The sequence below is a fragment of the Vigna umbellata genome, chromosome 9 (genome assembly GCF_029865625.1).
Source record: "Vigna umbellata cultivar VRB3 chromosome 9, Vumbellata_1.0, whole genome shotgun sequence".
Lineage (NCBI taxonomy): Eukaryota > Viridiplantae > Streptophyta > Magnoliopsida > Fabales > Fabaceae > Vigna > Vigna umbellata.
In genome coordinates, this window is record NC_142173.1 from 16,783,333 (window position 1) to 16,855,213 (window position 71,881).

General features: G+C 32.5%; 6 protein-coding genes and 1 pseudogene across 10 annotated transcripts in view; 4 read left to right on the forward strand and 3 right to left on the reverse strand.

Moving 5' to 3' along the window:
• Window positions 1–13,515: 13,515 nt before the first annotated feature.
• Window positions 13,516–14,339, reverse strand: LOC148192734 (uncharacterized). Its single transcript, XM_088099157.1, has 2 exons — window positions 14,322–14,339; window positions 13,516–14,199 (listed from the first exon to the last, which is right to left on the reverse strand). The coding sequence occupies exon 2, from the start codon at window positions 14,026–14,028 to the stop codon at window positions 13,702–13,704; it is 327 nt and encodes a 108-aa protein (XP_087955283.1). The 5' UTR covers window positions 14,029–14,199; window positions 14,322–14,339; the 3' UTR covers window positions 13,516–13,701.
• A 19,704-nt stretch (window positions 14,340–34,043) lies between these two features.
• Window positions 34,044–39,033, forward strand: LOC148192735 (lysM domain-containing GPI-anchored protein 3-like). 3 transcript variants are annotated; one of them, XM_088098710.1, is made up of 6 exons: window positions 34,044–34,758; window positions 36,013–36,127; window positions 36,214–36,375; window positions 36,542–36,573; window positions 36,664–36,723; window positions 37,052–39,033. In XM_088098710.1, the coding sequence occupies exons 1-6, from the start codon at window positions 34,098–34,100 to the stop codon at window positions 37,096–37,098; spliced, it is 1,077 nt and encodes a 358-aa protein (XP_087954836.1). In that variant the 5' UTR covers window positions 34,044–34,097; the 3' UTR covers window positions 37,099–39,033. The 3 variants fall into 3 exon arrangements, with proteins under 3 accessions (XP_087954836.1, XP_087954837.1, XP_087954835.1); XM_088098711.1 differs by lacking the exon at window positions 37,052–39,033 and having other exon boundaries at window positions 34,044–34,792; window positions 35,990–36,127; window positions 36,664–37,032; XM_088098709.1 differs by lacking the exon at window positions 37,052–39,033 and having other exon boundaries at window positions 36,664–37,032.
• Window positions 39,034–39,167: 134 nt separating this feature from the next.
• LOC124831249 (zinc finger protein CONSTANS-LIKE 16-like) lies at window positions 39,168–40,945 on the forward strand. Its single transcript, XM_047305176.2, has 2 exons — window positions 39,168–40,139; window positions 40,409–40,945. Exons 1-2 carry the CDS (start codon window positions 39,261–39,263, stop codon window positions 40,634–40,636), a joined length of 1,107 nt encoding a protein of 368 aa, XP_047161132.1. The 5' UTR covers window positions 39,168–39,260; the 3' UTR covers window positions 40,637–40,945.
• Window positions 40,946–44,130: 3,185 nt separating this feature from the next.
• Window positions 44,131–50,966, forward strand: LOC124839642 (kinesin-like protein KIN-14P; annotated as a pseudogene). Its single transcript, XR_015782204.1, has 22 exons — window positions 44,131–44,288; window positions 44,396–44,553; window positions 44,641–44,751; window positions 45,028–45,244; window positions 45,647–45,774; window positions 45,883–45,966; window positions 46,138–46,215; window positions 46,321–46,413; window positions 46,632–46,868; window positions 47,209–47,418; window positions 47,663–47,992; window positions 48,076–48,157; window positions 48,249–48,344; window positions 48,423–48,599; window positions 48,714–48,820; window positions 48,909–49,087; window positions 49,179–49,343; window positions 49,439–49,692; window positions 49,778–49,941; window positions 50,031–50,362; window positions 50,469–50,587; window positions 50,674–50,966. The product of XR_015782204.1 is annotated as a kinesin-like protein KIN-14P (transcript).
• Window positions 50,967–51,880: 914 nt separating this feature from the next.
• On the reverse strand, window positions 51,881–54,209 carry LOC148192736 (uncharacterized). 2 transcript variants are annotated; one of them, XM_088099757.1, is made up of 4 exons: window positions 54,052–54,209; window positions 53,409–53,596; window positions 53,243–53,306; window positions 51,881–52,655 (listed from the first exon to the last, which is right to left on the reverse strand). In XM_088099757.1, exons 2-4 carry the CDS (start codon window positions 53,567–53,569, stop codon window positions 52,350–52,352), a joined length of 531 nt encoding a protein of 176 aa, XP_087955883.1. In that variant the 5' UTR covers window positions 53,570–53,596; window positions 54,052–54,209; the 3' UTR covers window positions 51,881–52,349. The 2 variants fall into 2 exon arrangements, with proteins under 2 accessions (XP_087955883.1, XP_087955884.1); XM_088099758.1 differs by lacking the exon at window positions 54,052–54,209 and adding an exon at window positions 53,832–53,959.
• A 6,911-nt stretch (window positions 54,210–61,120) lies between these two features.
• On the reverse strand, window positions 61,121–64,165 carry LOC148192737 (uncharacterized). Its single transcript, XM_088097964.1, has 6 exons — window positions 63,811–64,165; window positions 63,312–63,724; window positions 62,690–63,001; window positions 62,249–62,623; window positions 61,943–62,151; window positions 61,121–61,852 (listed from the first exon to the last, which is right to left on the reverse strand). The coding sequence occupies exons 1-6, from the start codon at window positions 63,957–63,959 to the stop codon at window positions 61,604–61,606; spliced, it is 1,707 nt and encodes a 568-aa protein (XP_087954090.1). The 5' UTR covers window positions 63,960–64,165; the 3' UTR covers window positions 61,121–61,603.
• Window positions 64,166–71,108: 6,943 nt separating this feature from the next.
• LOC148192738 (NAC domain-containing protein 20-like) overlaps window positions 71,109–71,881 on the forward strand; it is a 2,875-nt gene continuing 2,102 nt past the window's right edge. The window contains exon 1 of the mRNA XM_088097965.1: window positions 71,109–71,478. Within this exon, the coding sequence (XP_087954091.1) occupies window positions 71,325–71,478 (154 nt within the window). The 5' untranslated portion in view covers window positions 71,109–71,324. The remainder of the gene's footprint in view (window positions 71,479–71,881) is intronic.

Consider the following 71,881-nt stretch of genomic DNA (forward strand, 5'->3'; position numbering starts at 1 on the left):
TACTTTTTGATAATATTTTAATACTATTTATGTATAATGATGGGTTATATTAGTGTTTATGATTATTATTATTGACTGTGAACAAATTTTGGACCAATTATAAAACGATACATAAAAGATGTTAAAATATTATTAAAAAATATTGTCAAATTATGGTTATCCTAAAAAAATATCTAGATCAAATAAAAAATAATAATTTATTCATTTAAATATCTTGGTCAACTTTTCTTACTTTCTTTCTCAAAATTGAGGGAACGTACAATTGCTCTCTATTAAGCTAAGTAGCCAATTATGGAAACAACCTTTTTTTTATGTTTTCATATTTTCCCTCCCTCTTTCCATTAAGTTGGTATGTTTTTTATTTTCTTGTGTTTTTATTTCCCAGATAACATGATAGTTTCAGGGGGTGAACAGAACTATAATATTAAATTTTATTTTTTAATATTTTTATTATATATATATATATATAAATAAATATAAGAATATTTAATTCTTAATTTAAGTTTTTAATAACATAAATTTTTTATTTATTAGATAATATAAAAAAATTACTTTTTTTATTATTCGATTATTAATTTTTGTTTCATTTGAAAACTCAATTATTTTGCTAAAATGACTTTTGTTATCTCTTAACCATTCAATTATGTTAATATTTGAAATTTTTTTAAATACCTAAGGTATATTTTGTCGTATATAAGCTGACAATAGAAAACAAAGATCACAAACATTGTCCTTAGCACCCTAGGATACAAAAAGAATTTCTGATAATCTTAAAACTAACAAGAATCTCTTAAAAAGAGAATAAAAATAAACTTATAATCTTTTTAGGAAAAGAAGAAAAGAGAAAGAATGAAAACAGAGAAAAAAGGATGAGAGATAAATAACTTCTGATGATGTTCTTTTTGAGTGAAGTAAGTACTCTATTTATAGAGTTAGTGAAGCAGGTCCATGATCCAAAAGATCCAAAATATCTAGCAAAATATCTTCTGAGAAAAGAATTTTTTTAATAATATGAAGGTTGCAAAAAAAAAGAACGTTGACAACAATGAAACACAAAACTTTGGGTAATATCACAATGTTAAAATAATAACGTTCATCCACAAAAATAGAAAATATATTTCGCAATACTTTATCCTACATGTACAACATATTTTATGTTATCATACATTTATTTTATTTTTGGGATTTATTAATGATTTATTTAATTGTTTTAAAACACACTTCTAATATTCTTTTTTCTTATTTATTTTCATCATGCAACATATTGTTTTTTCTATTTTTTATATAATTATTTTTAGTTTCTAACTCATTATCATTATCATAGCGTAATTTTATTATTATATTTGTATAAATAAATTTTATTTACTATAATAAAATAATATAAAATAATTATCATATTGAAATTTAAGAAATAAAAAATATATGTTAAATTTAAATTATTATTAATTTAATATTTATTTTTGGTGTAATTTTAATTAAGTGATATGTTATCATTTTTATTAGTATATAAAAAAGAGTATTCATTATAATTTAAAAATTTTAAGTTGAAGTAAAGAGACATTTTTTAATTTTAATATTTATTTTCTGTTATACTTTTAAAAATATTTTTTATTTTATTAACTAGGTTTTATTAACGTTTACAAATTTAATAAATATTTTAATTCTTATGAAAAATTTTGTATTCTTTAATTTAAAAATATACAATTATAATTTCTTTATAAATATTTATATTAACGAAACAAAAATACTCTTATATATATATATATATATATATATATATATATATATATATATATATATATATATATATAAAATAAATTATGTAACTTTTGCTTTGTTTTGTCTCTCTAGTTCCAAATTAATGATTCACTTCTCATATCTGAAACCAAACAAGTTGTAAAGTAACTAAGAAAAGGATGTAAACTTATAATAACATATCGTTCTATTTTAAGAAATAAAACTTGATTTATACGATGAATTTTTCTTTTCTTTATCTAAAACTTAATGATAATTATGAAATTAAGTTGCGTAATTGATTGGCACAGATATTTTTGTTGTTGTTTATGTAATTAACGAATTGGTTGGACGTTTGGAATCGTCCAAGTTGGTGGGACCACTTGTGCCCATAGCAGTAACTAGTTGCATGAAAAGTACGAGTACTACTACCAAAGCCAGAAAAAGAGAGGGAAAGATAACGTTACCACACCACACCACCAATTTTAAATAACCGGTTGTTGGTTCGTGTGAATATGACACGTGCGATGACGTATCCGATCATGACCCCTCACATGCGGCTGCTATAATTGACATTGTTGGGTAAAGCAAAACCATCCATCATCACATCATCCTCTTTCTTTCCTATCATGTGAAATTACGTATCTGTCCTCTCTTACCCTTTTATATTTCTTCCAACCCCTTCACTCACAATCTTTCCATTTTAGACTTGGAAATTACTGTTCCTTATATTTTACTTTTTATATGGGTTTATTTATAGCTTTGTGGGATCTCCACAAATTCAGAAAAATATTAAAAAATTCAGCAAACTTATTTTACAATTTTCTTGAAGCTATTTACTGCATTTTATTTTGTCAATACCAAGCTTTATATTAAAATAAATCTTATATAAATTATACACAAAACTGAATTAATTATAATTGTAAAATATAAAGTGAAAATTTAGAAGAATTACAAATTTCGTGTTTTTTCTAGGCTGAAATACTAATGGAAGGGATTGAGTGGAACATCTCCTTCTATGTATAATCTAAAAACATACGTATAATGAATATATATATATTAACTCTCATAGTATATTATACACATGTATAAAAAAAACTGATAATGATTCGAAAACGTTTTAAAAATGATATAAAAACATAGATTTATTTTAAATCACATGAAACAACCTGTGCATGCATTCAAAACTTTTAAAAATTGACTAAAAAGAAATTATAATAATTAACTTATTTGAGATAAAATTTAATTAATTATGATTGTTTTGCTATATGTCAAGGTAATCACAAATTTAGAAAGAAATAGAAAAAAATAATGATCTTCACGAAACTTAAATACTTAATTTTTCTATTTATAAACTTGACACTTTAATAAGAAAATATTAAAACTCCACTTACTAATATATTTTTTATCGTATAAAATTAATTAAATTAATGACAGAAATTTTATTCATTTTTTTTTATTTTCATTATTCATCTTAACCGGTGGAAATATACATATTAAGTAAATCTATTACCTTTCTTTTATAATAAAATTAAAAAAAATAATAGTTATTAAACTTTAAAATATAATTAAGTATAACAAGATCATCAAAATTAATTATAAAAATAAATATAAATCAATTTTATAATTTATTATAGATAGTTTTTTTATGATAACTATTTTTAGTATATATAGTTATTTTAGTTTTCCTAAAGAAAATATTGGTATAATCTCTTTATTAATGTTATAAATTAATTTTGTTCTTTTTATCTTTTTTTTTCTTTCTTAGGTTTTCGTTTATTCTTTTACTGAGTATATTATTGGAATAATAATTATATTAAATTTAAATTTTTTTGGTCCGTGAATTTATAGGTTTGTTTTGTTGGGTACGTCAGTTGGTCTCCAAATATTATTTTGCACAATATATATGCTAAAAAAAGAAAAAATATTTGATGAAAAAGTAAAGTAAATTTTCGTTTTACATCCGGCACTGACGAGGGCAGGGAGTGATCGCCGGTGCAAGAGGCATGGTGCAAGGGGCATTGACAAGGAACGGCTCTTGGTAAGCTTCCAATGAAAGGGACACATGGACGAATCGAACATACACCGGAATGAAATGGATCTAAGGACGGTAAAGGTATGTGACTATACAGTTGAAGGATAGCTTAAAAATTGTTATTCATAATCAACATAAAAATAGTTAATTAAAAGTAGTTTTTTTTGGATAAATAAGAAACACGGGGACGACTAATAAAATATGAAAAATTTATTATCATTTTAATTTATTTTTGAATTAGAAGGCTTCAAATGGACTCAGATGCATCATGTTTTCTACCGACAGAATCCATGTTTTATGTTGAGTTTGTTTACAAATGAATAAATATTATGTTATTTTTAATCATTATTAAAGTGAGTTTTGTTACAACTATAACTATAAAAGATTTTTACATCTATAAAGAATTAAATTGAACATTTATTGTTTAATTAATAGAATATTTCAAAAATTAAGATATTTTTAAGTTGATTAAACAGTGAGAAAATATATATAATAGTTAAAAGTATGTAAAATAAGTAATTTTTTTAAAGTACAGAAAGAAGAACTGTAAGTTGTTTGAATTTTTATTTCCATTAACATCTTTTATTGCTAATGAAATAAAATTATATATAAAGTGTGTATGAGGGTTAGTGAGAGATATTTCCATATATATACGATATCATGCATGTGAACCATATAATACGTTAAAGTACCAACATTATTCTGAAAGTCGGTAATGTCTGTACAAAAATAAAATATTTCTCTTTATAACTTTAAAAGTTGGGAAAATAGTTCTTTTTGTAATTTTTGTATATCGAAACATATAAAGAAACCTTAGAGTGAAATAAATCATGCAATAAAACTAAATTTATTTAAAATATATTAGGGTGTAAACTTTTTTTTATTATAGGTTTTGAAGTTTGATGAATTTATTAGCATTTTTTATAATTATTTTAAGTGCAAGAAAATTTTATTCTTAGGTTTAATTAATTCATCGTAAATATTTAAGTGTATTATTGATTTGTGTTCTTATATATTTTTTTATTGATCAATTGTATTTTTAATCAGAGTTAGTGACTTTTGTCAGTGTTAAAAGTTTGTAAGTTTTGCATGTTAGGATCTCAGTTATTATTTTTTCTTCTTTTAATCCTCCATATTTTTTTTTTCTATTCTTCATTTTTCATCACCTTCCATAGTTTTTTTCTCCTTTTCTTTCTCTCTTTTCCAATAGTTTTTTTTTTCTTCTCCTTCTTCTTTTTCTTAGTTTGTGTTTGATAAATTTAAAGAAGAACAAAAATGAATAAATTTGAGAAAAAAAAAATAACTGATGATAAACTGTTTAGATTAGAAAAGATATATTAAAAATATAAAAATAATTTGTAAAAATTTAGGAATGGATTAATATAATAAATCTTAACTAATTATTAAAAAAAATCATAAATTAATTTAACTAAATAATACATCATAATATTATTATTATCATTTAAAAAATATATTTTTTTGTTACGTTAATTTTACTTATTATTTATAGTACTTCTAACACATTTTTTACGTTATATATATATTATCATTTTTTTGTAAAATTATTTAACCGCCAGTGTTTTTATTTTTTTTTTCAGTTGGGACTACTGTAGCATGACAGATAAAATGTTGGAGTGAGAAAAAATGTTAAGAAGAATGAAGCAGGTGAACAAGGGTTTGGGTTTTTTTAGTTTTGATAATGAAAATTATTAAAATACTCTTAACCTTAAAACTTATAATCCATAATATATAAGAATATTTTTGTTTACTAAAACCTGAAACACGTCGTATACCAACTGAAAAACAAATGTACGCGTGTTAACAAACCTCATATATATATATATATATATATATATATATATATATATATATATATATATATATTTTGTAGTTTATTTTGTTTTTATTATAATATATTCATTGTATGTTTCCATCATACTTGAATTTAAGAGTTAAAAATAGTTATACTTTTATGATATTATTGGCCTATTCAACATTATATAATTTCAGAATAAATTAGTGGGACCTTAAATATTATTTATTAACTTTTCACATATACTAGAATATGATCACATCAATCATTATCTACAAAGATTTTTTGGTAAATAAATTTGATGTGGCTACCCTAACATGTTATAAATATCTTAAATAACTTTCTTTTTTGGAAATGTGCTAGTCGAATAAGTTATCTCGAACATGTGAAAACTCTAAACCCAAGACATGAAAAACTTGAAAGTAATACATCTCGCAATTGACACATTAATATTCCAAAGATTAAAGATGAATAAGACCTAGCAACATGCTTCCACGTTTCCAAATTGTATAAAACCAGATATCCAATCACATTTAACTTTTTATCACATGTTTACCCTGTAATGTCTTAATTATGATTCATCAGTATTCAATTGAGATAAAATACAGTAAGAGTCCAAATATTATTTTCAAGTTAATGTGTAATATTTTCAAGTTAATGTGTAATAATTATATTTTGAGATAGTTTATCGAATACGATTTCTAGCATAAAATATATTCTGATATTATGGTGTGAAAGTCATCTTATTCTAATATTTTCAAACTGAATGATGATTATAAACATTCAGTGTTGATTGTTTGTCTAATAAAATATCACTTAATTGGGAGTATATATTTATATTGGGAAAATTGAATTAGCTAGGGATAACTTGCCAATTCATAAAATATTTTAATATAATATATTTTTAAGACTATTCTAGGGCATATTTTAATTTAAGAGCTATAAATAAGTGTATTTTTTAGAATTCCATGAATTGATTATTAAACATGATTTATAGACAGTTTTTTGGGACGAGTTCAAGTATATGAACAAGAATTTAGCTCCACAATATTCTTTCATTCTTATATTTTGTTTATCACTCTTTTTGAAGATTCCTTTTTCTCTACTTTTATTTTTACTTTTCTTTATGATATACATGATAATCTAAAAAGAACTATTGCAAATCGCTTTAGAAATTTGAAAGAAGTGAAATTCTGATTAGACTATGTGTGTTTAATATCTTCTTATAAATTGAAATATTGATTAAATAAATTAACAACCAAAACTATAAAAGATGTATTACGCTTTCTAAAGTCTAATTTATAACTAGATATTCTATATTTTTTTCAAGAAAGACCTAAACTATATGGTCACATCCTTGTAGATAGCCGAAAGGTACAATTATTAATGAAGGTGGTTTTCAAGATTGAATGTGAAAGTGGAATATTTGAATATATTAAAGTTTTGACATTTGGACATATTATAATTGGACTAAGGTGGGTGAATAGTTTTTTGATAGTACATAGAAAAGGAAATACCAAAGCATCCATACTTAAAATATATATATGTATATATATGTATGTATATATATATATATATATATATATATATATATATATATATATATATATATATATATATATATATATATATATATATATATATATATATATATATATATATAGGATTAATTATACCCTGAAATTAAACTTATTCCATTTAAGTGGTTAACAATTAATCCTTCATCTTTTCCCCTTTTATCTTGTCCTTAGAATATTTAAAAGTAAGTTTCATGCTTTGGTTCCACATTCGTGGTTTAGAGAGCCATGCCAACTTTTTCCTAGTCATTACTTTTGTTGTTTTTTGTTCGAGATTTAAGTTTACACGAATAGTGCTAATGGTAAGATTTTTATTTTTTTTATATAACCGTGAAAAAAAATTTAAACTCATAATTACATTTTGATTTTAATTTATTAATTACGTATTTAAGGTATTCATGAGATATACATCGATTACTTTTACACTTCGTAGAACAATGGATAGTTTTCTTTTGCTCGTTCGCATTTGATGTTTGAAAATTGTTAAATAATATGAGATATGATATAAATGGACGTCCAATAATAGGAAAAAGTTAAAGTTAAACATTTAAATGTAGAATTAAGCTTCATAAGAAATTTGGAAATTATGTCCTCTGATATTTTTTTATAGAAAAAAAATACATACTTGGTTGGAACTTATTATCACTACACCAAAAATATAACAGGTAAAACGTCATTCCAAGTGTCAGAATTTAGCTCAGTTCACTTAATATACACTGTGGGACCATTATTATACCTTCTAATTATCTTTTATTCAATATTTGTTAAGTTAGAAATCAAATTCTTCAATTATAATAACTTAATATACTTTATTTATACGTAACATATCATATAAATAAAAAATTATAATTTATAGTCAGAATGATGCTCTTTTAAATTAAAATGTAGCAACTGAACCTTGCGTCACGTATCACAAAAACAACTCATGGATAGACAAATGTTCAACCAAAATTATTTATATTTACATTAATTTTAGCTTAAATAAAAAGAAAGTTTTTGTTTTTAGTTTTTTCTGCTAAAAACAATCTTAAAAAGAACTATAGAAACGATATTGTGTGTGCATCTAGAAGTATATGGACCTGGTTTTGGCACTATTGACGTGAAAACAAAGACAAGCGAAAACAGTGAGAAAAATAATGTTTGGTGACTTTACAAAGGACTATTAGTTGGGTTGGGGCATGTGACACTGCCAATGCAATAAATGACTTTTTAATGTTTTTTATAACTAAGATATTTATGCAATCAGAAGGTACCAAAATTAATATCTTCAAATTGTGAAGCAAATGCATTCAAAGGGATTTATAGCCCTAGTCAATATCGTATATTATTTCCTTTAAATTTCTACAACTTTTCTTCTTCTTTTCCCTCCAACCATTTTTTTTTTTCACTTTTCATAATTTTTTCTCCACCATTTTCTACTTCTATATAGAACTATCTCTGTTTCCATTATTTTAATTATTAGTAAAAACCTTCTAATCTTTCACATATTCAAATTTCAAGTAAATAATAATTAAGACATACTCAATAAACATATCCAATTTTAATCAAAGTTCGAATGATGGTTTATAAATAATAAATATGTTAGAAGTTTCACGTTATACTCAATGATAGGTTATTTTAATATATATATATATATATATATATATATATATATATATATATATATATATAAATAGATATAAATTTTATTTTATAAATTTATTTTTATAAGATTGAGTCAATCTCACAATTTATTGTTAAGAATAATGAGTTAGAATTTATATTATTGAGATTTATTGTTTTTTTTTAACTTATTATTGTGTTATCTATTATCAAAAGATTTATTATTTGTAAGATTTATTATTTGTAAGATTTATTTTCTTATCGATTATTATTTTACTGCTATTTGATTACTTGTTTAAAATATTTGAAATATATATATATATATATATATATATATATATATATATATATATATATATATATATATATATATATATATATATATATATATATATATATGGGTTTGTTAACGTTTTTCAGTACATTTTAGTAATGTGTATCGGGTTTTAGTAAACAAAAATACTGTATATATCATAGATTATAAGTTTTAAGGTTAAGGATATTTTAATAATTTTCATTCTTAAAACTAAAAAAAAGGAAACTCCTCAAATCTTTACTCACCTCCCTCGTTCCTCTCATCTCTTTTTTTTTCTTTAGTTTTGAGAATAAAAATTATTAAAACTTAAAACATTATAAGATAATGAATGCATCCAACCTCGACCTAACTTCGGTTTGTCTCATGTATATACTATGAATAATATAAAGAATGGTAGAACAATGCACTCTCATTTATTAACAGAGATCAATACAATCACGTAACCACCAGAAGTAATCTATGTGTGAGCTAGTTCGTATAGGAAACATGTAATATAATATGAAATAATGTAAAAAAGTTGAACAAATTATCTTCTTATAACATTCATTGTTTACTAAACCATACAAATCTTATAAGATTTGATGACTTTTTCGAAATAAATGTCATAAGTTTAAACATTTATTTAATACTAAAACCTACTATACAAATGTTCTGGGTGGTTCATTATGTTAGAACGACTAAGACCTATTCATTATGTTATCAACTTTAAGCCTATTTGAGGAGAAATATTAGACAGTATCAACATCAATAACTCGTCATCAAATAAATTTATATAGGAGACGATAATGTCTCTCATGCAATACTTTAACTTGTAAGTTTTTCTTTTTATATCGTCATTATATTTTATTGCATCTTTTCGTATTTTAGCTATCAACTTACTCTTTAAGTTTACCTATTTTTTAATTACGTTGATATGTTACCTAAACTAACTAATCGCACCTCAAATACAACTTTTAATCAAATTTATTAGTAAGCCACACATATTAAGTTTTGAACCATGATTATAACTTTGTTAATAGTGTTTAATTTGAAATTTATAAATATAAATCAAAGGTAAAAAACAGGTAATTGTATTGATTGTGAATTTAAGATTTTAGTATGATCTTCGATTGATTAGATTATAGATTTGAACATCAAAGTATCTTTTAATCCACTCGTATGTTTTGGAATTCAGACATTGAAAAAGTGAAAAAAAATTAACTAAGAATGTTCTAGATAACCTAAAATAATCCGAAAAAAGTATGAAAAAGATGTTTTACGTTCGATCTTACACAACAATAAAAAAAATTAACATGAATTTTTGAAATTGCCAAACTAATGATATAAGATCAATGAATTACGAAGGTTCCAAAACTAATGATATAAGATCAATGAATTACGAAGGTTCCAACAGCAACAATTTAGTGTTTTATATGACATTTTTAATCTATTTATAAAATAACATACTGCTTAAATTTTTATATATGTTTTTAGTGCCTCTAAGGCCTCTGTCATTATCCCTCTTACCTAACCGCAGAAGAGAGTGTATTTTTTTGACATATTTCCACCATTGTTTTGAAGAAGATGAGTTTTTAATGCATTAATAATTTTGAAGTAATGTAGTAAATTGAAACAGAAGAAGACGACGCCGTCAACGATAATATAATTATATAACCTTCAGATTCAGGAATTAATCAATTATTGACTGTATTGGCGTGCAGAAGTGGCTCAGCGTTTCTGGCCGTTAGTAAAAGTATGTGAAACTGAAAACGATGCCTCCCACTGTCACAAACTTTAATAGTTTACCCTATGACATTAGACCCAGCAAACCCCAGTTTTTTAAGCTTATGTTTCAGTTTAGAAGAAAATGAAGTGTTCAAGATTTTTTTGATATGTATTTTGTATTGAATATTATAATTGGATTTAGGTATGATAACAAGCCTTACGTGTCTGATTCAAACACTAGTGAAAAGAAGATTTTTTTATGACGATTTATTATAATAGATTAAATTATGTTTCGATAAAAAAAAGTTATTTCTTAAAGAAAAGTATTCAGATAGATTTAGTAGTAAAAAGTATTTTATTTTATATTATTTAAATTTATTTATTTTTATTTTCAGTTTGAAAATATAAAGACAAAAAAAGTAAATATTAATAAATAAATTGTTTTAAAATATATCACCAACATATTTGTAATATATTTATATTATCATTATTTCAGTCTATAAATATATATTAATTAGACGAGTAAGACAAATATAATAAAAAATATATATAAGTTTCATAACAGACCTATTAAACAAATTTCTACCTATACTAATTAAATAAATATAATAAAAATAGTTTGATCAGTCTAATAATATAAAATAAAAGAGTCTCTTTATACAATTTGTTAAATAAATATAGCAACAAAATATTAGATAGATTATTCCATATATTCATTAAATAAGTTTAAAATTTTTTACTAAATAAGTATGTTGATAATTTCATTTTTTTTCTATCCTTAGATGAAAATTTCATAATATCCCGTAGAATTTATAAAGATATTAATTTTCCATTAAATATACAAAGATAAGTTTAATTGTATCTTCACCACAAACAAAAACAAAGAATTTATCCACAATAGAAATGAAAAAAAATTATAAATAAAATCTTTCAACAAAGAATTCAATTTTGAGATTTCAGAAATTTTAATTCATCATATCTGAATTTCTAATCTGTCATATCTCATCAATGACTGAGTCAGGGCTAGCTCTACCTCATATATTTGTCAAAATTTACAATTTTCTTCTTCTTTTTCTTATTATGTTGAGTAATATACAAGTATTTTTAGAAACCTTTGCTTATTATATTTTAAAAACTACTCTTATATATTTTATTGTTTAAAACCATGGGTCAAGGAAAAAAACATATACCTCATGATTTATGCAACATCTCATTTCAGCCTGTCTAATCTGTCATACATGTGATCAGCGTGTCACTCAGCTTGAAATAAATGTAATAACAAAAACGTTTATTATATTGGTAAATAAAGCTCATTTTAAAATATATTTTTTGAATTATAGACATAATTAAAAGTATATTTAAACAGTTATCTTGATTATCAATTTCAATTTTTGTTAATTCATGCAAAAATGATCTAACTGTTTTCTTATAGATATAAAAAATTTGATTATGACAGTAAAACAAAGGAACCCCAAGATTATAGAGAATTTTACAAGTGGAAAAAAATATGACAGAGGTGGTCCTTCAAAAATAAAAGATAACCAAAATTGATAAATTAGTGAGTTGATTTAATAATTTAAAAAACCAAACGTATATTGAGATAGATATAGATGTTATTTATTATTTAAAATCTCTAATAAAGTTAATAGATAAATAAAAAATAGCCTGTGGTGGCAAATCTTCATCACAAATAACACACAATTATACTACTATTTCATTGTTTATAAGCCACACACAACGTTAATTTTGCTGATAACATTTTGTCTGGAGTGAAATTACATAAAAGAAAGATGTGTTTGCCCGTTTCTTATGGAAAATTATCATGAAAATAGTATATAGAATAATGGTGGTGGAGATTTATTGCATTTTTTAGTAACAATATCTTCCTTAAAAATTACCAAACATCAATAAAACGTATTAAAAAACACTTTTTAGTCTCTCTAATTTGAAAAAAAAAACTTTTTTATCCTAAAAGAATTTGTAATTTTTTATATAATTTCTAAGTTTTTTCCCCAACTTGTGTGTAAGTTAAATTTATTTTTAAAATTTTATCTCTTAGAATTTTGTATGAAGATGCTTGTCCAATTTTGTTCTTACTATAAAATACATGTTTAATTATGTTTTTAATCACTAAATTTTGAAAAAAAAAATCGCACCAATTGACTGTTTTTAGCCTTCCAAATTAAGAAAAAATTGATTTAAACCATAAATAATAAATTTGAGAGACTAAAAACGATTTTAAAAAAAATATTTTACTTTTTCAAATTTAATATTTACAAACTAATGTAAATTCAATTACGAAAAGCTATAATAAACCTTTTAAAATATGGGTTTGAAGTCAGTGTCATCCTTAATTTAAATAAATAAAAGCGCATTTGAGCATTGAATTGAAAAAAAAAATGTTTCTATCTGATTAGCTTCACTATGCATTTTTCTCTACTAGAGATAAAAGGCAGTAGGCACTGGGCCGGTAGAACAGTCTTAATAATTCTTGGGTAGCCCATAGAAAGTTCAGTTGTATGTTCAGCCCATATAAATTTCAGCCTATTACTTCCTGCATCTCACCAGATTTCTTTCTGCACCCCAACACTTTCGGAACTTATTCTCCTGAATACAATTACGATAATGGATTTTTTTTTTTTGGAAAGTTCTCTTCCTGTTTTGATAAAAAGTCACGAATAATACGGTGAGAAAGAAAGTTATGCAGAAAATAATACAAAGAGAACGATAAACCTGTTTCTAATACTCCAAACTTCAATTATTGTAGCGTCAGAGAGCCAATAAGCAATTAAGTACGTCAAAGAAATAGATGAAATTGAGTTTAAGAGGAAAACCTATTTCCCGGCTACAGGTAGTTAATTCAGAGAAGGAAAAAAATAATAATAATGCAGAAATTGTTTTCTTCGTCCCACACACAAAACTAGGTGTCGGCGGCCTCAGGAGCGACGGCGTTGAGATCAAAACGATCGGCGGCGTTGTTTTCGACGGGAGGGTGACGGAAGGTGAGGTGAGTTTCCTCGAGTGTCTCCCTCCAGTGGTTGGCGGCGTTTGGTTTGCGGTGGAAGTGAACGAGAGCGAGCTTCATCCGGCGGAGTATGGCGAAGAAGTGGTCGACCTCCTCCTGGGTGGGGCCCTCCTGATCAAGCTTCTGCTTCTGCGCCGTCTCTCTCTCTTCCTCCCCCCTAACCCTAACGCCCACCACCCTCTTCTTCTTACCCTTCTCCACACCGTCCATCACTGCCCTCATTCAAAGGCAACACAAATTATTACGCTCTGTATATATTATGTTCATATGTGGGTGTTCTCAAACTCTTCTCTACGTGTTCAGATATTGCGTCATCCAATATTCTCCACTATCTCTGTAAATGTCGTCAGAGGTTCATTTCCTTCCTTTTCTGTTTCATTTTTAGACCTTTTTCTGGTTGGACGAAAAATGAGGAACCAAACAAAATATAAACAAAATTTCCATCACATTTATTCGTAGAAATGTTATCATGTTGGCCAAAAGAATAGATATTAGTGTATGATGGAACATCGCACCTTGGGTTAGTGGCTTATGATATATAACGTGTTGTGTTGGCCGAGGTAAAGCTTCATCCCACTCAAACACCACTTTCTACATTTGCCATTGTTCACACCTAGATAATATTGTTCCAAAAGAGGAAAGATAAATGGCGGAAGATATTCTTATATTTGATTCGTGAAGACAACGGGTAGAGACTTTTTGATATTCAAAGTTTAGATTTGCTACTTTGTTCATGATTTTGTTTGCTACTTTATGTCAAATCCAAGGTTTTCACGTCTCTCTTTGCACCTATTAGCGTTATATTATATCTCTTGTTTATGAAAATTTGATACTTTGTTGTTTTACCTTATTTGTGCATAAAAAGGTAAATTAAGCATAGATGTTTCGAAGTATTTCTTATTGTAGAGTTTTTACCCATAAGGTAATGGCAAGGTATGAATTTATAATATAGCCAAGATATATGGGATATAATAAAGAAATTTCTATGTAAAAAATACAATTGCATTGACTTATCAAAGTACACTAGTAACATCTATTGAATTGATAAAAAATAAATAAATTAAAAAAGACATAAAGATAGAAATAATTATGACCATATGGCCGGACGATTTCCATTGACCACAAGAAAGACATGACCGGACGGCTAGTAACAAGACAATTTGACCGGTCCGGATGGCCGATCTCATAAGCGTAAATGATTAATGATTAGGGAGATTAAGGTAAATCACGATTAAGCTTACTGGAGCAGGATTGGGCCGAGATTAAAACATCACTAATCCCGGGCTCATGCCAGAAAACTATAAATGTAAGTCAAAGGTAACCGGTAGAAGAAGACATTTTACTGTGCATTTATTACTGTCATTGTCGTATTAGATAATCAGACGGTTCAACTACTGACTTTGACATCAGAGTATCTTTAACAGGTACACACCGACCGACCAGGGACCCAAGGAGCAAGACCGGACGACGAGGAAGGACAAACTTTGAAGGTACTTAGTGACACAGCCCCATAACCAAAACAAATTAATTAATCATATTACATATTTAGTAAAGTAATTATTAAGTTATTTCCCCTACCATACACGTTTTTAAGCATTACTCAACATTCTCTTTATCATCTACGACATTATATTTAAATTAAGGTTTAATTGATTCGGAGGTCTCTATTTGTGCAGTTTTGCGTCAAGTAGGTCCCTGTATTTTGAAGTAGCTCAATTTGGTCCCAATTTTGAAAAATTGAAACAATAAAGTCCGTGCCGTTAAATTCTGTGAACCACGTCTAAATTGTTGCCTGGTGGCTAGGTGAGGTGGCATTTGAAAACACGTGGCACATAAATAGTTTACTAGGTGGAGTTAAATTATTTTTTAGTTTCAGAAGCACGTGGTTTAAATTAAGGTAAACATTATAAAATTGGGGAAATCAAATTAAAAGGTATTAGGTTGAGATATTGGGTGTGTGCGAAATTGGGGAAATAGGGTTCGTGGGTTGGTTGTTCTGGTCCGCAATTGGGGAACATTGGGTTTTAGTGTGAAATCAGGCTTAGAAAAAGTTTCGTTTTATGAAATTATCTTCATCTATAGGTGGTTTTCGCGTGGAAAACTTTGGCGAAGTTCGTTGCAGGTGAAACATGTGTTGAGGTTAATATATCGTGGTTTTTCGAGAATGTTGCATGGTTAGTATATCGTTGTTACTTTTAATGTGGTCCCCCATGTTTGAAGTTCTGTCGGAGTGTGTTGTTGAAGCATGTTCTGATAAAGTTGTGTTGTAATGTGGTCCCCCATCTTTGTTTCTTGTGCTTTTAATTATGTTTGAGTTTTGTTGTCGTTGGTGTTGGTGTGTATAATTGAAGCATGTTCTGTTAAAGGTTTTCTGTATATAAGTCATACACTTTCTCTGTTGTGGTTTTATAGGATAGATATTGATATAATTTGAAAGAATTTTAGTTGTCGTTGGCCCTGTTATTATTTTATAGGATAAATATTGTTATTGTGTTGAACATGGAGGATCATTTTGAAGTTGTTTTCCACCATGGAGGGAAGTTCTTGAATGATGGGCCACTTAAGTATGAGGGGGAAAGTACAACTTTGTCTTTTGACCCAGACATGTGGAGCTACTTCCTTGTTGTCAGTGTAGTAAAAGGACTTGGATATGATGAGTTTAAGGAGTTATGGTATTCTGTAGGGGGTGGTTCTGTGTTAGATAATATGATAGAGCTTTTGTGTGATGATAGAGGAGCCATGCACATGATAAACTTAGCTAGGCTAAATGGTGAGGTTCATCTATTTGTTGTTCATGTAGTCTCCGAACCTGATATCATACACTTGTTAGAAAATGTTGAAGTAGAAGTTGAAAATGTGATGCCTGATATTGGTGAAGCAGTAGGTATTGATGAGGGTGAGTCTAAAAATGAAGGTTATGGTCAGTTTGAACAACAAGGTAATTGTGAGTGTGAAAAGGAAGGTGGTGGTCAGTGTGAACAACAAGGTGATAATGAGTGTGAAAAGGAAGGTGGTGGTTAGTGGGAAGAGCAAGGTAATGGTGAGTGTGAAAAGGAAGGTGGTGGTCAGTGTGAACAACAAGATGGTGAGTGTGAAAAGGAAGATCCGGATTTACTTGATGAAGAGATGGGCAAGTAACAGAACAAAAGGTCAATCATTGTCTGGGGTCATTTGTCCTAAAATCAAGACTAGACTCAATAAGGAGTCCCAGTTAACTAAGTTTTGGATTCCTAAGTATGCTAAATTTTGTAATTTGTAATTTTTGGTTTTGTAGCTGGTCAGCAGAGAAGCTGTTTGAAGTTCGTCATGCGTCCCAAGTTGGGGACAAGTTTGTAGTTGATATCGACAAATATGAATGTACATGCAGGACATGGGCTATCACAGGCATTCCATGTTGCCATGCGTTGGCTGCTATGAAGTTTCTCAATTTAGATGCAGAGGACTTCATACCTTATTGGTTTAGGATGGCAACATATCAAGAGATATACTCTTCAATTGTGTATCCAATCAATGGTAAAGAGATGTGGCAGATTACACCAAGTAATGATGTCTTCCCTCCAACAAAGAGAGCATTGCCAAGGAGACCAAAGAAGAAAAGGAGGTTGGCAGAATGGGAGTTGATCAGGGGCTGTCAACACTCAATTTTGTCCGGGTTGTAAAAAATTCTATTTTTATTGGTTATTTATTATTTTCCTTTTTATTATTTTACCTTTTTGTTTTATTCTATTTTTATGTATTTAGATTTTTTGTTTTTAATTCAATTTCTATTTTTCTTATCTTCAATTTGTTTTAATAGAGTTAATTAATCAAAATAATTAAAAAATTGAAAAATAAAATTAAAACTGAAAACAATTAAAAAATAAAATAAAAATTAAAAAAAAGGGGAAATAGAAAAAGAGAAAAAACGTGGGAAAGGGGTATGCGAGAGGGGCGTGTTGGAGGGGGGGGACCAGGTAGTTAGAAGGGGATTTTGTCAAGATTTTGGGGAGCAGAATTTTGGTTGGACCAGAGAGAGAAAAAGGGGAGAGGTGAGCACACGAGGAGGGATCATCTCCAATACCTGCCATCATCTCCACCCCCCTGCTACAACTCCCATTGACCATCATTCACACACCCGTAAATCCAACCTTTGACTCCTCACCCGTAACGATCCCAACCACACTTCCTTTTTACTCCAAGTTCCTCACTTCCAACACCCATCATGCATCATTGGCCACACGCCACAACTCTCAACTCCTCTATTTTATCGGATAGAGAAACACCTTCCTCTTCTTCAACAATTGGAAAAACAAGGAAGAATTCACTCACTTCATAACCCTTACCGTGCTTCCTATCACCATTACAACACACCTCATTCCCAAACAAAACAAGTACAAAACAAATCACAGAGAGAGACGAAGAGGGAGCTACCGCTCGTGGCCTCCAAGCTCCGAAACATCCAATCCACCGATCCCCTCGCCAGCCACCGTGAGCCGCTCCTTGTCGCGCCCTTCTACGAGTTCTTACTTTCGGCCAGGCCTTCCCACCTATCATTTTTCTCGGCGACCACTGCTTCTTCCCCAAATACGCTCACGCGACTGGACCAGCTCTGAATCCTCAGTTTACAGAACAACTTGCTCACAGAAACCATCCCTGCATCAACGGCAGTAGACCTCGTCGGTGTCGGAGAGAACGTGTCCCGGGAGCAGCGGCGTTAGCTCGACGGACGGCTGTCGCCACGCGGAAAGAGAAGGAATTGATGGACTGGAGTTTGGGCTGACGCTGACTCCGGCGGTGCGCGTGGTTACCAGCAACGCCACGAAGGCGGTTCACGGTGGTCTGGTTCGAAGAAGCTTGGCGCGGCAACCAGTGGGGTCTGTGGCGGCGATCAGCGCACTGGTGGCGTCCTGGTTTGCGGTTGGCGGCGGCCGATTTGGCGGAGGCGGCAGTGTGTGTGCGGAGGCGACGCCCCTTCATCGGAGTTCCTGGCTGGGAAAAGAGAGATTTGGTTTCGTAGTTGGCAAATGGAAAATGGAAGAATGAAGAAGGTGTGAGCAGACCCCTAATGGGATTCTGAATAAAGAGTCTTTGGACCTAGCTATTGGGCCGCGTCCTTTTCCTCCTGCCACACGCACAATTCCATTCACACTCCATTTTCGTTCAGGTTTAAGCCCATTCCGTGCAAACAAAAATAAAAAAAAAAGGAAGAAAGAAGAATTGGGCCTGTGCACACTATTTCGGGATGCACCTCCAGTTTCATCCTTGCACCCCTGACAGATACAAAGTTGGAGAAAAAGGTTTTGGCCCAAACTAAAGAGCCTCAACTTTACGTCGCACCTCTGGTTTTTAATCTCTACACCCCTATTTTTGTTGGGTTGTTTCCCTTGGTTCATTTTTATGCTTTTGTTTCTTTATTTTTATTAGTATTTGTTTGGTTATTAGTTTTTACTGTATGTAACCCCTTGTATGATAACCCCACTCCTAGATCTTGTCTTTTATTTTCATTTTAGTTTATTTGCTGCACTTTAAACACGAAAATGACGATAATAAAAATAATAATAAACAAATTACAAAAATATTTTAAAGGTTTAAGCACACGTGTGACCGCTCGCGTCGTCCTTGTGCTAAAAACCTTTTCTTCTTTTCTTAAATAAAATTTCAAAATTACGTTTTAAAGGTTTAAGCACACGTGTGACCGCTCGCGTCGTCCTTGTGCTAAAAACCTCTTCTTCTTCCTTAAATAAATTTACAAAAATATGTTTTAAAGGTTTAAGCACACGTGCGACCGCTCGCGTAGGCCTTGTGCTGAAAATCTTTTCTTTTTCTTATAAAATTATTATAAAAATATTTTAAAGGTTTAAGCGCACGTGTGACCGCTCGCGTCGTCCTTGTGCTAAAAACCTTTTTCTTCTTAAATAAAATTTCAAAAATATGTTTTGAAGGTTGAACACTCGTGTGATCGCTCGCATCATCCTAGTGTTCAATACCTTTCTCTCTTATTTATGTAATATTAAACGAGGGTAGGAGTGCTCGTGCGATCGTCCGCATCAGCCTAGCACTCAATACTCTCAAATCTTCCTAAATAAGTAAATAACGGTATGAGTGCTCGTGCGATCGTCCGCATCAGCCTAGCACTCAATACTCTCAAGTCTTCCTAAATAAGTAAATAACGGTATGAGTGCTCGTGTGATCGTTCGCATCGGCCTAGTGCTTAATATCGTTATCTCTCTTTTCAAAAATAATTAATTAAAAGTATTTAAATATCATTTTAAAGGTATGAGTACTCGTGCGACCGTTCGCGTCGGCCTAGTACTCATTACCTTCTTTTTCTCGAAAATATTAAAAACATAAAAATCTCCAAAAATTAAAAACATCTGCTTTTTCAAACAAACAAACAGTCTTTCAGCTAGAACTACGTAACCCTGATTTCTCATTTTGAATGAGAATACGTAGGAGCAAGGTCAATCCTTGTCGGGCCCAAAAAACTAAAAAAATATGTTTTGTTTATTTAGAATTTTATTTTAGGGGATAATTAAACATTTTGAAAAACCACATCATATTCGTGCATTTAGTTAAAGGTACTGCCTTAGGGCAGGCGTTGTGGGGTGCTAACACCTTCCCCACGCGTAACCGACTCCCGAATCCAATCTTTGGTTTTCGTGGACCGTGCTTTATCGTTTTGAGGTTTTTCCATAGTTTTCCATAATAAACTATGGTGGCGACTCCAAATCTCTTTTTTAAAACCCGTTTCTTATTTGGATCGTCGTCCCGTCGCGATTCCGGTTGCGACAGATGGCGACTCCACTGGGGACTTTTTAGAGAGTCAAGCCATTTAATTAGATGCACGATTCTGATGTGGTTTTTCTTTATGTTTTCCTCCCCATTTTTTATTTTTGATATTTTAAATAATTGCATAAGTTGCTTGGATTGTTCTATATTGAAACCTAGGGTAGAAAACATGTTTATATCTGCCTGGGAAATCTTCTGGTTGTTTTGCAGGTGAGGGTTTGGGTATGCATTGCATTCTCCCTTCACACACGCACCTTATGCATATCATGAGTGAGGCCCTATACCCGGGTCTGAGCGCAACTTAGAATTAGAGGGGTTCTGTAGCGGTGTCACTCTGGGATGTACTTCCTGTTTGGCTATCGTGAGAACCCCAGCTAGAGTCTGTTCTCTTCATTTGTGTCTTCACACCTAGTTGATTACTCGACTGTTGTGGAGATACTATGAAGGGGGCCATAGCTCTAGTGACCATCGACCTTTAGGTTCAGGGAGCCATCTTTGTAAGGTTGCATGTACTTGACCTTCAATCTGAAGCGCTGAACCTTTATTAGGGCACAAAGGGAGATGTGTGCAGTCTTATAACCCTCATTTTTGCTTAATAAAATCCAACACCTTGTACATATCACTATGTCTTTTGATACTTTTCTTTCTTTCTTTATTTTCTTTCTTTTTCTCATGCATTTTTATGGTCTTGTCACTAGTTCTAGTCAGGAAAGTATAAATTTGTGACTAAACCTTTGAGATAAAATGGAAATTAACATGAGATCTGAAGTCAATGGGGGTTCAAGTTCAGACATTTTAAAGGAAAGGATAGCCATTGAAGTAAGGGGGGTAATATGGATGGCCTGAGAGAACTGCTGAAGAAAATTGAGACAACCCAAAAGGATGCATTCAGGAAGGGATATGGGAATTTGTTGAGCCTGTTAGAGGTGGAAGTTCAAACACCGGCCATTACTCTTTTAGCCTAGTCTTATGAACCACCATTGAGATGTTTCACTTTCTGGGATTTCCAATTGGTGCCTATGGTAGAAGAATTCGAGCAAATCTTAGATATACCTCTTGAAGGAAAAATTCCCTACAACTACCTTGAGCAGTATATTCCTATCTTGCAGTTAACGGGGATCAGGAAAGTACACCCAATGAAGTTGGAAAGCAAGTTCACAATCAAGGGCAAAGTGAGGGGCCTTCCTCAAAGATACTTATGGGAATACCTACATCGTTTGGCTTAAGAGGAAAATTGGGAGATGTTTACGGATGTACTAGCTCTTCTCCTCTATGGTGTCATGCTTTCTCCTAAATGTCAAAAACCTCGTCAATTATGCCGCTACGAACGCATTTGTGGGATATAAAGAGCGCTGTGAGAATCCAGTCAGTGCCATCCTGGATGAAGTTTATGGGACCCTTAATCGTTGTTACGAACTTAAGGGGGGAAAGATGTTATGTTGTCTACCAGTGTTGTATATGTGGTTCATTTCCCGAGACGCCTTAAATTCCCCGTACCCCACGGACTAGTTATTGCAGAGTAAACAGAAATTGAAGGAGCAAATGAATGGGTGCAGCTTTGCGCAAGCTTTTAAAGAGAACATTAATGGCGTGTCCCTTGGCAGCATAGATCGCAGATTATATATCATTGTAGGAGCTAAAAACGAGCTTGGAAGAGTCTCCAACAAATTATAGAGATGAATCAACCACAAGGCACCCAGAAACGCTCGTCACACATGCAGAAACGCTCGGCGCAAGAGTGACGCCGAGCGAACGTTCGTCCAGCTCTCTGAAGACGACGCTCGTCCTGGAGCAGAAGAGGACGCTCGTTTTGAAGACGACGCTCGTCCTGAAGCAGAAGAGGACGCTCGTTTTGAAGACGCTCGTCCAGATGACATGAGAAGAGGACGTTCGTCCAGGACTCTTAGAGAGGACGATCGTCCAGGCAGAAATGGACGCTCGTCCTGGAGCAGAAGAGGACGCTCGTTTGAAGACGACGCTCGTCCTGAAGCAGAAGAGGACGCTCGTTTTGAAGACGCTCGTCCAGATGACGTGAGAAGAGGACGTTCGTCCAGGACTCTTAGAGAGGACGATCGTCCAGGCAGAAATGGACGCTCGTCCTGGAGCAGAAGAGGACGCTCGTTTTGAAGACGACGCTCGTCCTGGAGCAGAAGATGACGCTCGTTTTGAAGACGACGCTCGTCCTTGAGCAGAAGAGGACGCTCGTTTGAAGACGACGCTCGTCCTGAAGCTGAAGAGGACGCTCGTTTTGAAGACGCTCGTCCAGATGACGTGAGAAGAGGACGTTCGTCCAGGACTCTTAGAATGGACGATCGGCCAGTAGAAGAGGACGATCGTCCAGGCAGAAATGGACGCTCGTCCTGGAGCAGAAGAGGACGCTCGTTTTGAAGACGACGCTCGTCCTTGAGCAGAAGAGGACGCTCGTTTTGAAGACGACGCTCGTCCTGAAGCAGAAGAGGACGCTCGTTTTGAAGACGCTCGTCCAGATGACGTGAGAAGAGGACGTTCGTCCAGGACTCTTAGAATGGACGATCGGCCAGTTGAAGAGGACGCTCGTCCAGTGGGATAAGAGGGCGCTCGTCCAAGATTTAGGACGTTCGTCCAAGCCAGAGAATAGGACGCTCGTCCAAATTTCAGTGAACGCTCGTCTGCTTTCGATTTTTTCCACGGGCGCAACTTTTGCTGATGTGTCTATTTAATCCAGAAATACGAAGGGCTTACGGTCTTTGGTTCTTTGGAGATGCATCTCACTTAGAGGAGAGCTTGGAAGGCTGCTAGGACTCGTGGGAACACTCCCTTTTCCCTCTTGGTTTCTTCATCTTCTTTCATGGCCATTTTATGTTGTGAGGAATGAACTTTTGCTAAGTTAAGAACGCTTGGGGCAATGTTGTTCGCTTCAAGAGAGACCCAAGATCACGGACTTTTAATAAATAGCCAATGAATCGCAAAGATGGTTAAGACAATCAAATTGTCATTCAAGTTAATTTCTCCTTACCCAAACTGTGAAAAGCAACTTCATAATGCTGAGCAGCGGATGAAAGCAGCAGTTGAGAAACTGGAAAAAGAATGTTAGCATCAAGCTAAAAAGGAGACATCCATAAAAAATGATTCAGATGAAAGAGTATGTCATTGAACAAGGACAAGTTACAAAGAATTGGAAGTGAAGTCTCTCACAGCTAGCTTCCCTTGCCGATGAAGCCATTGAAAATGTCCCTAAGTTCTCAGCTGATGCTGAGTCTGTAATGTCAATCATCAACCCGCCTAAGGAGATTGAAACATTCCTCAATTGCTGCAAGAAACTGATCAGAGAAATGAAGAATGTTATGGCTAAAGCCTGAGATGGTTGACCAGTACTTCCTACGTCTTACGTCTTGGGAACTTCTGAATGATGAACTACCCTATTGACTTTGTTTCATGTTAATTTCCAAATTACACCGGGGCAATATTTTCGCAACTTTATAATTTCCGACTAGAGTATTTGAACTACATTGTCTCTTCTTTTTCTTTTCATTTTTATTTTCTTTTCCTTAATTTGTTTCATCTAAAAAAAAAAAAAACAAAAATACATTTAAACATCCAAGGTACCCTAAAGGACTCGAACCAGTCACCAAATCTTAGAGAACCAAGGGAAAGTTCAAGAAAGGATGAAAATTGATATCAACCAATTGAAAGAACAAATGAGCTGAATCCTAGAGCTTCTGAATGTCTTACAAAGCCTTGTAGATTCGCGCGCATCATGAGCGCAACAAAGAGTTCCAAGAGCACAAACTTTCCCTCCTTATGGTCTCCCCTAGAATTACATTACACCCTTGGGAGTGGACTCGGGACAACTTTGCATTCAAAAGGCCGAAGAGAACGCAGTTGAAAGAGAAAAGAAGCTTGGGGCACTTTCATGGTCCCTACCGAGATGATTCAACCACGCCTTGTGAGTAAGACAATGACGAAGGAACCCGAGTTGAAATCTGCTCCTCGTGTCATTACGCCAATGGATGTTGAGGCTGACAGACATAAATTTGAAATGTTTTTGAAAAGTCGTGAGAGTCATAGAAGTTGGAGGAAGCCTTAAGTTTGAAAATGTTGTAAGGCTATGCTTAGTCCCAAATGTGGTGATACCTCCCAAGGTTTAAATTACCCAGAGGGACCACTTGTCTTAAGATCCATCTCATGACATATGGGAAGAAAATGGTTGTTCATGCATGCTGAAAAGTTCATAATTCATTTCTTCCAAGATAGTTTGGTTGGCGTGCCACCAAACTGGGGCACTCACCTTGAATGTTCGTGTATCCGGTCTTGGGGAAATCTGGTGGATGCTTTCTTGAGGTAGTACGAATATATCAGGGATGTGGCACCTGATAGGTTACAACGGCAGACCTTAATGAGGGAGTTCAAGTCGTTCAAAGAGTACGCCCAAGGGTGGAATGAGATTGCTGCTCAAGTAGAGTATCCTATGAGTGACACAGAAATGGTTGTCATGATCTTAAAAACTTTACAATCACCCTTCTATGAGCATATGATGAGCGGTATTTCCTCAAACTTTGCAGACTTGAGGATACTTGGAGAAAGAATTGACATTAATGTGAGGAAAAATCCAACACGATACTATCATGATGGCAAATGTTAACAAGTTCGGTCTAAGCTTGGGATAAGGAGAGAAGAAAGAGCTCAATCATATCCCACCGCTCAAATACCGTTGGCCTACCCTTTGAAACCGTTTTGAGGAAGATTGGAGACTAGACCCAAACTCAACTTCCTACCAAGCTGTCAGGTAGAAAAATGTTTGATCAAGAGAAAAGGCCTATGAGTTTCACTCCTATCCATATGACTTATGCAACATTTCTTCCAAGTCTCTGCATAAAAAGGCTTGGTCTCTACTTGTTACATGAAGCCTTTAAAGCCTCAATACCTCAAGACTCATGATACATCATACACAAAAGGTGATTACCATGGAGTGGCTATCGGTCATTCCACCAAAAATGCTGGTGGTTCAAGCGCAAAGGCAAACTTTGATTCATTCAAGATGATTAAATTGTGAAGAAAGTCAATCCAACATTGAGGCAAGGCTTGAGAATGCCTCTACAAATGCCATGAGGAAATGAAGTGGGCTTTAAGACCACACAAGAAATCATAAGTCATTGTACAAGTGAATTTGATGTTGTGGGGTGTCTTGCTACGGGGAAGTATGCTCATTGGTATCACGTCTTCATCCATGACTTTGGATGCGAGCATTCACTACAGGGTTTCTCCAAGTAGTGCTGGAAATCGAGTCCTGAGAGGGTATCAAAAAAAAAAAAAAAAAAAAAAAAAAAGAAAACAAAATTGAAAAAAAAAATGAAATAAAGTCAATCTTGAGTCACTTATCTTTCTTGCAAATCGTCAAACTTTTGTTTTTCAAAAAAAAAAAAAATAAAAAAAAAATGATGAATAATCAAAAGGAAAATTGGGATGTCAAGTTTTTCTAAGGTCAAGTGTTTAATCCAAAAAAAAATAACAATTTGACGCTTTCTCCCGAGACGTTTGTGCGCATTTTGCTTGAAAACCTTCACCCTTCACTGTTCCAAAATAAAGGATGTTCCCCAACAAACACTGTCACTGCCCTTAGTAATGATGTAAGCCTTTACACTGGGGCAGATTGGCCTGGCCAAAATTTTCCTTGCTTGCGCTAGTTGGGTGATCCCTGAACCCATTGAGACAAATAAAAGAATTTTCAAAAGGAGAATAAGTCCACTAGATTGAAAACCCAAAAGGGCGGTCTAGAAAGAAAAGGAAAGAGAAAAATCACTCATGTTGAGGTCATCTAGTCGTAGAATTAATCTTTTGAAAAGAAAGCAATCAGAATTTGAAATGATGTGTGGCCATTTTTTCTTTACCAAAAAAAAAAAAAAAAAAAAAAAAACAAAATATATCCATTGTCACCCTGTTTTGAGCCAAAAATAAATCCTTTTTCAAAAATTATTCCCAAGCAAGGGTTGTCATCAGTATGAGTCAACTTAGGAAGCAGTTGAAGAGCACTCAATGATCAAACGGAAGAATCCTTCAAAATGGTAAACAAAAAAAAAAAAAAAAAAAAAGAACAAAAAATCACAAAGTGATGATCAAAAAATAAAAAATGGAGTTCAAGAAAAGCAAAGTGCTCAAAAGGTCAAAAAGTTGACACAATGTCAGATGATAACCCTTGCTTCAAAAAAAATGTATCCGACAAACATTCATTTGGGCCTTTATACCCCTTCCTTTCAATACCTTCTAGCCCTAGCCACATTACAAGCCTAATAAAGTCCACGCAGATTGAATAATGTTTGCTCAAATTTTCATAAAACTTAATTTTGCGATAAGACAAAATGACTTGAAATGTGTCCAAAAAAAAAACAAACAAAAAAAAAAAAAAAAAACAAAACAAAAACTTTGAAAATGAAAAAAAAAAAAATAATGTCTCAGGAAGAAGGGATCTCTTTGCCAACTAAGCAAAAGCATGCAAAAGAAAATCAGACCAATTGGGGTCATCCTTTTAGCTTATTCTTTTCATGCCCACTACCTCTTCTAGGTAAGAACCCATACCCGAAAAATTGGGGCAGATTTGTGAACCTCACACGAATTCTTCGCCAAACAACTCATTGACACATAATCCCAGACTGGAACAGCTTTGCGGGTCTCACCTGAACTATCAAAGATCCATACCCCATGCTCATTTTCCCAAACACCAAACTGGGGCAGCTTTTGGGTGTCTCGTTTCCTTTAAGCAATGTATAAGGAATGATGTGCTTATGTGGCTGTCCCAGACTTCTCCAAACCATTCTAAATAGCTCTCATCCTTCACTTGCCAGTAAATTCAAGCATGTGTGCGTCGACGTCTCGAAAGAAAATTTCAAAATGTAATCATATCAAACATTAGACCTCGAATGTATGACATTCCTCAATTTCACAAAACACTGAAAATAAAGATCAGTTTGATGATGATTGCAAGTAAGATGAATGACTTAAGAAAAAAAAAAAAAAAAAAAAAAAAAAAAAAAAAGATGAAACACAAAACAAAGCAAAGGTTTTCCATATGTGTGCATACATCAAAAGAAATTCTTTCAGATCAAAACCCTCTTCATTCATATGAATGGTTGTCAAATCCTTCTTCAAAAATACAAAAAGAATAACATTATGGTTTTCTCTTTCAAGTCATGTTGTTTCATGTTGATCATTGTTTTTTCTCTCATTTTAGGGTTGACACCCACATCTTTACACTCTATTCACCGCCTTTAAGTTAGTGTTTCAACATTCTACCATGGTCTTTATACTTTGTTTCTCTTATCCTCATATTAGGACCTTCTCTTTGGAAATGGTCACTGATACCTTTTCAAAAATCAAAATTTTGTCAAAAAAAAAAAAAAACCATTTCACAAAACTACAAGTTTCAAGAATTTCCAAATCCTAAAGCCCAGTTTTCACACTGGCCCACAAGCCCAGTTTCCACACTGGCCCAAAAGCCCAGTTTTCACACTGGCCCACAAGCCCAGTTTCCACACTGGCCCAAAAGCCCAGTTTTCACACTGGCCCACAAGCCCAGTTTCCACACTGGCCCAAAAGCCCAATTTTCACATTGACCCACAAGCCCAGTTTTCACACTGGCCCACAAGCCCAGTTTCCACACTGGCCCAAAAGCCCAGTTTTCACACTGGCCCACAAGCCCAGTTTCCACACTGGCCCAAAAGCCCAGTTTTCACACTGGCCCAAAAGCCCAATTTTCACATTGGCCCCCAAGCCCAGTTTTCACACTGGCCCTCAAAGCCCAGTTTCCACACTGGCCCCCAAAGCCCAGTTTTCACACTGGCCCCCAAGCCCAGTTCTACACTGGCCCCCAAAGCCCAGTTTTCATACTAGCCCCCATAAGCCCAGTTTTGCATGGCACCCTAAACACAAGTTTTTCTTTTTGTAACGGCCCTCTGCTTGGCAATGGTCGGATTTAAATTTCTGTTCTGTGAGTTTGGCCCTCTGCGAGGCAATGGTCAAATCCAGGTTTTAGTTTTCTGTTATCGACCCTCTGCATGGCAATGGTCGGATTTTAAATTCCTGTTCTGTGAGTTTGGCCCTCTGCGAGGCAATGGTCAAATCCAGGTTTTAGTTTTCTGTTATCGACCCTCTGCATGGCAATGGTCGGATTTAAATTTCTGTTCTGTGAGTTTGGCCCTCTGCGAGGCAATGGTCAAATCCAGGTTTTAATTTTCTGTTATCGACCCTCTACATGGCAATGGTCGGATTTAAATTTCTGTTCTGTGAGTTTGGCCCTCTGCGAGGCAATGGTCAAATCCAGGTTTTAATTTTCTGTTATCGACCCTCTGCATGGCAATGGTCGGATTTAAATTTCTGTTCTGTGAGTTTGGCCCTCTGCGAGGCAATGGTCAAATCCAAGTTTTAGTTTTTGTTACTGATACTTTACTTGACATTGGTCGTTTGGTATCGTGATTTGAATTATTTTGTTCGTTTTCTGTCATGATTGAAACCCGGACAAAATTTGTGTTTTTATCTTTACTTAGCTTTACTTAAATAATACGAAAAGATTAAATTTTCATATTATTTAGTAATATCTAAGTAAAGAGGGGCAGCTGTCAACACTCAATTTTGTCCGGGTTGTAAAAAATTCTATTTTTATTGGTTATTTATTATTTTCCTTTTTATTATTTTACCTTTTTGTTTTATTCTATTTTTATGTATTTAGATTTTTTGTTTTTAATTCAATTTCTATTTTTCTTATCTTCAATTTGTTTTAATAGAGTTAATTAATCAAAATAATTAAAAAATTGAAAAATAAAATTAAAACTGAAAACAATTAAAAAATAAAATAAAAATTAAAAAAAAGGGGAAATAGAAAAAGAGAAAAAACGTGGGAAAGGGGTATGCGAGAGGGGCGTGTTGGAGGGGGGGGACCAGGTAGTTAGAAGGGGATTTTGTCAAGATTTTGGGGAGCAGAATTTTGGTTGGACCAGAGAGAGAAAAAGGGGAGAGGTGAGCACACGAGGAGGGATCATCTCCAATACCTGCCATCATCTCCACCCCCCTGCTACAACTCCCATTGACCATCATTCACACACCCGTAAATCCAACCTTTGACTCCTCACCCGTAACGATCCCAACCACACTTCCTTTTTACTCCAAGTTCCTCACTTCCAACACCCATCATGCATCATTGGCCACACGCCACAACTCTCAACTCCTCTATTTTATCGGATAGAGAAACACCTTCCTCTTCTTCAACAATTGGAAAAACAAGGAAGAATTCACTCACTTCATAACCCTTACCGTGCTTCCTATCACCATTACAACACACCTCATTCCCAAACAAAACAAGTACAAAACAAATCACAGAGAGAGACGAAGAGGGAGCTACCGCTCGTGGCCTCCAAGCTCCGAAACATCCAATCCACCGATCCCCTCGCCAGCCACCGTGAGCCGCTCCTTGTCGCGCCCTTCTACGAGTTCTTACTTTCGGCCAGGCCTTCCCACCTATCATTTTTCTCGGCGACCACTGCTTCTTCCCCAAATACGCTCACGCGACTGGACCAGCTCTGAATCCTCAGTTTACAGAACAACTTGCTCACAGAAACCATCCCTGCATCAACGGCAGTAGACCTCGTCGGTGTCGGAGAGAACGTGTCCCGGGAGCAGCGGCGTTAGCTCGACGGACGGCTGTCGCCACGCGGAAAGAGAAGGAATTGATGGACTGGAGTTTGGGCTGACGCTGACTCCGGCGGTGCGCGTGGTTACCAGCAACGCCACGAAGGCGGTTCACGGTGGTCTGGTTCGAAGAAGCTTGGCGCGGCAACCAGTGGGGTCTGTGGCGGCGATCAGCGCACTGGTGGCGTCCTGGTTTGCGGCTGGCGGCGGCCGATTTGGCGGAGGCGGCAGTGTGTGTGCGGAGGCGACGCCCCTTCATCGGAGTTCCTGGCTGGGAAAAGAGAGATTTGGTTTCGTAGTTGGCAAATGGAAAATGGAAGAATGAAGAAGGTGTGAGCAGACCCCTAATGGGATTCTGAATAAAGAGTCTTTGGACCTAGCTATTGGGCCGCGTCCTTTTCCTCCTGCCACACGCACAATTCCATTCACACTCCATTTTCGTTCAGGTTTAAGCCCATTCCGTGCAAACAAAAATAAAAAAAAAGGAAGAAAGAAGAATTGGGCCTGTGCACACTATTTCGGGATGCACCTCCAGTTTCATCCTTGCACCCCTGACAGATACAAAGTTGGAGAAAAAGGTTTTGGCCCAAACTAAAGAGCCTCAACTTTACGTCGCACCTCTGGTTTTTAATCTCTACACCCCTATTTTTGTTGGGTTGTTTCCCTTGGTTCATTTTTATGCTTTTGTTTCTTTATTTTTATTAGTATTTGTTTGGTTATTAGTTTTTACTGTATGTAACCCCTTGTATGATAACCCCACTCCTAGATCTTGTCTTTTATTTTCATTTTAGTTTATTTGCTGCACTTTAAACACGAAAATGACGATAATAAAAATAATAATAAACAAATTACAAAAATATTTTAAAGGTTTAAGCACACGTGTGACCGCTCGCGTCGTCCTTGTGCTAAAAACCTTTTCTTCTTTTCTTAAATAAAATTTCAAAAATACGTTTTAAAGGTTTAAGCACACGTGTGACCGCTCGCGTCGTCCTTGTGCTAAAAACCTCTTCTTCTTCCTTAAATAAATTTACAAAAATATGTTTTAAAGGTTTAAGCACACGTGCGACCGCTCGCGTAGGCCTTGTGCTGAAAATCTTTTCTTTTTCTTATAAAATTATTATAAAAATATTTTAAAGGTTTAAGCGCACGTGTGACCGCTCGCGTCGTCCTTGTGCTAAAAACCTTTTTCTTCTTAAATAAAATTTCAAAAATATGTTTTGAAGGTTGAACACTCGTGTGATCGCTCGCATCATCCTAGTGTTCAATACCTTTCTCTCTTATTTATGTAATATTAAACGAGGGTAGGAGTGCTCGTGCGATCGTCCGCATCAGCCTAGCACTCAATACTCTCAAATCTTCCTAAATAAGTAAATAACGGTATGAGTGCTCGTGCGATCGTCCGCATCAGCCTAGCACTCAATACTCTCAAGTCTTCCTAAATAAGTAAATAACGGTATGAGTGCTCGTGTGATCGTTCGCATCGGCCTAATGCTTAATATCGTTATCTCTCTTTTCAAAAATAATTAATTAAAAGTATTTAAATATCATTTTAAAGGTATGAGTACTCGTGCGACCGTTCGCGTCGGCCTAGTACTCATTACCTTCTTTTTCTCGAAAATATTAAAAACATAAAAATCTCCAAAAATTAAAAACATCTGCTTTTTCAAACAAACAAACAGTCTTTCAGCTAGAACTACGTAACCCTGATTTCTCATTTTGAATGAGAATACGTAGGAGCAAGGTCAATCCTTGTCGGGCCCAAAAAACTAAAAAAATATGTTTTGTTTATTTAGAATTTTATTTTAGGGGATAATTAAACATTTTGAAAAACCACATCATATTCGTGCATTTAGTTAAAGGTACTGCCTTAGGGCAGGCGTTGTGGGGTGCTAACACCTTCCCCACGCGTAACCGACTCCCGAATCCAATCTTTGGTTTTCGTGGACCGTGCTTTATCGTTTTGAGGTTTTTCCATAGTTTTCCATAATAAACTATGGTGGCGACTCCAAATCTCTTTTTTAAAACCCGTTTCTTATTTGGATCGTCGTCCCGTCGCGATTCCGGTTGCGACAGGGGCGATACAAGAATGAGGAAGGGTGGTCTACATAAAAGATGTGACATTTGTAGGCAAATGGGTCACAATAGGACTTCTTGCCAAATGAACCAAACACAACAAAGTAAGCCAACAAATGAACCAATCCTGGCATTAGCAAACGAGGGTGAAGCATAGGAGGAGATTAATTAATCTTTATCATACTGCAGTGAACCATTGTAAAAGAGGATGAAGCATATTTCAAAACTTTAATATTTTGTCTTGTGAACCATTTACAATTCTGAAGACTTTTGTAACCTTTGTGACTTATTGTATTGAATGCAATGGTATTTTGAGCCTTACTCATGTGAACCATTTACAATTTCAGCACTTTAATATTTACTCGTGTGGACCCTTTGTTAGGAGTTGAGGGGGTCCGAACGGTATGGGGGGGGGGTCCGAACGGAAGGTTATGGGGGTCCGAATGGTATCTATAATAATACCGAACGGAGGTGGTAAGGGAGAGAGAGAAGGACCGAACGGTAGGGTGTTGTTAAATTATCTTGATTGGAAGAGACGCCATATGTTAGATTAAGTTTAATATGGATACTTCATTCACATGCTGTATATTTGGAGAAAAGACAAATTCTCATTCAACAAAGTTTTCAGATTAAAGAGAACAATTTTCATTCACTCTTATCAATACATTTGTTCTCATCTCATACACTTTCATCCCATTCTCAGCAACTTGAAACTAAAATCATCTCTATGACACATAAAACACAAACCAACAATATGAACAACTTCATCCACTTTTGAACAATTAACCGTGATTTCTGTATCTTAACTAGCATTTTCCTAGTACTCTCCATTTCTTCACTGTTGACCAAAGTTTCTTTGTTCCCTTCGCTCTTCACGTAACTACCACTTTCGTCACTTCTAACATCTGTGCACCATTTGAAGAAGTTGCAACCAGCGTCTTCAACACCATTATGCAAACACAACTGTCAATTACAATGTTGTGTTCTCATAAACACTACCACTAATTAATTAGGTTCAATCTAACATACCTTATACTTGGAGCATCCCCAAAATTGCTTGCCTCGATTCTTCATAGTTTTGGCAGTTCTCATCACAGATCTCTGTCCACAGTAGCAAATCGGTGAAGAAACTATAGGGTTTTCCTTCCGCCTGCATGTCGACGAAGAGCAAGAGTACTCTTTCGACATCCTCTTCCAAGAAGAACGACTACAACCTTGATCACCACCAGACCAGCCCCCCTCGCAAATAATACTGAACCAACACCCTTCGAAGAAGAACGAGTACAAAGACCCTTTTCGCACCCTTTTCAATTAGGGATTTTGAGCTTCAGCTGAGGGATTTAATGAAATCCAAACAAACTTTATGTCTCACATGCTTCTGAAACTAAAAAATAATTTAACTCCACCTAGTAAACTATTTATGTGCCACATGTTTTCAAATACCACCTCACCTAGCCACCAATTTAGACGCCGTTCAGAGAATTTAACGGCACAAACTTTATTGTTTCAAATTTTCAAAATTAGGACCAAATTGAGCTACTTCAAAAATACAGGGACCTATTTGACGCAAAACTGCACAAATAGAGACCTCAGAATCAATTAAACCTTAAATTAAAAGTCACTTACTGTAGCATTAGTGGTAATAATTAAATTAATTAGTTTTTATAAATGAACAGTCCTTCACCTAACAGTTTTGGTCCAATTAATTTAGACTTGTGAGTATGGAACGGAAGGAATAGCAGTCATCTAAAATCCTTCTATTTCTACTTTCCTGGTCTGAATCTGCATACCAAAAAATGAGAAACTATCAGCAGTTTGTTTGGCCTCAGATCTTGTGTTTGATGTTACTGAGTTTTGAATATGAAGTTGAAACAAAGTCCACCATTGAAGCATGCAATTCCTCAGACTCATGCCCCTCTCTCCTCTCTTATTTCTTGCCATGGGACTCCAAAGTATCAGAAATCGCGACTCGTTTCCACGTAAACGCCTCTGATATCTTGGCGTCGAACTCTCTCTTCCCCATAACATCATCAAGTGCACACCAAATCCTGAGGGCCAAAACGTTTGTCAAAATACCCATCTTCTGCTCTTGTGTGGATGGCATCCGAAGGTCCATGTCAACCATTTACACTGTTCGTGCAGCAGACACAGCTGCGTCCATATCAGAAGGTTATGGTGGGTTGGTCAGTGGTGAACAAATCAAGATTCTGAACAGCATCAATGGCAGCAACCCCTTGAGGAATGGAGGCACCCTTGTTATTCCACTGCCATGCACATGTTTTAACAACGTTAACAATGGGGGAACCGCTGTTTACATGTCATATGTTGTGCAGATAAGAGAGAGCCTGAGCAGCATAGCAGCGAAGTTTGGTACAACTATTTCGGACTTGAAAGCTGTCAATGGCTTTTCGGAACCTACAGTAGATCCTGGAGACATTATATCTCTTCCCATTGCAGGTTCCTATCCACTTCTCACAAAACCTCTAAATTCGAAACCATAGCCTTACACATCTTAATGTACAATCAGTTTAAAATGTCTCTTGAAATCATTTTTTACATCAAAAAGGTTTTGAATTATGTAATTTGGTAGGTGCTTTTAACTAATGAATTATAACTTAAGTCATTATTTTTGGATTAAAAGAATTTTTGTATAAAGTTATTTTTTACTTTAAGATCAATTTGAAAGTCATTTTCATCTTTCGAATTACACATTTTAAAAGTTACTTTTTCATGAAAAAAAATTATAAAAAAACTTTCAAATTTGTAAATATTTCTATGTTTTCAAATTATATAATCCGGAAATCATTATTTATTGAGGATTAATATGTGATATGTTACTTCCTTCTTGTAAGAGGTAAAAAAAGTAAAACTTGATTAAGACACAATTAGATATCAGAAAAGGACAGAAAGAACCAACAACTACAGCGAAAAAGAAAATGGTAAAATAATGAGAATATTTTTGTCTTTTATGCAAAAAGAAACCAGGAAAAGAAAAAAGAAAACCTTTTCTCTCTTCAATATATTTGAGGAAAAAAAAATATACACATATATTATATAAATAACAACTTTATACCAAATGAAAATAAAGCTAGCTACTTTGTGTCATTTTAAAAGGATATTAAATAACATTAAAACTACTGGTATTCCTAAGGCCCAATAATACGACAGTTTGAGACATTTTCATAACAATGCCATTGACATGTTTTAACTCTTTTTTATATTATATATAGGAAAATATTTTCTTACACTAGATGCTTCCACTTCTAAGGATATTTTAGTCATTGAAAAATTATTTTTTGTATTTATAAAGAAAGATAAAGGTTGAAAAATAAAGTAATAAATATAAAGTGTGTAAAAATCTATTGTGTCAAAATAATACTACCCTTATATATATACAACGTCATTTAAAAATAAATTAGTTTTCCTTTTAGCTTCACTTGGGTATAATTTACCAATGATAAGAAATATATTAAAAAGGTGTATTGTAGTAAAAATTGGTAACACTAATTTTCTTATTATGTAGTAAAATGAAATTAACCAAATTATTCCTCTTGCTAAAAGAAGACACGTATTAAACGGCACCGATTTTATCTATTCATTCACGTAGGTTTTACTAAATTCTTCATAAAACTTAGGATTCTGTGAGTGTGTGTGTTAGGAATGTTTTCTTAGTCATTAATATTCTGTAGACAATTGTACTGTCTTTTGCAGCATGTTCATCAGCAACCTTGAAATGGTACGATGAGAGTATGATAGTCCCAAATGGCTCATATACATTAACTGCCAGCAACTGCATCAAATGCAGTTGCCAACCAATGGATATTACGTAAGATCTATTATATACACTCAATCTTGCTAAAAATTCAAATTTTAGTTTTAGTCTGAATTTAGTATTTCAATCAATTTTGGCAGGATGCGATGCGTTCCTTCTGGGCTAGCTGTTCCCTGCTATAACTTACGTTGCAAACAATCCAATCTTATTATTGGCAGTGAATGTGTGGAGCATTCAGAAACAGCTTGCAATCTGATCCAATGTGTTTACCGTGGCCACAGGGGTGGAAAAATTCTGAGTAGGTAAGCAAATTGAATGCTCATAACAACTGAATATTAATTTCAACTACAGTATTATTCGATTTGCTTGCCTTAAAGAATGAATTGTGGCAAAACTTTAAAATGGGGTTTTAATTTCTGTTAAACCCTGTTAGCATTTTAACAAATATATGGTATGCTCTTTTTGCAGTATGAAGAACTCTTCTTACCTCCAGTGCCCTGGTAATTATCTCTATATTATACCAAAGCAAGATATGCACAAGTTTCAGATTGCTGATTTGGTTTTCAGTCTAATATCTTCGTTTTATGCAGATAATGTCTGTCATAGACGAGCATCATGTTGGTCTTTCTCATCATCTGAAGACCCATTTGGTATGTCTCCGAAGACATCCTCCTCCTTGCCATTGCCAGTTTCTAAAGCTTCTCAAAAGACCAGTGCCTTCAATGGAAGGCTTGCTCGATTTTTAATCAATCTGCTGCAAATATTCTTATTTTTAAAGTTTATCCTTTATTTTCTGATTTGAGCACATCTTGTATTCAATTCTACCTTACCCTTGTATAAGAAAAGAAAGATTTCACTGGTTTTTTGGGTGTACAAAGCCATTGTTTTTACTGTGTTTTTTTTCATCCTTGATAAACTTTGTCGCTTTGTTTGGTTTGGGGACTTACTTGAGAACATTTTTCTGCTCATTTGATATAGCAAAATTCCGTTTATTGTTCTTGAAGAACTGCAAGTGGAGCAACTAGTCAGTTGTCATTATCACTGTCCCTCGTTAGAAGCTACATATATCACAGGTAACATTTCTAGAGCTAAGTTTTTGCAAATTTGAACTTATTCGAATTAATATCTGGGAGGTAATTAAGAAGCTCAAAATTATTCCGAAAATTCGTTATTAAATGCATGCATTTCTGACAGTTTATTGAAAAACCTTCACAAATAACCTGGTTTAATAGATTCTGAAACAATGCTCCATTTCCGAATTTGGTTATACATTCAGTTTTAGCCTTCCTTTCCATAAAAGGTGTAGATGACAAGATTATTAGTAGTAGTAAAAGAATTTCAAGGCAAAAACGCTGACATTGATGAGCAAAACGATATCTTCTCAGTTATGTCTATTTTTACCAATTAGCAGCGACATGTTTTTGCACGAATACCTTTCCTCCAGTTTCTGCGAACAATATCTGATCGATCAGTTCCATTCATGTTGACGTTGAATGAAAACAGGTGCCATAAAATAACTTTCTATCATTGTTCCATCAATTATCAAGATTTTGAAAAACCGCAATCACACATTGAAATTAACGTTATACTGAAATTCCTCGATATTTCAGCCTTTTATCCACACATGCCACGCGTTATTATAATACTGTACAACATAAAGTTTGTTTTGTACATGCTTGTGTCCCCCCACTTTCCCCAGTTAACTTAATTACATGATAGAATAGAGTGTATGTGAATGTTAATGTCAGAGTGTGCTTAAGATTGGAATTCGAACCATGATCTGTCTTTTCGTGAAAACTAGTCCATTCTATAACACTAAACTTCCATTGGTTGTAATTTATGGCCTCGGTATGAAGAAAATTTACTGGCCCCAGAAAAATATATATAATTCTAAGGTGAACTGTTCTTTGGACTGATTCTTAAAATGTCAACACTCGGCCTTCAAATATCTGTTACATCAAAATTGGCCTTTCTTGCAGTGAAGTTAAGAAGATTACTTACTCAAATAAAACTGCTTGGTAAAATTGACAATATAATTAAACTAACCATAGTTTAAATTTGAACTTGGTAGATAAGATATCAGTTTCTCCACTGGTGGGATCAGGTTATACAGTAATCTCTCTTCCTATACATAAGATTAGTGTTTACATTTGAAACAGAGAAAAAAATGATTAGACATGACAAATTAAAATTAATGGGTTTGTTGCTGAAAAAAAGGTCTGTCACTGATGTAAGACAAGTGGGAACAAGCAAGACAGAGTTCCTTGTTACTAAATTTGACTATATGTTTACAAACCATGCTTTAATTTATGGTTTAGATTTTCTGAAGCAGAAGTAGCAGCTCTAAAACTAAAAGTTAGTACAAAAATTAGTAACCAGAATGACAGATAAATTATTCAGACACCACTCAGCTTCTCTAATGGTTGTAAATGCACTGTGACTAAGACAAGAAATGGGTAGAAGGCAACCTCTGGTGAGGAGAAAGCAACATCGAGGTGGGGACCACAAATTGAAAATTTAATGTTCTACCAGGAATTATTGAATTATAAAAGCAAGACAACAAAAAGGGTCACGATCAAATTTTAATACAAAACTCACACTAACCCCAGTAGAGTAGTAGACCCAAAACCAAATGGGTCCATGAGAAATCCCATAATCAGAAAGGGAACCAATGGGAATTCAGAGAACAAGATGAACATCAAATCTCCAGCCAATAAACACTGGGATGAGGCCAGATGGTAGGGCCAAAATCCCCCACTAGTAAATTACCAAAAGTGCATGGCCAGAGAGGGAGAGCACCCTATCGAGTAAGAGAAAGTTTGATGTAACATGGTTAACAGATAATTTGTCTTTTAATCATTTGATGAGAAGTTTAATCTTTAAGTTTGTATATATATACAGGAACATTTATAAGAAAGATAACCTTTTTTCTAAAAAAAAACCAGTCTCTTAAATAAATCCTTCTACATTAAAAGACTGCGTTTTTTTTCTAAAATACCTCAGACAAAACGAAAATAGACAGACCCCACTGCCACACCACGCTGTCAAGTCTGAACACACACTAACAATAATTGAACCATTTTCCTATCTGATTCTGAGCAAATAAATATATGAAAAGCATCTCAACATTCCATTGTTACTTTCATTTCAAACTTCACAAACCAAAAAATAGCAACGATTTTCCACGATGAGAGACATGAAAGATGCAGGTGCCTTGGGAGCCAAGACAGCACGAGCCTGCGATAGCTGCATAAGCAGAAGAGCAAGGTGGTTCTGTGCGGCTGATAATGCTTTTCTCTGCCATGGCTGCGACACTTTGGTTCATTCCGCCAACCAGTTAGCTAGCAGGCACGAAAGGGTTCGGCTTCAAACTGCATCCTCCAAGGTAACCACCACCACCACGCACGCATGGCACAGTGGATTCACACGCAAGGCAAGAACCCCACGTCACAACAACAACAAACACTTTGCACTGCAACAACGTCTCAAAGAAGAAGTTCTCTTCAACAACAGCAGTGTTCTTCCCCTGGTTCCGGAGCTGGGAAGGGAAGAACAAGAACCTGTGGTTGTGGATAATGACGAGACGGAGGAACAGATGCTATGTCGCGTGCCCGTGTTCGACAATTATGATGTGAGAACAGATGACTTGGACAGTTTTTCCGACATGGATTTCGCGGAGTTTGCTGCTGATGTTGAAAACCTACTTGATAAAGAAGACGATGAAATAAGTGAGCGTGTGGGAGGGGGAGTTCAGGGTGCAATGGCGAAGGTTAAGGATGAAGAGGATGTTGATGGTGATGTAGCGTGTTATCTGGAGTCAGTTTTTGACATGACGAACGATGATGCCTTTCATTGGAATAGCATTGAGTCCGTGTTGTCAGATGCACGGGAAAAGGAGTGTGTGGTGGCGAGTGACGGTGCTGTTGGTGAAGAAGGAGGAACAAAGAGAGACATATTTTTGAGACTGAACTACGATGAGGTTATAACTGCATGGTCTAGCCAAGGTTCTTCTCCCTGGACAACTTCAAACCCACCTAAGTTCAACTCTGGCTATGACTTCTGCTTGGTACTACCTCTACTTCTTGTTAATTTTCATCTTTTACATGAATTACGTTTGTATGTTCAGATTAAAATTTGAAAAGTTAAGTTTGAATTAATGTTATTTTGGAAACGGGGTTTGCAAATTTTGCTTTTTGAAAGGGTGTTGTAGGACTCTCAAATGAAAACCAAACGTTCCTTTCATCTCTTTGAGTAAAATAAAATGCTAGCAATTATGCTCTTTACATCTTGCATGTGTGAGCTGTGGTTGAGATGTGATTATTTATTATTTTTCAGGGTCTGAGTGGTGTAGATGGGGACGTAAGAGCCTTAAGGGGTGACCTAGACGGAGGAAGAGAGGCAAGAGTGTCGAGGTACAGAGAGAAGAGAAGGACTCGTTTGTTTGCAAAGAAAATAAGATATGAAGTGAGAAAGTTGAACGCAGAAAAAAGGCCCAGAATGAAAGGTCGTTTTGTGAAGAGAACATGCTTTGTGGGGGCGAATGCTTTTCCTGCTTACCAATGACATCTATCAGTTAACGGATCCATCTTTGCTATTTCTGCAAATTTGGATCAATACTTGGTTTGGCTATACATATATAGCCTGTATTATATTAAACAAGTAATAATATTACTGGGCAGTCTTAATTTTACTAGACTTGTTGCTTGGGATATTTCTGTTTATATATATCTCCGGCAGGTTTAATTAGTAATTAGTACTAATTGACCATCTTCCTTCTCAGCAAAACTTATTGGGTAATCCAATTTTTGAAGCCTTTTTGTTGTTTCCTATTAAAAATTCAATTATTCAATGCCGATGCTGTTATTTTAGGTATTTTAGGTTGCTGATTAAAATTACTGGTATTGGCTTTTATATTTTTCTCTGGTGTCCACGGTTCCTTGTTTTATGTACATGAAGAACAAATTAAACACGAGGATGGTACCCAGAATGCATTACCAATTTGAACAAATTCATAAATAACCAATCTTCTCAAGCTATGTACTGCATGATGGGAATAACTCTTTTCAAACTTAGCCCTACATTTGAAATCAATTAAAAGCTCTGTGGTTCAAGTTAAGAAGATGTTATTTTCTTTCATAACTTCGTCATTTACTATGTGAAGGCTCGATATTGTTATATACAAGAGAATTTACAACAATTTATACCATGCATTTTGTACTCCACCTCCATCTTTTTCTCTTTGAAAAACAAAGTTGTATAAAACTGATATAAATGAATTTCTCGATAAAAAAAGAAGAATATGATAAGTGGATAACTTTTTATAACAACAGCTTGTCTCCCCAATCTATGTATTGGCTTCGATGTCTTCTCATCAGTTAACTTACTTTGGAACCAAACCAACTTTAGGTGTTGAACGTCTGATCTTCATAATAAACACTTTTGTTGAAGTGTTACGGACATAAGTAAAAGTGAGAAATCACATCAAAGGCAATTTTTTTTTTTATGGTTTGCTATCTGTTGTTCCTATGCGTGGAGGTCTGTCCCAACACAAAGAACATTGGAATTGAAATAGTTCTCCTATCAAGAACCACATGATCATGAGTCATGACTTGTTGTATATAAGGGCAAATATTATATTGATTTATTGAGGATAGACACATCAAGATGTGCTAGTTGCGTATATGAGTAAATAAAATTATAAGTTGTAAATTGTCTTTCTGATAACTCAAGAGCTACATAAGCGCAGTAGATGACACCCAGTGACATGCAAGTTTTGTTGTATCCCATATGAACAATGAGTGGTCCATAAAATTGTGGTCACTGGGCCAGATTTAGTGAAAGTGAAACAACAGAAACTTCAAAAGGGTAGTGGCGTAGGACAGAAAATATAAAGCCAATGGGTCAGCACAATCATCATCATGTCTCAATTTATAAGCTTCTGCTCATGAGAGACTACTCATGCAATCCCTAGCTTTTCTTTATGAATCACTTTCCATTCTTTGGGTCCCTTTTCTGCAATTGGCTTGCCTAATACGAACAAGAAGCATTGCACTGTATTGCATGGTCCTTTCCAAATTTGAGAGCAAATTTTGTCAAAGATTTTCAAATCTTTGCTCATTCATATCATTTCCTAATTGCCTCAAATACTTCTTTTCTTTTTTCTCTCTCACGAGTCCTTAGTTCAATTTCGCCAGCAATTTTAAGTTCATGCCTTTGGCTTGGCTTTTCTATCCTACTCAAAGTTCATAACTTTTCTCAGCCACCAAAATAGTTTTTCCTTTTCCAAGGAATCTTAATATACATTAGCAAGACGGTTTTCCCTTCTCCTACAAAATGTTTAGGATGTGTTTGTTATTAATTAAACTTTATTAACAAAAATATATTTTGTGAATCTCATTTCACATTTAATAAGTTTCATTTATATATAGTTTTATTTTCTTTAATAAAATGGTACATTATTAGCAATCAACTTCACCCTAAATGTTATCTAGGTTGCTCATGCACTAGTATTACAATTAGTTATATGTCGATATTTTTCTTTAAAATATAATAACATTTTCATTAATACTAATAATAAATATAAATAAACATAATATTCTCATAAAAAAAGTTAATATTGTTTCCTAAAAAAATAAAATCTCAACATAATCAATATATTGATATTTCTAAGAAGGTTGAGTTGATTCTAGAAAGATAAAATAGTTACGGACTTTACAAAAATGTCTATATATGTGTATTGAAGGGAAAAATAGTTTAAACTTAAAAGTAAAATATATATAGTGACAATGGGTAAACAAATATATATTTTATACAAATCAAATAGTAAAATTAATTTAAATGTAAAAGTTTAAACTTGAAAAGATAATATTTGGTGACAGATAAAATACAACTAATGAAGTAATAGAATTGCTTTGAACTTATTCTTGGACTAACCTTTCCAATATATATATATATATATATATATATATATATATATATATATACCATTATATTTTAATAATTTGTTTTAATAACTTTTTGAAAATGAATTATGTGTGTGGTTCTAAAAAAGTTTTCAAAAAAAAAATTATTAAAAAACATTTTTCATATATATATATATATATATATATATATATATATATATATATATATATATATATATATATATATATATATATATATATATAAGTACATTGGTGTCCCAGATAATAAGCTTTTGCAGCCTAGTTGTGTTGATGCACGTGCAAATGCATGCATGATCAATGGTGACGCAGAGAGTCTTACTCTCCTTCTTTCTCGGTATACTCTTTATCATCTTTTTCATTTTTACACTTCTAAAGGAACATACATTACCAGCACTAGTCTTCACATCATTTTCTTTTAAATCTTTATAATTATATATTATTTATTCAAAATTAAATTTATTCAAAGGATTTTTCTCTCTCTCAGTCTCCTCATATTCAATATCAAGAACCATCTTTGATTCAACGTGAACGTCTCACTGTATTCTCTGTTACAATGCATCATCAATAATCTACTTTTCTAACTTTTTACATTCTTCTTCCGTTTTTTTTTTTCTTTCTTTTATTCTGCTGTTCTCCGGAGCTGCAGTTTTACAGATTTTCCCATTCTTGAAGGGTCAACAATCTCGATCATTTCAGACGGAAATGTTTGACTTATATTAGAATTTAGAGGGTTCTGATAACCATTATGCATGGATTGAATTGTCATTATTCTTGGTATTCTTTTTATTCTTGGAATGTTATTTTGAAAATATGTTCAATTTGGAATACAATCTTGAATTGTAGGATATGGAAAAGTTGTTCTTTTTGACTTCCTCCATTGGATTTTTCTTTTGTCTGTAAAGAAGAGAGTGCATATGGAGATTGTGCCTTTTTCTGTTCTGAAGGGAGTAAATGGCTTTAGCTAGTGAATGGAATTGGAATCATGATTTTTTTTTTCATTGCGTTGTATTTGTGCAATTTGATCAGACCACCTTGATGCTAACTTTTACTTTTTGTGGTGGATTGGGTATTATTTTCAGGCTGAGTTTTTTCTATAATGAATTGATAAAATGGGGGTTTCGTTGAAACATGTCTCCATGGAAATGTGAAGTTGCTTTGTCCCTCGAGGAACATAGTGATGAATTTCCCCTCAGAAACAACAGAATTGGGCTGCCCAATTGATAGTTCCTTTGAAAATGGGAGTTTTCAATCCCACAATGTTGAGTTGGAAGGTAATGGAATAGGACTTACTTAGTTCCTTACCACGCCTATTGCCAATTTGCCTGTTGTATGTATTCATTCATGTGGTAATCTCCTCCCATAATTGGAATATTTTCAGCCAAAAATCGATTGCTTTTGGTTCAGTGGTTATCTAGCCTTATTCCTTCATTGAAATTTCCACCAAATGTCACGGATGGTGAATTAAGAGCATGCTTGAGTAATGGTACTGTTTTGTGCCAGATACTGAACAAGCTACGACCTGGTATTGTGAATGTGGTAACACTTTTTAACCTTTTAACTAGCTCTAACTGTAATTTGCAAGTGATTTGAGATATATCTTTTAGTCTGGATTCTCTTGTGTAGGTTAGTGAACCTGATAATGTTCTGCCATCACAATCAGAAAATGTTAAATCCTTTCTGAAAGTTTTGGATCTAACGGGATTGCTCCGGTTTGAAATCTCAGACCTAGAAAAGGTACGAAGCCTACTTTGTGTCGTGCATAAACTTAGTTTAACGGGAGTTACACAATTGTAACCAATCAGGCTTTAAGTATTACATGAATTTAACTTTGATACAAACTTATTTCTGTCAACTGATGACAGGAACATTATCAGTAAAATCTTTATCTTTGAATTATAGTAAAAACCTTATGTATCTTCATGTATAGCATTAGTTTTGTTTTGATGCATGAGTTTTTCATGAGCTTGGTTCATGTTCCCTCTTGGGTTACCATGTTCTTTTGTTGTGTAGGGGTCTATGAAAGCTGTTGTGGAATGTCTTTTAACACTCAGAAAAAAAAGTTTGCAGCATGGTTTTGGAGATAATCTTCCTAGTTCCATCACAGTCAGCCCTCGTGTGAATTCACCATTCCATCATCATCATTGTTCTACAACATTTGGTGGAGAGCAAAAGAAGTTTTCAATTTCGTCAAAGTTGCAGCGTGTTATGAGTTCCCCATCTGTGCAGGGTTCGGTGAATTTAAACTCGGACTTCGTTTTTTGTGTTTGTTTAAGCATACCACTTTCTGAACATGGTGCCAAGGTTATGTTAACAATCAAGAAAATTTACCTGTATCTTGAATTTCCTTAACAGCAAAATTTAAGTACGACCTTGTACTATTAAAAAGCTAAGGACAAATTATTAGTTTTACTGAGATGAAATGCCGATTTTAACTAGAGAAACAGTGTCAAGAGAACTTACGACATTATACACTTGTCCTAAATTTAAATCTTAACTTTTGTGTGGAAGGCAATTTCCTTGTAATTTCTTGCTAAAATACTACTAATACTTTTTTATCATCACCAGTTTCCAAATAGACTGTGTTCTCCGTGTTTAAGTAGTCAGTTTTACTCATTTGTATATTCGACAGAGCAATCAGCCTCATTAATACACCATGCTGGTCATAATTTCCATGAGGTGTTTCAACTGAAACCAGGAAGTTACATAGATCTTCCACCTGAAAAAATATCAGAAATGATGAAATCAAACAATATAGATGTAAGTTCTTAAAGTTTACTTCCATATACACTTTAATGCATGTTTATAGATGAACATGGTTTTTCTGTTTGATACATGACTGATATGTTTCAGAGTCTAATTTTGCAGAATGCTCCCACTCAGTCGCTTCTGAGTGTTGTGAATGGTATTCTTGAAGAAAGTGTTGAAAGAAGAAATGGGGAAATACCTCATGTATGGCCTTGGAGACTTTGGTTTGGTGTTACATAAACTCATTCATTAAACTACATGTATATAATCCATGCAATTGGTTTACACGTATACAATCAACGCAATTGGTTTGCAGCACAAACAAATATACCGCATACAGTTTCATAAACATGGTTTATTATCTTTGTTTCTCAGCGTGTGGCTTGCTTATTGAGAAAGGTTGCGCAAGAGATTGAACGGCGCATGTCAACTCAAGCAGAACATTTACGAACTGTATGTCATGTTCATTACATTATTTTCAAAAGCTAGTTAGTTAGTTTGTTACTTTTGATTTCTTAGTCATTTTCTTCAAATCACTTTATTGTCCTGTCACTTCAGCAAAACAATCTTTTCAAGGCTCGAGAAGAAAAATACCAGTCCAGAATAAGAGTACTCGAGACACTTGCATCCGAAACTAAAGATGAGAATGAGGTATCACAGATAGTTTTGAGTTATCATTCTATGAGAATTTAGAAGTAGATCAATTTTATATCTGTAAAACTATCATATTGGTATGAATTTTCTACATAAATCAGCAGTTAATGATAATGGTTTCATGCTTTGTACAATAAACAATATATTGATACACTTTTAATTAAATTATTTTTTTTTGTTGTTTGGATTTTGGGCTCTTTGTCCCTTCGATAAAGCGTGAGAGGATCAAAGAGGAAGAAAATAAGGTTGATGAGACAGAAGTTGGTAGGTTGATAAAAGAGCAGCAGGACAAAATATTGGAAATTTCAGCTTTGAAGATAGAACTGGAAACGGCCAAAAGAACATCTATAGTGCAATTTGCACGGTTGGAAGCAGAAGCTGAGGGTGCTAAAGCAGAACTGACACATATGGTTCAAGAATATAAACAACAAATAGAAGAAGTAAGAAATAAGGTAAGGTTTCTCTCTTTACTCGATAAGCAATGTATTATTGCTACACAACACTAGAAGAGAAATCAGGACAAGACCAAGAAGTTTTAGTTATTAGACAAAACTCAAATACTGTTTCACACATACTTATGATGTTATTCTTTGTTCAGAAATTCAAAATCAAATTTTTAGCTTGGTAACGTATACTGAAACTCTTTATTACTTGTAGTCTTGAGATGAGATAATACTCTAATTTTTGTTTGAAAACTACACAAACCATCTAAAGAACTGCATTTAAGTTTTATCCTTTGATAAATTATTTTCATACTATTAGTATTTTGAGATCTTTGGACCTTCAATACAGGCTGAAAATATGAAAGATGAATTAGTTAGGTTGATGAAAGAACAGGAGGACAAAAGAATGGAAATTTCAGCTTTGAAGAGCGAACTGGGAACAGCCAAAAGAACATATGAAGCACAATTCTCTCAACTTGAAGAAGAAGCAAAAGGTGCTAAGGCATGGACAGAAAAGGCCCAAGAATATGAATACCAATTGAAAGTATTACAAAATAAGGTATCGGTTTCTTACTTTACACGCAAAACAATATATTAGTACATTTAGAGGGACAAGACAAGACCAGGAGGTTTTAGTTTAAAGACAAATTTAGATGTAATTTCTAACTTTTATCACAAGGATTTTTGAGATAGAACAATAAATTGTTTAGTAGAAAATTTAAAAACAAATCCAAGTTTTATTCTTTGATAAATTATTTTCATGTTATTTGTATTTTTATGTGCTCTTTGGCCCTTAAATGCAGGTTGAAAAGTTTCAAGAAGAGGTTAAGACAGCAAATGATGAGGAAATTGCTAGGTCGATGAAAGAACGGGAGCACAAAGATTCAGAAATTTTAGCTTTGAAGCAAGCGCTAGAAACAACTAAAACAGCATTTGAAGTACAGCGGTCCCAGTTGGAAAAGGATGTCAAATCAGAATTGGAACAAAAGTGTGAAGAATATGAGCATCAATTAAAAGAGTTAAGAAATAAGGTTAAGGAACTTGAGGTTTCTTCGGATTCAAAAGATCAGAAGTGGAACATGAAAATGAACCGATTTCTGACTGTCATAACATTTCAATTCAGTTCACTACAGGTACACTTACAAATGTGTTAATGTCAATGTTATCTTGGTGATGTCAAACATTACAATTTTGTACTGAATTTGATATCATCCAGAAAATGAAGTTATCTTTGGAATCCACTAAGCAAAATGTAATAAAAGAGCAAACGGTTTATGCAGGGGAGTTGGATCTATTGGGTAGGTCTTGTTATTAGAATGTTACTCTACTGTTGCCTCTTTCCTTCTTTGAAGATAACTCTGACCATTTGATTGTAAATTATCTGTTCAGGTGTAAAACTTAAACCACTTCTACAGGCAGCTGAAAACTACCACGTTGTTATGGCTGAAAATAAAAAACTGTTCAATGAGATTCAAGAACTAAAAGGTGGCATTATATTGTCTTTTCTACTGGGTTATTGATGTGTAAGTGTACTATGAACTCAGTTTTTTTATTATGATACAGGAAATATCAGAGTATATTGTCGAATTCGACCATCGGCAATAGGAAAATTGGAAAAAGAGTCTATTGTTGAACACGTTGGTGAAAATGATTTGGTTGTGGCAAATCCATCCAAAGAAGGAAAAGATACTCTTCGATCATTTAAATTTAACAGGGTTTTCAACCCTGCCGCAACTCAAGGTTTAATAACATAAACGCACCATTTTTTATGATTACTTCGAAATTACAGTTTCTCCCTTTTTTTTTTGTTTACATTCTAGTGTTGTACTAATGATAGTAATCTGAACAATGCAGCGGAGGTATACTCCGACATCCAAGACTTCACTAGATCAGTTCTAGATGGGTATAATGTGTGTATATTTGCTTATGGTCAAACTGGTTCAGGGAAAACTTATACAATGGTATGGACCTTCTCGATATGTTGATTTTCATCTCATACATCATTTATTGAAGGAATTCTTTATTCTATAAGATGCCAACTTTTCTCAGACTGGTCCAAATGGGGCAACAAGCGAGACTATCGGTGTTAACTATCGAGCTCTAAATGACCTCTTCAGGATTTCCACAAGTAGACAAAATATAGTGGAATATGAGATCGGAGTTCAAATGGTTGAGATATATAACGAGCAAGTCCGTGACTTGTTAACAACATATGCTTCTCCAAAAAGATATCCTTTTTTCAGTAACTTTGAACATGTCAATCTTTGCATGGATTTTCTTCTTCTACATTTTGTGTCTCTGATTTCCTTAAATGCACACACTTGGGATATTGACTCAATCTCGACCAAATGGCTTAGTAGTCCCAGATGCTAGCTTGTTCCCAGTGAAATTACCTTCAGATGTTATTAAGCTAATGGAAATTGGACTTAAAAATAGAGCCATTGCTGCAACTGCTATGAATGAACGAAGTAGTCGTTCTCACAGGTTGCACCGGTTTTTTTGTCCTTACCTTTTTTATCATTCAACATTGAAATGAAAGATTTTCATTGTGATGACATCATGCAAACTTATGTACACAGTGTTGTCTCAGTTCACGTTACCGGGAAGGACTTAAAGACTGGTTGCACTATGGCTGGTAATCTTCATTTGGTAGATTTGGCTGGAAGTGAAAGAGTAGATCGTTCTGAAGTAATTGGGGATAGGCTCAAAGAAGCACAGCATATAAACAGATCACTAGCTGCCCTTGGAGATGTTATTTTTTCCCTTTCTCAAAAGAGCTCTCATGTACCATACAGAAACAGCAAGCTTACTCAACTTCTACAAACTTCTCTTGGTAAATCTTTATTAACCAACCTTGAATCTTTTCAAGGTAGACTTTCTTCTGATCTTTGAATCTTGCCTTTGATCTTACCACATAGGTGGTCAAGCAAAGACGCTCATGTTCGTCCAAATCAATTCAGACGTAAGTTCATATTCTGAAACTCTGAGCACTTTAAAGTTTGCTGAGAGGGTTTCTGGAGTTGAATTAGGAGCTGCACGAAGTAACAAAGAGGGCAAAGACTTTAGAGAAATGATGGAACAGGTACCCAATTGATTATGTTGGCATGACTGTTTTCATGTTTGTGAATGAGCCAGATGAGTAATCATCCCCTCCTTTGGTTGACTTTCTAGGTGTCTTCTTTGAAGAGCTCTATTTTGGCAAAAGATGAGGAGATTGAGAGGCTTCAAGCCATGAAAGGTTTAGCTGGTAGCAGAGTTAAGCGAAATATAATTCCACGAAGTAGAAGTAGTATCCAGTTACAATCTGCTAGCCCCCAACCAATTGATGATCATGCACAACAAAATGATTTTGTTGCAACTGCAGAAACTTCAGGATGTACAGATTCTGATTTTGACGGAAGATCAAGTGATTTTTCTGACGGTGGTGTTGCTGCAGGCACAGAAACTGATGGTTCTGAAAATTCCAGTCTCACTGAAGTCCCAAAACCACCATCAGAGAAGATGTGAGTAGTGCTTATTAAATCTTTACATCAGAAAGGAAATTAACAGAACACCACCTGCATCATTTAGTGGTCATACTTAAAATTTATTCGTTTCTTTTTTTTGCAGGTCTAAAGGACTTCGCAGAACTGTTCAAGCGATGAGGAAATTTGGCCGAACTTCATCAAACACAATCCCTACAATCCCCACCGCCGGCCCAGTAAAGGAACCAGTGAAGAAGTCATCAAGTGTGTATACGCATACTACGTTAACACTCTTCTTAACATCTATGCTCATTCAACTTTTCAACTTTGTTTCACAAATTTGATTTCAGGTATTAAAAAAAGCATGAGTATAGGCACCCTTAAGCCTCCAAAACTGTGGAAGTAAAGTAGGAAGCAGAAGCGACAATTCATATTTCACTTTCACTCTTTGACCACCGTGTAAATATTTCATTGGTATGCAATAGTTTACTTTTTTTTAGTCATGTTGGTGACACTTTTGAGGGTATTTGCATCCAACTCATCACTACAAAAGAAAAACATAGAAAATGTGCCAGTTTATGTATAAGCTTAGCATAGGACCTAAACACCATCAGTTTCAAATAAAATAGAAGGATTTATAGCATTCCAAGTTTATGTATAAGCTTAGCATAGTATCATTTTTTTTTTTGTTAAAAATGACTCACAAACAAAATACATTATATTAAAAGAAGAATATTACAACAGTGTAAGGCTTATAATTTAACAAATTAAACACATTTAGAAATATTGTATCTCTGTGGACAAAATTATGTGTCGTCATCTTTTCAATATTGTTCTTAAATGTTCATTTTTTTTATAGCAAAACCATTAATATAGACAGTATTAAATAAATGTTACGTTATAAAAAATATATTCACATCTATATCTAATTGATACAACACTCTTTTCCACAACATCTTTCACGTTACCTTAAAATAAAAAACAGTATTGAATAAATGTTACGTTAAACAAATGAAATTTTAATCACATATCTATATCTAATTGATATCACACTCTTTTTCACAACATCCTTAAAATCAAAACAGAATTGAATAAATGTTACGTTAAAAAAAATGAAATTTTAATCCCATCACCTTTTTAATCACATCACCTTAAAATAAATCAAAACAGTATTGAATAAATGTTATGTTTACAAAAATGAAATTTTAATCACATCACCGCAAATACTAAAAAAACAAAATTTTAATCACTTATCTATATCTAAAAAAACAAAATTTTAATCACTTATCTATATCTAATTGATACGGAACTCCTTTTCACAACATTCTCACATTACAACAAATACTAAACCTGCCTGTTCCAACAACCTATCAAAAGTGGTCCATAATTGAATCACAAGCAGCCCCTCAAATCTGACCATAAATAGCTCTTTGTTCCTAAGATACTCTTAATCCAAAAATCAATATTTTTTCTTCATATGTCTCTCTCTTCAAAGAACCAAATCATCGGGGCGAGGTGCGTTGAATACACAGATTCTTAGAGATTAATATAACATCATATCAAATAGGCAACACCGAAAAGGGCACCCACAAAATATTAATAAAAAAAACTAATGTACAAAATTCCAAAAAGACTAGTTTTTCTCAATCTCCTCCAAATTACAATTACAACGGGAGGATCTGAGTGACAGACACAACAAATTGTAAGACTCTACGAACCTAACAAGAGAGATGTCCATTTTTTTCAACGCCAAGTCCTTTTTTTATTGATCACAAGGAATAACAACAGAAAAGCCACCCTTCCCCCATCTTAAATGTTGCATGACACCAAACTCTGAAAACAAACTTCCATAGATCACTTGTATATACAGATAGTACTCTAACAGCATGATTAGCCCCTCTTTCCAAACAAAAATAAGTCACCAGCTATTTGACCTTCATTGACTTTTAGTCCTCTACCATCTTTTCTCTGCTTCTGTATTAGTTTTCTCTCTTTTCTTTTATTTTTTCTTTTGTGCAAAAATGGATTATGCCACAGCAGAGATGCTGCAGCTGCTCCTATCTCTGTTAAGACAGTCAAAACCTTCTATCCTCACAGCAGCTTGAGTCTGACCAAATTTCATTGGAACACAGCCTCGAGCTGAGGAAGAGACAGAAGAGGATGTCTCGGTAAATGGACTAAAACTCCCATTACCAAATGGACTAAAATTCCCATTACCAAATTGCTCATCTTGAATTACAGGATTCGAGGCCCTGGTTGGAGGAGATCCACAGAAAAACGGTGGTGATGATGCTACCACTTGCCCTCCGGATCTTGCCAGATAGCAGCTTTCCTGACAAAAACAAATCAGAGAATAAGTTTGGTTAGGTTACATCATTTCCACAAGTCCCAGAAATTGATCACAAAGATGCCATCATACATAAGTCCTCATCATGAATCATTATCACTACAAATTGACTCAATGCTTATTTACTCGGACTCAATTCCTCACACTTGCTCACATTCCAATGGAAATGTCTGTGGTCCAAATTAATTTGTTCAAAAATCCCAAATGACATTCAATAGGTTAAAATAAAATTCAGTTTTATTCAACTGCAAAAATAAATGTAACTTTGAAGTATTCTAAGAAGTCAACTTTAATAATGCAAGTTTTTTTTTTCTGTTTCCGAGGGAAAAACTTAGCTCTACAGAAATCAACACTGATTCGAGGGGCATCAGGAGAAAACATTTTTTATCATAGAAAACCTTTTTTTTTATCATATATAATAACAGCTGTTTCTCAGAGAAATACTTGTAAAAGGAAAAAAATGTTATTATTTTTTCCTCTAAAAAAATAGACAAATTTCCTACCATTTCCGTACTCTAAGTTATGTTTCCTAGTACATAACAAAATAACAAAAGATTAATATAGAAAAGAACCTTGGGGAGGATGATGTCCAAAAGCTCTGCCCCAACTCCTGAATCTTCCACCTCGGATTGATAGCTGCATTTTTTTAACAACAAAAAAAAGTCAGAATTTTTATGACAAAATTGGCTTCAAACCACAAATAAAAATGGCTAAAAAGGAAAAGGAAGAGAGAATTACCTGATGGGGTGTCTAAAGGGTCTGATGTGTGTGTTGATGGAAGAGTGGTTCATGAGACCTAATCGTCTAGGTTTGGGGCAAATCACTGATTCCATCCTCATCTCCTCACAGCTTGTGAAGGTGTTCTTCTCTTGGTAGCCGTAATAGTTGTAGCTATTCATCTTTTCACAGATCTTGACAAGGAACACCTGCAACCACATCAAACAACAAATTAAAAAATTTATTTTCTAATCACAGGTTGCTTTGGTTTCAGAAGCAGGGGATAAATTGAACTAAACCAAACCAAGCAGTAAAAAGAAAAACTGAAAGAAAGAAAGTGATAAAACTGTTATCAGAAAGAAACCCGTTTTCACAATTTCCTAAATCCACCAGCCCGTGAAAAATAGTGACACTTGAATGAAAGAAGACATGAAAAACACCGACCGTCTTCTCAAACTTTCTTTATTTTCAGCAGATGAATAATCTCAAAAGACTTTAAATTTTGAGACTTCACCAACACAAAAACAAAGATAACTTTGCCAGTAACTTTTTTTGTGAACAAAAGACACAAAGAAGGGTGTGTATATATAGAGAGAGTGGAAGAGAGAGAGAGAGAGAGAGAGAGAGAGAGAGAGAGAGAGAGAGAGAGAGAGAGAGAGAGTACCTGAGCTGCCTATCACAGAGTGAGAGGGGCAGACTGAGAGGAGAAGAGGAAGGCGGAGCAGAAGAAGAGAAATGAGTGCAAGAGGGAAGGATAAGAAGGGATTAAGGATTTTATACAGTAGGTGAAGGTGCAGCGGTAAGATGTGAGACCTCACTTGTGGAACATCGATGAATGATTGAGATCTGGGATTCTGTCTAATGTGATATGTCTGTTTTGTGAGTGGTGACGCGATGTCATCCACACGTGGCCATGATTCTCTCGTTACTTTTTTTTTTTTTTTTTTCTCATTAGCCTTGTGTTGACAACGTGTACGCATTTATTGTTGTTCGGTCGGAAACGGTACTGTTATTTGTTATATACATATACGTATATGTGTGAGCTTTATTTATTTACCAAAATAATGATTTTAATTTCTTATAAATTAATATTTAGCTTATAGATGTTGGCTTTCTTATGCTAATTTATTAACTGAAATATGAATAAAATTAATCCATCCATTCAACTTGATTTTAGGCACATGAAATAATTTAAATTGATTGGCTAGCATCAATATTTTTTTTCAAAGTTATGTATTTATTTAAAGAGTAAAGATTGTTTCCAAATCAAATCATAATATGTTCAGATGATAAAAATAAGAAAAAAAAATGATAGGATAAAAATAAAATAAATATTAATATATTCAATCTTGTTAAATGTGAAAGACAAGATATAAATAGGTGATGAGTGTATTGATAGTAAAAGTAATAGCCATGCATTGTAACAATGATGGATAATAAAAACAATAAAATGATAACATTAATATAAATAATAATAATAGGAACACAAATTATAATCACGATAATAAAAATAATAAGTTAATATTAACATAATTAGAGTAATGAAGTTGTCTTCTTTGTTATAATGATGGTGTTATATTAATAGTAAATTTATATTAGATAGGACAAGTAGGTGATAATAATGATTAAAATAATAAGATTTAATTATGTTTTAAATTATTTGGTTATTTTAAATTGAGTTTTTTTTTTAAAAAAATATTTATGGAGTATTCAATTAAGTTCTCATCTTTTGTTACTTTGTTGGAGATTGCGAAACAGAGGTTTTCTCAATCAAAATCTAAAGTTAAATAATATAATAAGAATAACAGGAGTGAAAATCAAATGATAATAACAAACGACAGTAAAAGTAAAATCCAAAGTTTTAATAAAATGGTTAAATTGATTATAATAGTATAATTAAAACAATATGATGTTGTGGTGTGAAAGTAAATATTGTGATTTTTATAATATACAATAGAATTAGTTATACTATTAGATAGAGACAATATATATATATATATATATATATATATATATATATATATATATATATATATATATATATATATATATATATAAAATAATTATGAGAGTAATAAAAATGGTGATCACAGTAACGATGTCAAGAATTATAATTAAAATAATTGTAGTTTTAACGAAGTTGAATGGCTTGAAATTGAAAAAATTGTCAACTAATATATTATAGTAAACTTAATTCCTAAATAAGACATATATTGCACATAACGAGATAGATAATAGAATAAAAAATACTGTAATATATTTATTGTTATTTTTAATGTATGCGAAAATAGTAATTGATAGAATAAGTCATTTTTATTTCAAAATGACTACATTTTTAACCAATTGAAAAAAATTCAAATTGAGTGATATTTTCATCTGTGAAAGAAGCATGTCTCATTTTTGCTAACATGTCATCAAATTTATAGTTTTCGTCGTAGTCAAAATATTACATTTATAAACATTGAGACTGTTTTAGTAAAATTGTTTCAAAAAAGTTATGCATTAATTGTTGTTCTTAACATGAATGAAATAACCTTAAATGTTAATATATACTAAGGTAGTATCTAATTTCACTAGTTAGGATGGTTCATTAAATTCATTTAATATTGGCTTAAATTCACTTTTTGATATGTAGATATGCACTTTTGATCCTTATAAAATTTTAATTATATATTATCTCAATTTTCTAATATTAAACAAATGAGTGGCAATTTTTTTTATAGACAAAATATATATATATATATATATATATATATATATATATATGTGGAAAAAAATATTTAGGTAAAAAAACATGAATCCAAAATATTTTTTAAAATATAATATAAATAAATATTTATTATTAATTACTAAAAGTAATTTTTAATTATATATAATTATTATAACCTATATTAGTATAATAGTACACTGAAAAAAAGAACATCATAATTAAGATATTAAACACAATCATTTAGAACTTCTAAGTTATATTTGAAACTCCAAATGTTCAAAATAAATTTAAGGTCTATCCTTCAAAATGAAATATTTACAATGACGATAGGAGTGCATTAATACACATCTAGATATATATTTAAAATAAAAAAATTAAGCTTTAAACTATCTAGTAGAAGTCTCTTTATTTTTCATTGCTCTTACATGTACCATATTCAGTTTAAGTATAATATATATCATAATATATAAGTAAATCACAAATCAGAAACAATGTAAGTTAGTGTAATTAATAATTTATATGAATTTCAATCCATAATGAATTTCATTTATATGAATTACTGATGACAATAATTAAATGTTAACAAGACATGCGTACTCATGGTCCACAATACTTAAATATTTGACTTTACTTTCAAAAGATACATATATTGAGTAGACTCAAAGATTTTGCATCTAGCATGTCATCTTATACTTCCAAGGAGCACGCTCTCACAGAGCAATAAGTTAGAAACAATGTCCTCTTCAAGTATGACCAGATAAATTCCTTATACCTACGTGGTTTAGTCTTGTTCCATATTGAAACATCCGACTGTAGAAACATTTATCGACTCTCAACACTAGATATCTTCCTCTATATAAGTTAGATACTAATAGAGTCAATATAATATCATCAAATTTTACAACTCAATACGCCTTAAAATCAATATCAATGTAACACTTTGCCTTATTTATAGACCATTTTCACACTTTGAAACAATTATTTCCATTTTTCTCATATCTTTTTCATCTAGTGGATATAGTGACAAGACATTTTCACTACCTTGTCAATTGTTGTGTCTGTCATAATGATGTATTTCAATCCCTACCTATCTACATTCCTTGAGATTGGAGGCTAGTGTGCTAGGTAATGTCATAGGCAACATGTTAGATAAAAAAGGAACTTTTCTTGTATCCACGGTATTATGCAGACATTATCTCGGCATGTAACCAAAATAGACTCTTCTAAGATGCAACTACAAGTTTAAGATGATAATGTACAACATATAACTGAGATCATGGTACATTATATGTGATAATGTCATGCTAAGTTAGCCAACATCACCACAACTTGCATTTAAGGCTCATAATGTATCAATGTAACATTATGATATGAAATTTAATATGATATCCACATATTACATATTCCTAAAATAGAGATGGAATAGTTAAGTTAGGCTTATTCAAGTAACGATACATATGAAAAGATATATAAATAAAGTCACCTGGTAAGACAATTATTTTGAGAATACATATACATAACATCTCATACCACTTGTTGACTTGAGTATCAAAGTCTTTGCAGGTACTCAACCTCAAGTTAAATATATAAACAAGGAGAGAACATCTTAAGTAGCAAGGCAAGAGAAGTTAGGATCTTATGAGGACATCTCTATCACACACAAAAACAAGTATAAATTAAATTTAAGATTGCAATTTAAAGAACAAGTGCAATTCTAATATATATGTATGATATAACGTTAGGGAATCACATAAACTCTTTTAATCAAATTTGTTGAGAAAAATGTTCTTTCCACAATCAATTTCTCTTATAAACTAATCAACTTAATCATTTTAGCAAGTGTGCCAAATAACACATGTAGAACAAAGTATATTATATAATAATTACTATTAGTCAAATTAAATACAATACACTAAAATTTAGAGCATAAAAAATACATATAAGTAATCAATTTTCTTCATAAATTTCATAAGAAAAATCATAATAAATTTAATACATAAATTGTAAACTACATTTAAGATTATTCAATTCTATTAATCCAACTAAAGTCATATTCTAGTTGATGTGGTACTTTCAACATCTCTCTCACGCCTAGATATATACATCTGGAGCGTGAGACAGACACAATGGGTGGTCGGGTAGTGAGTGAAACAATGTATCCAACAAACTTTATTGGGATAGACTTTGACTCATGACTCTAATATTAAAAGTAGCTTTTAAGTCTAACTCAACCTTGTAAAATTGGCTTGTAAGTGAGGTTTGCATTATTTATATTTTAAATTTTACTTTATATCTAGTCATATCAGACTTCCAATACACTCCATCACACTAAGGCATAAACATCTTATGGGTGTGAGACTAGACATTAATAGCTGGTCTGATAGTGACCCAATGTATATGTCTCGGTTTGAGAAGGGACTGTTAGAAGTTCCATATCAACTAAAAATAATGTCAATTTACAGTATAAAAATAAGTGTAAATCTCGCCTTATAAATTAATTTTGTAGAATTAATTTAAGTTTTAAATTCACTTTTTAATATATTATTAAAATAGTATATTAGAGTTTATCCTAATAAAATTTATTATTTTTTGAGTTTATAAAATTAAAATAAACTTAAAGTGTATCTCAATATTTTAAATCAATTAGAATCTAGCATTCCTTGAGTGTAAATATATTTCAAAATGTTGCCTCCAATAAAAACCTTTTTGAATCAAAAATCTTCAAAGTAATTCACTTGTCATAATTATTATTTTTATAATAAATATATATTAATTAAAAAAAGTTATATATCATAAATTTGCTAATTAGAAGATAATAATTATAGGATAAGAATTCTCAGAAATGAGAAGCGGTTGGAGGACTGAATTGAGAGCGATAACATCGGTAATATCACATCGCGTGGGAGACGTTATGAATATTAAATATAAATAATAAAGACGAAGCGGTGTGTCATAAATGCTACCGGTGTTTGTGGGCATAAGAAACAAGGTGCAGAATGGACCAGACACAGCTTCCCATCTCATTCCTGCTGTGTCTATCTCTCTCCATCTCACCTTAGACAAAACCAAAGATGCCACAAAAAATATTATACATTCTTCATAAAGAAATAATTATATAACTTTTTTATACCTCACCCACCCGACCAAGAATATTTTTTTTTTCTAGATCTCTAAAATTTTGTCAAACTCACTAAGCAACTTTATTAGCTCAGTACATGAACTGACCATGCATGATATTTTATTTTAAAAGACATAATTATATATTAATTTTATTCTGCTTGTTATTAAGTATAATTTTATTGTTAATATATTTTAATATACAATAATTCACATCCTTAGTTTACTAGCTAATTGACATAAATCTAATTCACAAAAAAAAAATAGGTATTACTAAAAAAAAAAGACTTCCACCCAATATTTCCAAGATGTGCTAAATTTTCATACACATGGTGGAATTCCTATATACTCCAGAATTCCTATCATTATCCTATGTCAATATCTCCCAGAGCTCCTATTATACTTGATATAAATTATTTTTATTCATATTTAAGAAAAAAATAATTCATAGACATCCAAAACATGGATCAATACTTATTACAAACCTAGAGGAAATATAAGTTATAAATTTATAAGATATATAATGTAATAAAAAATTAATTTGTAATAAGTATATATAAAATTAAAGTGTATATATATATCATTATTTTTATAAGTTACTCATATTCAACAATGTGCTGCAGTAAAGAGCATATTGTCCTCCTTGAAAGAACCATAACTTTCCTTCCTTTAACCATCCAACTTTTTCTCTCTGAGCATTTTCCCAATGCTTTGTTCATTTGCAAATGGTTTTCATGTCCTTCAGTTTTCTCTCAAACCCCAGAAAAATATCATATTATATTCTTAACCTTTGTCATGTGTGAAAATTTATCAAAGTCTTACATAATTGGTTTTTTTTTTATCTCTTGTTATTTTATATGCACAAATTTGCATAAATTAAAGTATTGATTATATATATATATATATAATATTATCAAATATTTTCTTCCATTTACAGATAAAATAAAAAAAGTTATACACTTGCCTGTTTGAAAATGTTCACATTGTAACACAAATAACACTGACAACATAACTCATTGATGAGGTTAATTTGAAAAGTCAGTTCTTTCATTATTATATATATTTTGTTTGAATAGTGTTAGTGAACAAGTGGTCCTAAATACTTGAACTTTCATTATAATTTGATTCAAGACAGTAAATAGTTTTATAGTTTTGATGATGTTCATTTTATTTTACATGAGATAACTAATATAAAAAAACTAAGTATATTTAGATATCGTTCAAATTATATTTTCAATTGAAATTAAAGTCATTTTGGTGATTATCATTAAAATTTATTATACAATAGAAGTTATAGAAGAATAATAACTTTGATTTTAGTTTAATATTGATTTTAAGATTGGAAAGAGAAAAATATTTTTCATGTGACAGGTTACTTTGTCTCGTTAATGTTTTTAGGTTTGGGATCCTTTTCAGCACATTCATATCCAAGTGGACAACCATCATAATATAATCAATTTTGTAATAAAAAAAAACCTGAGTTCAATATTATTATTTTTTTTGGAGAATTGGAATAATGTCAATGAAGAAGTGGTGTTGTCCTTTATATGTTCCTGCATAGTAGGGTAGTTGTGGTGTATATATTCAGCTTATAACAGCCATTAGTTTATTTCAATAATATATATTAAAAAGTAAATTCTACTAGATGTATACACATCAACTAATCAATGCTTATAAATAAAAAAAAAAACTATTATACTTAATCCTTTAATTATAGTTTCAAGCTTGATTGCAATTTAAATAAGTAGTCACAATTAGAAGAAAAAATAAAAAAGATAGTGTACCTACCAAAAAAACAAAAATATCTCTAAATTAGGTAAAAATAAATAATAAAAATATTTGTATACTAGAAAGAAAAAATAAATATTTTGTTAAGAATCTGTATTGAGGAGGATAATATCTGAGTTGTTGCTATAACTGAGAATATTTTACAAAGAGATATGATTTATTGTATTTTTGAAGTCAAACTGGAATATGTCAATATACAATGATGAATATATCCTTCTAAAAATTCTTATTGTTAACTTCTTACAAGATAATGTATGCTGCCGTAAATTCAATAAATATCTCATAACCTGTAGACAGTTTCTGCATTATTTTCTCTATTTATTTCTCTCTAAGACTATGTATGGTTTTATTCAACTTCATCTGTGACAGCCTTGTTCATTCTTATTTGGATTCAACACTTTGTCTCTGACCTTCTTCTACCTTCAAAATGCATAATAACATAAACATTTTCTGAATTTGGACACCACAATCCATGTTTCCACATGTTTTGTTGAAAGACTCCATTTTCTTTAATCTAACATTATAGAGTGTCATGCATATTCCTTCTGTGCAATTATAACTATACTAACAATGGAATCACCAAACAAAACCATCTGGTGAGTCAATGTGAGGGGAAGAAAAGTGGTGTGGAATAATCTCTCTGAAGTTTCCCTTCCATGATTCTCACTTTGCTCATCTTCTCTTCACACCAGTGCAACTGCTCTTCACTCAATTCACTCATTCTTAAAACCCTTGACACAACTTTTAGGTCTGTCAGAGCCATCAAAATATCCATATCCTTTTCCACCTTTAACTTTCTCTTCCTCAAGCATTTCCCTGCATGGTTAAGATCTTTAACCTTCACCCTCTTCTGTAGATTAGGTGGACACAAAAACATGTGTCAGAAAACTGAATTAAAAACAAATGTTGAAGAACAACTGCTTTGAAATTTGAATCTTGCCTTTTGGTTAACCTTCTTCATTAGTCCCAGTAGTGTTGGATCAACTGTGCCTCTTTGGTTTCTCCTGAAGTAGGCTGCAAGGATCTGACAGGGTTTTTCTTTGTCATTCTTTAGAAAATTCATGAATGTTTTGATCCCATCCTCCATTATCTTCAGAAATGAAGCTGATGATATTTTGCATTGAAAACCACCATCCTTTTGATCTTCCTCTAATTTTTTTAAAGAAAATTAACAAAAGTACATAATTATTTCACCTTGTGACATGAGATGTGCTACTATTAGAGGAATGAAAACTAATATTCCTACCTTGATATTCTGGCACTAGAAGCAATTTGGGTGCCAGAAGTCTCATTCTAGCATAGATTTCAGGTCTCCTACCGTGCTCATAAGGCTCATTCTCAATGTATCTCTGTAACAAAACCCGAAACTGCTGGAATTGTTGAGCAACTGTGGCAGAACAACCCGTGTCATTGTCCTGGCGTGAGGCATGTTTGGAACGAAAATTTTTGTAGTTCCAACTAAGGGCTTCCCATGTCAAGCAAATTTGTGCTACGTATGCAGCCTCTAGTTCACGATATGGGTTGTGACCAACATCAACAGATTTTTTATTTATAGTCTGAAACTTGTACACAATACGCTCTGACATTGATCTTGGAGACATTTGGATGGACCTTAATGACTCTGAAATATTGGATTAATAATTTTTCTTATAAGTAATGCACTTGGAATTAGAAAAAAGATTGTTACCTGTTTCATGAAGTTTCTGTGCACTAATTCTGTCTAGGATTGCCATTTCTTCATCATATTTTTGGAACAATGTGTACGATTCCCACTTGGGGCAACTTCTTCTGGATGAAGAAGAAAATGCATCCTCCTCAGTCTCGGAATCCCTGCAATTGATGGAGCTCTTCCATTTAGAGGACTCATCATCCTTCTCTTCAACCATCAACTTCTTACTCTGCAACTGGGTAGAAGCAAAAACAAAGAATCTCTCATCCCTTGCAGCGTTTGGCTCTTGCACCTTCTTGTTTCTGATAATTTCAACGCTAACGTGATCGTCTGCATAAAGTAACTAACATCAGAAACTTTACCTTGTAGAAATGGAGCATGTAAGAGTATCACCACAACTATAATCTTAAATTTTGGATTTAGGCCTAACTCAACCAAAAACTAGTTCATAAGGTTTACACTTACCATTGAATATCTCAAATTTAAACTTTGCATGATTAATAGCAAGTCATCTGATAAGCTTGAAAAAGTTAGAATTGGAGTTTAACTAAATCCAAAAATTATATACATAATACGGTTTTTACACTACCATAACACTAATATAAAATGGTGATACATAAGGTATAACGTAAGGAGATACCGTCATGGTGTTTTTTTCCTTTGTACGCGTTGAGGTTGAAGGGGGAGGTGTTCCTGCTTTCAACTTTGGTAACTTTGGTAGATTTTGGAACAGAATCAGAATCTCTTGCTGTAAAGTCTTCTTCGACCGTTTCTGCCTCTTCATTGTCGAAGTCAGAAACTTGCGGAGACTTATGGAGAGACAACGTTTCAGAATAATGGTTTTCTTCTGACTCTTCATTCAAGCTCTCTCTGGGGCTTACGAATTCTTCCGAATAAGAATGAGTCCTTTGATGCCTCTCATTGTGCACAAACACAGGAACTCCTTTCCCACAAGTGATGTTTTCTCCCTCGGTAGAATCAACACAAGAATACCCTTCTTGAGTATCTTCTTCTTCTTCATCCTCGGTGTACACATATTCATATTCTTGATCCCTGCTACACACAAAGAAAAAAGGTACAAGTGAGAGTGTGGAGGCAGAAGAAAACGTGTAATGAAGAGATAGAGAAATGGAGAAGACCTTTGGATGAAGGGGTATCTGCCTGAGAAGGTGAAGAAGGTGAGAAGGAAAACGGCAGAGGAGAAGAGAAGGAGAAAGAGAAGGTGAAGAGGGCTTGAGACATTGTAGAATAGTTTAAGAAGTGCATCTTCTTTGGGACATAGCAGCATTTTCTTTATTAAGTGGCCTTGCGTTGCTTTCGTAATATGTATCCTTCTTGGTCAAATCTGAAATGTCAAAATCTCTAATATCCCTCAAATGCTGCATGGCCCTGGTTATAAGCCCTAAGCACCATGGACAAACCTGTCGTGAACTTCACATGGTTTAGAATGTCTTCTTTCTTACAACAAGATCTACGAGTCTTCTAGTAGGAGCATAGCATGCAAATTTTAATATTATTTTATCAGAGAAAGACACTAAGCCTTCGTTTTCTGCATTTCACAGAAATGATCTTTCACTCGTAAGAGGTATCCACACACATTTTTATAACATTTTTTTTGGCTTTTCATTTGATCATCCAAATTTAGTTCACAAAATAGGGTCCCTCATGATCATGATATAATTAAATACTACCTCCACTCCTAGTTATAATAAGACATACATATCTTAAAACAAGTTGTTATAATCTTTTTACTAAACATTGTACAGTTTTCATATAATATTACGAGAGTTTAATTGTAATGTGCAAGCCATTATTATGGGAATTAAATAACGCAAGGGGTATAATATTTATTCTGCTTTTAATGAAAAAAGTACGCAGGTAACGTTTTGTAGTGTGTATTTGAAGTAGAAAATCCAGTGTAAGAGAGGGTTCTTTTTCCTAGAAGAACAAAAAGCAAAAGAAGAGACCAAAACCGAGACACACGCATAGGTAGACAAACATGAAGTGCACTTTATTAAAGAATTACGTCACAAGACAATCTTGGAGGAGAAGTGCTTCGAATTCATACATTGTTTAACTCAATAGATACTGTTTCTGAGTTCTGATTCTTCCTATTCCAAAACAGGAAATAGTTTTTTTTTTTGTTTAATATTATTCCTTACCTATTGATTGAATAAAGATCCATTTGAGAAAAGATAGTAGAGTTGGGTGTGTCACTTGCGAATTCTTGTGCCAACACTCTCTTTATTGATCCTTGTCTTTAACGTGGTTACTAAGATTGCAGGCTCAGGAGGAAAAAGTGATATTAATTGTATGATTATTATTTAGAGTTTAGCCAACCTGATAATGAAGGTAAAAAGAATGAATAAGCTAAATGGTATAATAATTGATAAATATGTTTGGGACGTAGGGTCGGGTATAGTCATAAACATCTTCACACCTTTTTTTTTCAACTTAGCTCAGGTAATTTTGAATATTTTTAGTTTAAATTCTTCCTTGCACTCAAAATACTTGTCAAAAACAAATATTTAAATTTATGGTAAATCTAATTACCTATCTTCTTCTTGTGACTTCTTTTTATAGTTTTATGGATGAGTTTGTGATTAGTAAAACTCTAATCACGACTCAATCATGACTCGTTACTTACTAAGTAACACTTAACAGTAATTTTAATTTGAGATAGTGCTTGAAAATGTTTATTGCCGGAAACGTCCGTTCGGTCTCTAATTATTTTCGACCATTCGCTATTTATACTACTTATCTTGATTCTCTAAGTTTAAACATACACCGATCATCTCTGAAATGGACTTATTCATATGGACATATAATACACATACTATGATTATTTAGACACATTTACTCATTATATAAGTTATTATGTTTTGTTACTGCATTTTTCTTTTATATGTAGAAGTTAAACTATTAGCATCTTAATGAGATTACGAGATTTGGGTTGACGTTGTTAATATCTCACAATGTATAAAATCATCACCATCAAGATCTTTATTTATAGATATACACACATTAACCAAAAGTTTGAGCTTCGTGGTGGACGTTACGTGTAGCATATTAGATTAAAGTCTTGATTGGTCCACCGTTCATAATAATGAATTTAGCAACACACCACGGAAGAAAAGATTATTAATAAGTATGAAGAACTTAAGTTGCAACATTCAACATCCTCACGAATCAAAAGAATTTCAATTGTTATACTTTTTGCATTTATTTTGTTGTTTAAATTTCTCAAAGATATTATGACCAATTAATTTATTGCCGGTAGTTTTCAATGTTAATCAATTTTTGTTGACAATATATAGATCATATTTTCGTTTACCTATAATCTTTCTTCATGCGTACAAGTAAAAAAATAAGTATTTGTTCATAAAATAAATAATTTTACAGTAAGCTTGGAGATAATGTATTTTAAAAATTTATATTATTTTAAAACTCGAATATTTAATATTTGTCTTAATTAAAAAAACTATAACTGTAAGATAAAACAATAATAAGAAAACTAGTTTACATTAGTGGAGAATTTCTAATTGATACATTGTAGTAATTGTAATTTGAATTTACGATAGTTAAAAAGTATTGGTATATCATTATATATGATTTAGTTAATATACCTTTTCTGTTTACTTATATATAAGTTAGTTAATACCTTTTCGTCTCAAAAATAATGTAGCTTTAATCTTTTAAAAAATAATTCAAAATAATTGATATTTTCAGTATTCAATGACGCATTAATTTTTTATTTTTAAGTTGTTCCTAAATTAATTACTTATCTGTTTAAACAAAAGCAAAAACAAAATTATTTTAGTAATATCATTTATAAAAAGTAATAGTATGATAGCTACTTTATGTTTTAATTATAATCATAATTTGTATTAGTTATTATACATCTCCAATTAAACATTATAACTAATACAAAATTTTAATTTATTTTAAAAAGTATCTCACTTTTAAGGTTTTTCGGTTTATTTTTTATTTAACTTAATAATATATAATACTACAAGAATTTTGTTTACTACTAATGGAAAATTACTCACGATCAATAATTTGTTAATAAACTTTAATTTAGTGACAAATATTTCTAACGAAGTTCAAATTTAAATTTATTGACGAATACTTTTGTTTGAAAAGAATGAGTTTGTAAAGTCTGTTGGAAAAATTGTTAAATGAAAGCTTGTCATGAAGGCCACAAAGTGATGTAGAGATTGGTAGCTGACATAGAGGTTTGTCGGTAACGCACACTAGTAATGTCATTAATTGTCAGGAACGTTGATGGTGGTGGTGGTCTGAGTTAAAGAAATAGGTGAGGAAGAAGAAGTTGAGGAAGAGGAAGACAAATATAGAAGGAGAAGGTCTATGAGGATGAAAATGACCTAGACTGGTTGTGGTGGAAGAGGAAAAATAAATAAACAAAAGTGAAAGGGGGAGTGAGGAGGATACTCCTTCACGCATTTTAATAACAAATATAATTGATGTATTTGAGGTCATTTGTACTTACGGACGAATAATAAACTTTTTTGACAATCACTTTATTAATTAATTTATTGGTCGATAATCCGTTGATAAATATGATTTACCAACATATTTTTGTTATTATTGATAGATGGTAATTATTAGAAAAAATTTATTTTTTTAATGTAATATATAATATTAAACTATTTTATTTCAATTTTATTTTTAAAAACTATGTTTAACTCAAAATAATGAAAAAAAAAAGTCATTTGACTACTAACTCCCTAACTTATTTTTTTCAAGAATAGTAATGTTTCAATTAGCTTATCAATCAAACTATTTAACATAACATCCAAATATATTAACATTAAATAATATTCAATCAATTTTGTAAAATTATATTAACATTAAAATTCAGAAGTACCTAAATAAAATATATGATTAAATATGTTTTTTGTTCTTTATTTTGGATAAAAATTAAAATTAGTCAAAATTTCAAATCCAATTCAACTTTAGAAATATGTGGATTTAATTATTTTAACTAAATTTTAGTAAGTTTATTTGATGTTTTAAATGCATTTCATAATAACACTTGCTTACACTTTAAAATGTTAAGTAGAAACACATTTGAAACCATCTTAAATAAATTTAACAAAATTTTAAAAAATTAAATCCACACATTTTATAAGTTGAAAAACTAAATTAATTCAAAATTTCAAAAAAAAACTAATTTTAATTTTCACTAAGAAAAAAAAATTTAACCTAATTGGTTACAAATATCATATAACAATATCTATATTAGCATTTAACAGTGCAATTACTTAATTATTACGAGTAAAACTCAAATACAATTATAATTATTGTAGGAAGACCAATTAATTTTTTTATTGTACTAAAGATTAAAAATTGATTGTACGTTATATAAAAAAATGATATTTTACTAAAACAAAACAAGATATATAAATTTTTTATTTATAAATATTAAATACAAATATTAAACGTTTATATATCAAGTCAATTACAACTAATTTAGATCGGCTTAGTAGATATTGTGATTAATATTACTGCAGTTAGGTGCAAACACAGGGTCAGTGTAAACTGTTAATTAACTTTAAAGGAGATTTAATCATATATGAATTGGAAAAAAAAAATAACATAGAACAACAAGGAAGGTGGTTTTGAATATTTACGGTAGGATTAGACGAGTTAAAAAAAATTAAACCTCAACTAATCAAAATAGCTTAAATATCTAAAGATGTTATTGCAATCCAATGCCAAACATGACTTATTAGATTTATTCTAAATTAATTAATGAATTAAAAAAAATCTTTGAATTTAATTCAACAAGAAGAATTTTATTAATTATAATTAATATTCATTGATATAATCAGTTAAATGCTAAAAAAATAACACGGTTAGTTAAATGAATGGGAAAAAAGGTTACTTGTCTCATAATATTATTCAAACCTAATAGGGTTATTGGTTGGTTAACTTAGAAAAGAAAAAATTGTAAAGATAATTTTTATAACAATGGTTGCAACTGAAAATTGTTGTGTCATTAAAGTTGACTCCGGATCTTAAATCGTGATGGCGGTCTTATCTGTCTTGCTTTAGTCTCCACTAAGTAATTACAATTATAAAACCCTAATTCTAATATATTAAATTGAATTAATCATATTTCTTTTTCATAAGCTAAACAATTCATCGATCAAGTACAACTCAATTATCGCATTACTGCCTTCTTTTATCTTTCATTTGCTTTCACCGCTGTACCATAACACATGCAAAAGGAGATGATTATATTGAACATAACATAATTAAAAATAAAACGAATTTATGCTATGAAAGCATAAACCTCAACCTCAGCTTATAAAATTAAGTTAATTTAAAGTTACTAACTTAGATTTAAAGTTTATTTTTTAAATATAATATCAATTATCTAAAAGAATATTTTTTATAATAATTTCAGAATCATCATAAATGCATTTAACATAAAAAATTTATATTTTTATGACGGTTGAAGAATTGTCATAAAAGAATCACTTCTATATCGATTGGAAATGAATAATCATATAGAAAAAAGCATTAAAAATGTCATGTCCATCAAAGAAAACTTCGTATGATGATGATTAGAGTTTTAATCTTCATAAAATGTGGTCCTATGACGATGATTATAGTTTTAATCTTCGTAGAATATGATACTAATGATTAGTGTTACATATGTCATAAGAAATAATACATGGCGTGTTTAACCTTAACCATTATAGAAAGTATATGTTTTTTTTTTTCATGATTATTCCTTCTGTATTTATATAATAAATACCCTGTAAAATAATATAATTTTCAATCATAAACTTCTAAATAAAATCTCTATGATCTAATATAATACATGATCATAATAAATACCTTACATAATAATCATAGTTCCCAAACACAAATTCTCAATTAAAATGTTAATAATCTAGTATAATATGTAATCATTTACATAACAAATACCACGTTCTATAAGAGAGGTGTACAACTCTAAGAAAGGGAGAGGTGTGTGGTTCTAAGAGAGGCAATCATATTCAAGCATCATGTGGAGGTCTTTATAATTAGTGTCAAAGATGAGGGTGTCGAGATCTTCATTAAGGAGTTAATACTTGCGAAAGTTTGCATTTGTGATTTATGTATTTGAGTTTTATTTTAAGTTTTTTTAGAATTTCTTAAACTTATGTATTTGTATATAGAGATATAAAAAAGTAAAGTAAAATTTGAGTCTTGTCATATGTGAAAGAATTCTCTTGATTCTTAAATTAAAACTCAGATTCTTATAAAAAATTAATATTTTTATGATAAATTTTCATTTAACTATATGTTAGATTGTGATGTCAGTTATTTCTGTCTTATTCTGTATGTTTGTCTAATTTATTTTTGTTGTGTCTCGAATTTAGAAAGGATCATATTTTTTTTTCTAGAAAAATCTTATGAGAGACACATGAAGTTGGGAAGAAAATAATATTCATTCTATAATTATTTGGCTTAATAAGAACAATGAGCTTGTGCTCACTTAGATTGGTTGTTGCCATCCCTATGTATAACGAATGAAAAAGTGAGTAAAACAACGCTGGTTCTAGAATCCCGATCGATGTTCCTAAAAAACGCAGAAAATGAGGGATTCGCAAAGTTTTGGGTAGGATTGAAATTTGGGATGCCTTGAAGATTAGCCATGAAATACGATTGAAAAGGTCCAACGGAAACGTTTACCCTATAGCCAAAGGTTGGTGACCATTTTAACCACTCATAGTAATACTAGTCGACGTAAACACTAACCAAAATAAATAATAATATGTCAATAGTCCACACAAACACCCCTTGCTAACAGTCATTAATCAATGTAAGAGCTGCTAATGTACACATGAAACTTCGTTTTGGTTAAACAAGATCATTTAATTAGCGTACTGAGAGTAATTTTGTTAGAATTTTGAGGAATAACGGTAGGTATTGGGCACTGTTTGATACATGTGTACCTACAGCATCTACAATGAGAGAGAATGTGGTTTGAATTAAGCACACGTTCTGATTGGACTATAGCAGAAGTTTGGCAAAGGTTTTGGTGGGTAGAAATGGGTGAAGGTAGTTGAAGAGGATCATAGTAGACGAAAATCTATATCCCAATTAGGGTGTAACATAGACTCAACCCCCTCGTGCACAAATAATTGCAACTAGCCTTCCTAATAAATACTACACATTTTCCCATCCCTTTATACTAATTGATTATGACACTTTTTGGCTGGATTATTGACTATAACACAAAACGCACAATATTGGACTATTCAAGCTCATATTTACTCTTGGTTTGAGTGAGTAAATACGCGTAAAACAAAGTGGTAGTATTGGAATTAATTCACGATATACGTAACCGAAGCTTGATATATATAGTTATTTAAAATTAATATACAGGAAGAAAAAAACTACATGGTTTTGGGAGAGTTCATGTTTGTCAAAGAGTTAGCTGTGCATGTATTTATTAAAAATAATATGTGGATGCAAGTTGTGAAAAGCGGAGAAGCCATTTATAAGAGCTGTTCATGGTGATGAAAAAGAGCTTATAAATTTTGGATGATCTATTTTCCGTACTATAGTTCTGAAGAAGGTTTTTCAGTTTTGGCAAGGAATCCGTTAATTAATTGGGCTGACAGTTAAGAAGATGGAAGAAAACCTACCTCCTGGGTTCAGGTTCCATCCTACAGATGAAGAACTCATCACATATTATTTATTAAGGAAAGTGTCTGACGTTAGCTTCACATCCAAGGTTGTCGCAGTTGTTGATCTCAATAAATCTGAACCTTGGGACCTCCCAGGTACACTTTTACACATCTTCCTCATCTCTCTTTATTATATACCTGCTTTTCACTCTCTTCAATTCCAAAACCTACACCTATATATATATATATACCTTCTTTTTATTAATATCCTTTTGCATGACCTTGTACTTATGTTCTTTGATTTGCGGTTATTTGCAAGATATTTTACATGTTCAAGTCAGAAAAACAGAAAATATACCTTTTCTGTCTGTTAATTTTCATCATCAGAAGCGTAATTAAATGAGTAAACGAACTTGGTATATGTATATGTCTTGTTCTTCAGACCAATTTCCTCATTTATTTGTAGTGTTATTCAAGAAAATTTGACATTCCTTCTGAATTTTTTGGTGTTGTCTTCTGGAGCATTAATAATATACTAACGTTAGAACTTTAAAGATCA

What these genes read in the sequence shown, in the direction of transcription:
- LOC148192734 (XM_088099157.1), bottom strand. Translation starts at nt 14,028, where the DNA reads ATGAGGGCAGTGATGGACGGTGTGGAGAAGGGTAAGAAGAAGAGGGTG.
- LOC148192735 (XM_088098711.1), top strand. Translation starts at nt 34,098, where the DNA reads ATGAGAAACTATCAGCAGTTTGTTTGGCCTCAGATCTTGTGTTTGATG. An exon ending in TGCCAACCAATGGATATTAC is followed by an intron (nt 36,128 to 36,213) that starts GTAAGATCTATT and finishes CAATTTTGGCAG; the next exon opens with GATGCGATGCGTTCCTTCTG. An exon ending in TTCTTACCTCCAGTGCCCTG is followed by an intron (nt 36,574 to 36,663) that starts GTAATTATCTCT and finishes CGTTTTATGCAG; the next exon opens with ATAATGTCTGTCATAGACGA.
- LOC124831249 (XM_047305176.2), top strand. Translation starts at nt 39,261, where the DNA reads ATGAGAGACATGAAAGATGCAGGTGCCTTGGGAGCCAAGACAGCACGA. An exon ending in CTGGCTATGACTTCTGCTTG is followed by an intron (nt 40,140 to 40,408) that starts GTACTACCTCTA and finishes ATTATTTTTCAG; the next exon opens with GGTCTGAGTGGTGTAGATGG.
- LOC148192736 (XM_088099757.1), bottom strand. Translation starts at nt 53,569, where the DNA reads ATGAATAGCTACAACTATTACGGCTACCAAGAGAAGAACACCTTCACA. An exon ending in CCCTTTAGACACCCCATCAG is followed by an intron (nt 53,307 to 53,408) that starts GTAATTCTCTCT and finishes AAAAAAATGCAG; the next exon opens with CTATCAATCCGAGGTGGAAG. An exon ending in TGGACATCATCCTCCCCAAG is followed by an intron (nt 52,656 to 53,242) that starts GTTCTTTTCTAT and finishes TGTTTTTGTCAG; the next exon opens with GAAAGCTGCTATCTGGCAAG.
- LOC148192737 (XM_088097964.1), bottom strand. Translation starts at nt 63,959, where the DNA reads ATGCTGCTATGTCCCAAAGAAGATGCACTTCTTAAACTATTCTACAAT. An exon ending in AGATACCCCTTCATCCAAAG is followed by an intron (nt 63,725 to 63,810) that starts GTCTTCTCCATT and finishes TGTGTGTAGCAG; the next exon opens with GGATCAAGAATATGAATATG. An exon ending in ACAGAAACTTCATGAAACAG is followed by an intron (nt 62,624 to 62,689) that starts GTAACAATCTTT and finishes CCAATATTTCAG; the next exon opens with AGTCATTAAGGTCCATCCAA.